At 41.4% G+C, this 72089-nt stretch overlaps 1 protein-coding gene and 1 non-coding gene across 2 annotated transcripts; both read left to right on the forward strand.

Annotated features, from left to right (window-relative positions):
* The first annotated feature begins 4738 nt into the window (after nt 1-4738).
* Nucleotides 4739-20982, forward strand: FMOD (fibromodulin). The gene is made up of 3 exons (XM_072648149.1): nt 4739-5191; nt 9630-10616; nt 18586-20982. The coding sequence occupies exons 2-3, from the start codon at nt 9644-9646 to the stop codon at nt 18735-18737; spliced, it is 1125 nt and encodes a 374-aa protein (XP_072504250.1). The 5' UTR covers nt 4739-5191; nt 9630-9643; the 3' UTR covers nt 18738-20982.
* LOC140530532 (U6 spliceosomal RNA) lies at nt 17498-17603 on the forward strand. Its single transcript, XR_011975969.1, has one exon. It is a non-coding gene; the product is annotated as a U6 spliceosomal RNA (small nuclear RNA).
* Nucleotides 20983-72089: the final 51107 nt, after the last annotated feature.

The raw sequence follows: 72089 nt of genomic DNA on the forward strand, positions 1-72089 counted from the left end.
TGAGCTTTTGAACCTCCTTTTCCATTTGGCAGCTTCTGCATTTTAAAGCATTCTTCTCCTCATTGGCTTTTTTGACCTCTTTTGCCATTTGGGTTCGTCTGTTTTAAAAGGTGCTATTTTCTTCAGCATTTTTGGGGGTCTCCTTTAGCAACCTGTTGACTCACTTTTCATGATTTTCTTTCATTACTCTCATTTCTTTTCCCAATTTTTCCTCCACCTCTCTTACTTGATTTTCAGCTCCTCCATAGCCTGGAACCATTGCATATTTATTTTGGAGGTTTTAGATGCAGGAGCCTTGACTTTTATGTCTTTCTCTGATGGTATGCATTGTTCTTCCTCATTTGAAAGGATGGAAAAAAAGTACCTGTTCACCAAAAAAGTAACCTTCCATAGTCTTATTTTTTCCCCTTTTTTAGGCATTTTCCTTGCCAGTTACTTGATTTTTGAGTCCTTTGTCAAAAGGAGGGCACATTCTGGGGACCTGTAAGTTCTCAGTTCCTCCAAGGTGGCACAATCAAGGGAAAGCAGTTTACTCCTCTCTTGGCCTGTGCTCTGATCTGGGAGTTACTGCAAGCTTTTCTGCCCAGGATCTGCAAGTAGAATTTGTTCTCCAGAGCTTCCACTAGCTCTACCAGCTAGTGCTCCTCCTCAACCCAGCACTGCCACTCAGAGCTGAGACCCAGATCAGCATCTTGATTCCCCCAAAACTCCAAAAATGGATGCTGCTGCTGCTGCCACCTGGGTCCAGGGCTAGGGAGAACACTGCTCCCTTTACCTAGGTCAAAGAGCTTTCTCACTGACTTTGAAGTTGTGTTTGGCATTTGTGGGTTGAAAAGTCTGGGAATCACAGCTCCTGCCTATGGAACTCTGAACTCTGCTCTGGTCCTGTCCATGTAGCACTGCATGGCCAAAGCCAGGTTGTGCTTCACTCTGAGCCTGGTGCAATAGAGCTTTCTTGTTGGCCTTCCAGGCTGTCTTGGGCTGGAAATCTCTTTCACTCTGTTGTTTTGTGGCTTCTGCTACTCTAGAATTTGTCCAGAGTCATTTTTTTGCAGATATTTTATAGGCTGTGGAGGGTAGCTCCTACAGTTCTTCCTTCTACTCTGCCATCTTGCCTCCACCCCCCAACTCAAGGGAATATTATAGCCAAATTGCAGAGCTTCCAAGTGAAGGAAAAAATGTTGCAAGCAGCCAGAAAGAAACAATTCAAGTATCATGGAGTCACACTCAGGATACCATAAAATTTAGCAGCTTCTACATTAAAGGATTGGGGGACTTGAAATATGATATTCTGGAGGGCAAAGGAGCTAGGATAAAAACCAAGAATCATCTACCTAGAAAAACTGAGTATAATCTATCAGGGATGGGGGGGATGTCATTCAATGAAATAGAGAACTTTTGAGCATTCTTCATGAAAAGACCAGATTTGAATAAAAAATTTGACTTTCAAATATAAGAATTAAGAGAAGCGTAGAAAGGTAAATAGGAAAGAGAAATAATAAGAGACTTAATAAGGTTAAACTGTTTATATTTCTACATGGGAAAACGATATTTGTAACTCATAAGAATTTTCTCATTATTAGGGCAGTTGGAAGGAATGTATATAGAAAGAGGGCACAGGTGAGAGTTAATTATGAAAGGATGATATCTAAAAAGTAAAATTAAGGGGTGAGAGAGGATGCACTGGAGAAAAGGGAAAGATAGAATGAGGCAAATTATATCACATAAAAGAGGCAAGAATAAAGATCTTGCAGTGGAGGGAAAGTTGGGGGAGGGGAGCAGAAGTGAGTGAACCTTACTCTCATCAACATTGGTTCAAAGAGGGAGTAACAGACACACTCATTTGGGTACAGAAATTTATCTTACTAACCCTGAAGCAAAGCAGGAGGGAAAGAGGATAAGAGAAGAGGGGATGGTAGAAACGAGAACAGACTGGGGGAGGCAGTAGTCAGAGGGACAGGGTGAGAGGAGAGAGAGAATAGAATAAACAGAGGGGGAAATAAGATGGAGGGAAATATAGCTAATGTTTCACAGCATGACTGTTATGAAAGTATTTTTCATGACTACTTATGTATAACCTATATCAAATTCTTGTCTTCTCAATGAGAATGGGTGGAGAGGGAGGAAGGGAGAAAATGTGGAGCTCAAAATTTTGAAAACAAATGTTAAAAATTGTTTTTACATGCAATTGAGAAATAAGACATACAGGCAATGGGGTATAGAAATCTATCTTGCGCTACAGGAAAATAGAAGCAGAAAAGGACAAGAGAAGGGGCAGGGTGGATAAAAGGGAGGTCAGATTGGGGGAAAGAGTAATCAGAATGTACATTCTCTTGGAGTGGTGGGAGGGGAGAGGTGGAAATAAAATTTGGAAATCAAAATCTGAATGTGAATGTTGAAGTGAATGTTGAAAACTAAAAATAAATTAATAAAAAGAAAAATAAGTTACTCCCCAAGTGATAAATGATCAAAAGATATGAACAATTTTCAGATGAAGTAATCAAAGCTATCCAGAGCCATTTGAAAAAAATGTTCTCAATCACTATTGACTGGAGAAATGCAAATTAAAACAAGTCTGAAGTACTTCCTCATACCTATTAGGTTGGCAAATAGGATACAAAAGGAAAATGATATAAGTTGGAGGCAAAGTGGGAAAAATGAGACATTAATACACTATTGGTAAAGTGGTGACCTGATTCAACCATTCTGTAGAGCAATTTGGAAATTTTGCCAAAGGACTATATAACCATGCATACAAGTAATACTGCTTCTATGTCTCTATCCAAAAAGAGATTTAAAAAAAAAAAAAAGGAAAAGGACCTATATGTAAAAAAATATTTTTAGCACCTCTTTTCTGGTGATAAAGAGTTGGAAACTGAGGGAATTCCTATCAATTGGGGAGTAGCCGAACAAATTGTGGTATGTGATTGTAATGGAATACTATTGTGCTATAAGAAATGATGAGCAGGATGCTCTCAGAAAAACCTGGAAAGACTTAAAGAATCTGATGTAAAGTGACATGTGCTGTGTACAAAGTAACAGCAATATTGTAAGACAATGAGCTGTGAATGATTTAGCTATTCTCAGTAATATAACAATCCAAGACAACTCCGAAGGACTCTTGATGAAAAATGCTATTCATCCCCAGAGAAAGAATTGATGGTGTCTGAATACAGACTGAAGCATACTTATTTTTACTTCCATTATTTTTCTTGAGGTTTTTAAAATCTGGTTTCTTTCACAACATGACTAATATGGAAATATGTTTTGCATGACTACACATGTATAACCTATATCAAATTGCTTGCCTTCTCAAGGAGGGGATGGGAAGAGAGGAAGGGAGAGAACTTGGAACTCAGATTTTTAAAACCAAATGTTAAAAATTGTTTTTACATGTAATTGGGGAAAAATAAAATACTAAACAAAGAAAAAAGATACAGGAGTACTTTGCCATTACCTTCTCTGGCTCATCTTACAAATGAAGAAACTGAAGCAATCAAGGTTGTGACTTGCCCAGGGTCACAGAGCTAGTAAGTGTCTGAGGCCAGATTTGGATTCAGGTCTTCCTGTCTCCTGGTCTGGTGCTCTGTCTGTGCCACCTAGCTGCCCTGATTCTTTGGGTCTTAGTACATACTCATTCATTCAACATGTATTAAGCACCTACTGCATACAGAGCAGTATGGCAGACGTTAATGGATGAACAAAGTTTAGATAAGACATAACAGTTTATATATAAGGTATAAGATGCCAACACAGATAACTAGACATTACAGCATCATTTGTAAAGTTAAGTAGAAAGACATACTGCAGTCACATGTGAGCTTTGAGGGAGAAGATTTACCAGCTGGGGAAAATATCTAGTGTTTGAGTTGAATTTTAAAGGATGACTAGGAATTTGACAGGTACTGAGGGGAAGGTAAGTTTATTCAAGGTATTAAAAATAACGAGAACAAGAACATGGAAGAAAGTGCAATAAATGAGAGGACTATTAAATCATTACTCACTTATCCTTTCATGGCATTTTTCTATTCAAGGCACCTTCATATTTAACCCCTCATTTCAGCCACTTCCTAACTTTAAGAATTGAGAAGGCAATATTCTCCTTTATTATAGAACACAGGCCATGTAGTGCCTTATAGTAGGGGTCACAAAACCGAGGTTCCATTCTTTCTGCCTAAACTTAACTGGGTAACCTTGGTTGAATTACTCTCCCTCAGTTTGGGTTTCCTTATCTGTAAAATGGTGTTGATAATACCCTTAACTAATATAATGGAGTCAGAAAGGACTGGGTTCAAGTCCTAGCTCCTGTCTGCCTCTCCCCTTAGCTCTCAGTGGCTGGGACAATCCTCTAAGACTATAAGTTGTAAAACAGTTGTGAATATGTGTTTATAGAGGCAATTTCCTTTCTAAGAGTTTCAGTACCAATGAATTTATAGGATCTCACTCCCCACCTATCTCTCCCCAAGAGTTACTACCTACATCCATCCCTAGAGATTAAGTGATTTGCCCAAAGTGACTGAAGTAGAACCAGGATCTCCTCCATGCTACCTAATCCATCCCTCACTATGGTCACTGGACCCTGAAGCTCATCCCCAAAGGATCCAGGCTCTTTGTTTTCCTAGGGGACTGGTGGGTGGTTGAAGGAGTTAAGGGGGCTGCTCCCAAACCCTGGCCTCCTCTCCACCTCAGCATCTGCATCTGCCCTGGTTGGGTTTAATGAGAAACCCAGACACCTCATAAGTGACTATACAAACAACTTCTGGGACAACCACTAACTCATTCAGCAGAGAGAGACCCAGGGCTGCCAACACTTTGAGGGAAGATAAGTGAATGGAAAGACCAAGGGAAAAGAGGGTGGGTTTATAGCTGCCAGTCGACAGCAGGATTTTTGCACATTTGTCTGCAAAAGTTTCTCTCAAACTCTTAGCAGGTTCTTTAGAGAGGCAGGATTAGAGGTCACCAGCCCCCAACTTCACAATATTTGATTAGGAATTTTGGGGCGGGACCCCTGCCTGGCAAAACCGGCACACACTCCAATACGCTCTTTTTCTACACACACGCGCACACACACACACACACACACACACACACACACACACACACACACACACACACACACACTCGCACATCTGCCAATCCACAGAAGACTAGACGGAGAAACGTGGTCGCTTTCTAAGAGACAACTCTTTAGGTAAGTTTATTCATTTTGTTTCCTTTTGGTACTTTGTATCCCTGATGGGGAGAAAGGAAAAGGGCAATGGGAGAAGCATGAGTCAGAGGAGGGATCATCCCCTCTCCCAGCCCCTAAGGTTGCCGACAATTCCAGGGATGCTGGAGGGAGGGAGAGATGGGGTGAGGAGAGAAGGGGTGGCAAGGTTTCCTGTGGTGTGTGTCTGCCTTGACTTTTCCTCTTGGGGGCTCCTGCAGTTCTTACCTATAGAAAAGTGAAGGACCAGGTAAGTGCATAGGACAGCTGGTTTTTTTTAATTGCTATTTCCCAGTCCTGTGAGTGCCTGCAACTTACTACACAGGGGGCCAGGCACCCAAAGGAAACTATGTGCCAAGATCCAGGTGTGGGTTGAAGACAGATTCAGGAAGAATGTGGGTGAGGGGATCCTGCTGCTCTTAGGTAACTATTAATTCACTTATTAATCCAGATGTGGAATGCTAATTTCTCAGCCTTAGGAGGAATGTGGGTGAGGGGATCCTGCTGCCCTTAGGTAGTTATTAATCCATTTATTAATCCAGATGTGGAGGTGTTAACTTCTCAGTCTCAGGAAGGATGTAGGTGAGGAGTTCTGCTGCTATTAAGTAGTTATTAATCCAGATGTGGGGAAATTTTTTTCAGTAGTGGACAGATGAGAAAGAGGGCAAGAAAGGAGAGAAATAAAGGTTTTAAAACAGAAAAAAGAGGGAAATAGAAATTTTAAAAAGAAAGCAGAGAGGGAAGGATCTTAAAGGAGAAAGGAGAAAGACAGAGAGGAGAGAGGAAAAATATTTTCCATGGAAGGGGAAAGCAGCACATCCAAGAGTGATGCTCCCCCTCCCCCCAAAAAAATTCCAGTCCTAAGTATGTTCCCCCTACAAAGCTTCAACTTTGAGGTGGGGGGTGGGAGAATCCCTTTGTCATTGAGTGTACATTCCAGGTCTAAGTCTTAAATAGGAAAGAATTGCCTCTGAAGAGTAGTGATGGACTAAGGTTCCTGAGAGCTATCCAGGGGAAAGGTAAGGTCTCCAGCCTCAGAAAAGTTGCTTCTTGAAAAGGGACAAATTCTTACCAAAGTGCCTAGTTTAGGAGAAGTGGGATTAGAGACAAAGTTTCTCTGTGCCAATCTGTGCCCCAAACCCCCTCCCCCCCTCCAAGGCAGCCACCTTGATCCAGCAGAAGCAAAGAGGTTATGCATGGAAAAATATGTGGTTGGCAGTGGGCAGTTCCATCCATCTTCACTTGTGCCTGGAGCCAAGGGCCAGCCAGCATGCCCAGGCAGTGGGGCAGCTGAGTCTACTCCTAGAGAATACTATGAGTTCTTTGTCTAAAGCCTGAGCCTGCCTGAGAACGGGCCAGGAATCTTGTTCCCCCAGCAATCCCAGGGGTTCTTGGGACTCAACGACCCTTACTTAGGAGGCTACCAGGAACAGAATTATGAGGCAACCTCCCTCAGTATATCTGTTTAGAGAAGCCTAGGGAGAGGTCATATTCAGAAAGGTACTCCCCATCCAAACCCAATGCCACACAAAGTTTGGGATCCTTCTATCTCTTTAGCAGGTTTAACAAAGTGCTTTCCTCAGTTCTCTATTCTAAGAGACTAGCATGATACAGCGGGAAAGGTGTTGAGTTTGTAGTCAGGGGACCTGGATTCAAATCCTGGCTCTGTCACTTAGTACTTCTCTACCATGGGCAAATTAATTTCTATCTCTGGGCCTCAGTTTCCTCATCTGTAAAATGTAGGGATGCAATAACTCTGTGGTCCTTTCCAGCTACAATCCTTTAACACTGTTATCTTTCTCCTGATCAAAGCTGTCAATGTCCAATGGTAATGAATGGTTGTAATGAGAGTGCCCTAAGACCACAATCCCTATTCTCAGGGACTTTCCAGTCTGATAGGGAGCACACAGGACTGAGGGATTGATTTCTAGGGATTTGATTCTCCACCCCTGGAAAGTACCCACCACCCACAATTGTGAAGCAGGCACCTGACCTGGCTGGAATGAATGAGATCATGGTTTAACTGTACTTGGTGTGCCATCCCTGGATGCCCATTTTCCTCATCTTCCTAAAAGGTGATGCGCCTTCTCTCCCCACCAAGTTCTCCTCCAATTCAATGTTCTCATCCAATCAATGTGGTTAGCATGGTGGCAATGGGCCGTGTGGCACCATGGGCGATCTAGGCATGTGGCCTAGCAGCTCAAGTGCCAACATTCGGTGCCCTCTGGAGAGAATATGACATTCCTAGATCATCTCTGCCAGACAGGTAGTTTGGCAAGAAATGGGTGAATTGAAGAAGAGGTGAGGTCAGCAGGCTGGCGGGCAGTAACCACCTGGAACAGCCTAGGAATAGTCAGAGGACCATAAACTTAGAGCTGAAGAGATAATCTAACACAACCTCTTCACTTTACAGATGAGGAAACTAAGGCCCAGAGAGTTGAAATCACTTGTTTAAGGTCATACAAGTTGTAAGTAAGAGACTCAGAATTTGAACCCAGGTCCTCTGACACCAAACCCAACTCACTGGTTACCATTTACAATGAGATGATGCTTGAAGCCTCCCTTTCACACTTTTCTCCATTCCCTGTCCCTTTCCTTTAGGTCCTGATGGCCCTAAGGCAATGTCACTGGGGGAGAGTGGGAAATGCCAATACTTTACCAGACACTGTAGAGGACAGAGGACTATCTTCAGTTCATACTCTCTGACCTCATCATTTGCACCAGAAGGCCAAGCCTCAAATCTGACAGCCAGTGTCCTAAGCCTGGAACCATTCTGTTGGTTCACTGTTGATCCACCTTTCCCTCTCTCACCCCACAAGCTGCTAATCAAAGGAGTTTTCTCAACAGCAATACCTTGTAGACTCCTGGAAAACTGGATATATACCCTGAACTCTAGGAGGAGCATCAGGATAGAAATCTCATTCCACAGCTTGAGGTGGTTTGGGATCAAGAAACCCCCAAACTGTCCAGGGTACCTAAACTTTCCCCTGCAGATCCAGATGACTCGCCAGAGGAGGGAGATACCCCATTCCCCTTCAGACATTTCAAATCACTCCAAGGTATCCTTAGGTATCTAGACAGAGCCCAGAAAGCTTTGAAGCCTTGGAGAGGATCTCATAGGTAATGTGTCATTGTCCTGGAACTACAGTGGGAGCTAGCTCAGTTCTGGAGAGCTCTGGAGTGCTTACACTTGACCCAACATAACTTACAGGGTCCTAAAGGTTCCAAAGGTTCCCCAGACTTCAGGGTCCAATTTCAAGTTGCTTCCCAATCTGGAAGAATCATGCTATGTGACTGTGAGGAGAAGAACCTGGTCTCCTTTCTTACTCTCTTAGGTGGTCAACACTCTGCATGCCCTTTGGGGCTCCCTCAGTGCAGAAGATTATATAGAGTTACTGGGACAAAAGCCAGATAACAACAATGTGTAGGGCCATTGATCATTAAACCAACTTAAAGATCTCACATTCCATCTGCTTATTCCTACAAATGAGGAAGCCAAGGCTCGAGGAGGAGCAATAGTTTGCCTGACATCCCAGAGCAGCAAGATCCTGGTAGAGTTGAAATCCAGCTCCTGCTCTTGGGGAGTTTTCAATCTGAAAGGGAACATTTGGTCTGGTCTGGTAGAAAAGATGTGGTCCCTTCCCTTAAGGAAGTTACCTGCTTCCTCATCTCCATCTCCTGCGTTCTCTGATTTCAAGTCCTGACTAAAATTCTATGTGCTACAGAAAGGCTTTCCTAACCTCTCTTAATCTAGTGCCTTCCCTCTCTTAATTATTTCCTAATTTTCCTATATATAACTTGTTTCTACCTATTTGTTTACTTGCCATCTTCCCCTTTAGACTGTGAGTTCTTTGAGGACAGGGAATGTCTTTTGCCTCTTTGTATCCTCATCCTTTATCGCAGTACCTGGCACATAGTAGGTACTTAATTAATGTTTATGGACTGATGGAGGAGACCTGATCTTTACTGTTGGGGAACCTTAATCTTAGGAAAAGGGCATAGTTCCTGCCTTTAATATACTTCCAAACTAATGAAGACAGACAGACAGACAGACAGACAGACAGAAACCACACCTACTCTGGATACAGACATCATAACTCTGATCAATGATGACTTCAGAGGCCCAGTAATAAAGTATGTCACCTACTTCCTGACAGAGAGCTAATAGACAAATACGCAGAATGAGACATATTTTTGGACATGGACACTATGGAAGTTTATTTTGCTTGAGTGCTATATTTGTTACAAGGGTTTTGTTTTTCTTCTCCCCCTCACCCCAACAGTGAGTGGAAGGAAGGAGGAGGGAGTGAGGAAGGAAAGAAAATGAGAGCTTGTTAATAGAGAAATAAAAGACGCCATAGCAAATAATATATAGCAAATAATATCCACATATGCACTCACTTTGTCCTCTCTCCTCTGACAGGTACCAGAGACAAAATGCAGTGGGTGTCCCTGCTGCTTCTGGCTGGGCTTTGTTCCATCTCCCGGGCCCAGTATGAAGATGACAGTCATTGGTGGTTCCACTACCTCCGAAGTCAGCAGTCGACATATTATGATCCCTATGACACTTATGAGCCTTATGAGCCCTATCCATATGGAGTGGAAGAAGGTCCTGCCTACGCCTATGGCAGCCAGCCTCCCTCAGATCCCCGTGATTGTCCCCAAGAATGTGACTGCCCTCCCACCTTCCCCACTGCTATGTATTGTGACAACAGAAACCTCAAGTACCTGCCTTTTGTCCCTTCTCGAATGAAGTATGTTTATTTCCAGAACAACCAGATTACAGCCATTCAGGAAGCCGTCTTCGACAATGCCACTGGACTACTCTGGATCGCTCTCCATGGCAACCAGATCACCAGTGATAAGGTGGGCAGGAAGGTCTTCTCCAAGCTGAAGCATCTAGAGAGGCTGTACCTGGACCATAACAACTTGACCCGGATGCCTGGCCCCCTGCCTAGATCCCTGAGAGAGCTCCATCTCGACCACAATCAAATCTCCCGAGTTCCCAACAATGCTCTGGAGGGGCTGGAGAACCTGACAGCCCTGTACCTCCAACACAATGAGATTCAAGAGGTGGGAACCGCAATGCGGGGCCTCCGATCTCTGATCATGCTGGATCTGAGTTATAACCACCTCCGGAGGCTGCCGGATGGACTGCCTGCAGCCCTGGAACAGCTGTACCTTGAGCACAACAATGTCTACACTGTTCCAGACAGTTATTTCCGGGGGTCACCCAAGTTGCTCTATGTGCGACTATCTCACAACAGTCTTACCAATAATGGGTTATCCACCAATACCTTCAACGCCAGCAGCCTCCTTGAGCTCGACCTCTCCTACAACCAGTTGCAGAAGATACCCCCAGTCAATACCAACCTGGAGAATCTCTATCTTCAAGGCAATCGGATCAATGGTGAGATTTGGGGGATGAAAAATAGGGATGATTAGCGTTGTTTGTTTGTTTTGAGACTGAGTTTCCCTTTCTTGCACAGACTGAAAACTTAGTGGCCTCTCATGAGACCAGTCCCAGTACCCATTGGGCATGGGAATTTTCACATGCTCTGTTTCCTATCTGGGCTGGTTTGCCCCTCCTTAGAACAGATTGGTAATAATTCCCACCACCCCCACCAAGGGCTTACCATATTGGTTCCAGATTTAGTGCAGGCATCTGATTGGTTTAACTCACTATAGCTCAGAACTCCTGCTCAAAGGATCCTCCAGTCTCAGCCTCCCTGGCAGCAGGTATTACAGGCATGTGCCCACACATTGGGTGGATGACTGACCTTTTAAAGAACCCTACAGAGCACTTGTCTGGTTGGCAGCTCTATTTGGGGACCAGGGGGAAATTCATTCGAAGAAGAAGAAGCAGCACAAGTGGTATGCTATACTAGAAAGAATATTGAATTTAGAGGAAAGAAATAGAATGTACTTGTCAAATCTAGAGTATACAGAGAATTTAAAAGGTCTTAATGCCATATGTAGCCAAATTCCCCAGACCACTACTTGTGGGCCAAGATGAATTGCCTACGGACCACGTTGCAAAATACTAGAAGGTACCAAGAGATGCTAATGGTCCTTGCATTAGAGTAAAATACAATAACTATTGGGCCTAATCATTTGCATTCATTTGTTTCTCTGTGTGCTGTAACACCTTCATCTCTCCCAGGAGACCCTGAGGTTATAAGCCCTTGATTTGTCACCATTTAATATTCCAAATGAGTCTATTGACTTGTTCTCTTTTTCCATCAGATAAACCCCGATTTTTTCCTTGCCATTTTAATACAGGGTACTCTAGGTATAGATAACTGTTTAAAATTCTCTAGAAGCCTCTTGATAAGCTCAAAAACCTTCAGACAACCCTTTGTTGACTTTGAGTCTTTCCTGGTAGGGCAAATCCAGTATGGATCCCTCCTAGTGACTGCTTGAAATATTAGTAAATATATGTTTCTAATAGGTGAGACCCATAAAACACAAGGTGGAATGACTTGTTTTTATTGGTTACAACAGGAATCAGGAGCTCTGGAATAAATTCTGGCCTCAGCTCTTACTCACATTGTGGCCATAAGTAAAGTTATATCACCTCCCAGAACTTGTAAAATAGGGAACAAAAATATATGCACCATTATTTCATAGTGCTATTATAAGGAAAAGAATAATACAAAGAAATAAAATGCAAACAATAAAACAAATATACACTTGCATAGGACTTCAAGATTTGAAAAGCATTTTACGTTTCCTCGTTTTCTAATAGCACCTATCTCATATAACAAACTGTGATAGGTGCTATCAATTATATTATATTATATTACATTATATTATATTATATCATATAATAATGACTATCAATTATATTATGAGGACAGTTATTGTAATGATTGTCCAGGTTCACACAGTTAGTAATTATCTGAAGGAAAGTTTCCACTTAAGTCTTCCTGACTCCATGTCCAGAATTCTAATCCTACATCTAGTACACTTTGTAAAGCTTAAAGATTAAAGTAAAAGTGAATTATAATTATTATTATGGGCAAAGGCAGTGACTCTAGGCCCCTGCTCAAAGGGCAGAAGGCAAATGAATCCACAGGTTTCCTCTTTCCTAAATGTCTCTATGTCCATGCCTAACTAAAGTAAACAGACTCAGTTTCCAGCCCTCCAGGAACTTTCATTTTCAGATAACAGCTGGTGGAGACAAAGAATGAAGGCATTTATTTTATATTGAGATTACTCAGGTGCTCTTTAAATCCTTTTCCTAATGAGGTCTCACATTTAGCATAAACCAATACCAACCAAAAGCTTCTGAGATCTTAATCCCAGCTAGAAGGGATTGGGTCAGTATTTAATCTCCTTCTAACAGCAAAATCCTCTTCTCCCTGGGGAAAGTAAGGCTCATTAATGGCCCCAGGCAAAAGACTTTGAAGACCAACGCAGCTGGGGGAGAATTATTGCACAATCAATTCTCAGAGAGAAAGTGGCTCTTCAGCCTTTTTTTTTTCTCTTAGACTTGTCCTTTTTGTGTACTTAGACTAGAGAAGCCAGGAAACCCAAAGGGAGGGGAGTTCCAATTCCAAAGACATATAAGGAAGGTTGCTGGTGGGGCAGGCAGAAGATGCCTAAAGTTTCATCATTGGCTTCCAGCCCAGGCTGGTTTTCTTGAAAACCTTCTCATTTCTCCTCGATCTTCTTGTTCCAAGAGAGCTTTTTGCTAAAATGTTGTATTCTGCAAAAGGCGAGGCCTTCAGGCATTCAGCTGTGCTAGCTCACCTTGCAGTTAGCAGAGCTTAATTTTCAAAAGGAATTCTCACTCCTCACTTAGAACCATCTTCTGTGTTTTCTGCATGACCTCAAGGGTTCACCTTGAAAATACAAGCAGAAACAGCAGTCGTCTTATCCTTGGACTAGAAGGGATGATTTTTGTTCCTTCTACCTCTGGGTAGGACCAAGCTATCCCGAATACTCAGAGGTCCTTTAAAATTCTCCAGAGAAAGAAATTACCCTCTTGATGCTCTGAGGAGTCACAAAGAAATTCTCCTTTCTATTTTAAATTTTTCTGCTTTCCCAAGTCCCCTTAACAGTATAAATCCAAGTACCATATGTCTTGTCATTAATGGAAACTACGACTCACACAAAGACAGTGGGGAGTAATGAGAAAATAGGGAACCGGACTTCAAGTCAAAAAAAAACTGGGGTCCAATCTTGCCTCAGATACTCTGGGACCCTCATCCAACCTCATGTTCTTCTTTTGTTAAATGAAGGAGTTGAATTCATTGGACTCTAAATTCTGCTCTGGCTCTGATGCGCTGATCTTTTCTAGGACTAAAGAGTAATTCTAAGTCTCTATCCCTAGCCTTCTCTTCTCCAAAACAAATAACCTCACTTCCTTACTCTTTTTGGTCCCACTTATGGTGCAGGAATGCCATTCTTCTGCTGTAAAGATAAGAAAACCAAAACCTAGAAAAAGGACAGAGTTTACCCAAGCTCACACAGACTAGAAGACTAGAATCCATGAATCTCATCTCCATTCTGTAGGCTCCAGTTGCTTAGCATCTAAGAGTTGTTGGCTACTCTTTGGCTCTGCTCTGATTCAGAATAATGGCAGGAGACAGCTCCTTCTATTTCATCTATCCTCTCTAGAGATCAAAAGAGTATATAATGAGAGCTAGAGGGGACCTTAAAGGTTACCTAGTTCAATCCTCTCATTTTGATGGTGGGGAAATTGAGTCACAAGGACAAGAAGTACCTTGTTCAAGTTAATGAGCAGAGTTAGGATTTGTACCGAAGTCCTCTGACTCCAAATACAGTATCTTTTTTACTGTATTACTTTGCATCCTATCCAGGGACCCTGACTCTCAACACAACAATCTTGGGAATAAGGGTGATCAAAGTTCTTGAAGCCAATGGGCATAAGGTAGAATGATGGATGGGCTTCTCCCTCCCTGCCCCCTCCTTCCATCAGCTTATCCTTCAGCTTTTCCAGCTTGGCAGCAGCAAAGGAACACAGCTCAGAATGTTATTCCAAAGCCCTGGGATCCACTGAAGCAGGGCGGGTGCACTAGGAGGAATTTGGAAAGACTTAGGTCAGTGTTTAATGTGGGCCGAGAAATGTCTTCCCACTGTCTCTGAGCAGAAGCCCTGTCCTATTCATCATCATTCCTTAGAGCTAAATAGAGGGGCTTGGAATGTCTAGTACATGGAAAGGAATCTGCAGGCACCATACACATAAAATATATGCCGATCTACGTGTGCACAAGGTATGTATATAAACATTTGCAGCCCAGGTGGTTAGCACAGTCTGGGCATATTGACAAAGTATTCCTACCTGAGTGCCCCCTCCCACCCCACCCCACCCAGGTCTGGGACAGAGAATCTATTACTAAGCCTCAAGTCCAGTTCCAGACTGGGCTGGAAGAAGAGGTTGGTTTGAACCACCCTACCCTAATTCCTCCTACTCCCAATGTAGTCCATTAACCCAGATGAAGACAGCTTTGTGGCATTTTATAAACACAGCCCCTCTCCTGTACTATCTTCTCTGTTCTGTGAGTAGAGGAGTCCTCCAAAAGTCATACGAGCCATTCTCCTCTCCAGAGGGGAGTCCACAAAAATGGTTTCAGATTATGCCACTGCTTTCTGGAAGATCTCTGGGAAAGGATATTTTCCAGTCTCCCAAATAACTCTTTCCAGGGTCTGGAACAGCTTCAGTAGTCTGGAAAATCTTGCTTATGTCTCAGTACATATTCAGAAGCCACGTATTACAGTTCCTAAAGTCAAGAAAACCTGGGTTCAAATCCCACTGTAGAGATTTACTAGCTATATTTATCCCTAGGCAAGTCACTTAACCTCTCTGTGCCTCAGTTTCCTTATCTATAAAATGGGGGGGTGAGGGGTGGACTTGAGGGTTTCTAAGGTCCCTTCAGCTTTAAATCTAGAAACTGGGGCTGCAGTTTCAGCTCTTCTCTTCCTGGCTATTCATGGGGATAAAAAAACAAGCCTTTATGTATATGAACCCTATTAATTCTTCACTTCCAACTCTTTTCATTTGTCCTTATCCCTACACTTTTGCTCTCCAAATGGCTTCTTTCAAGGACACTAATCCTCATTTTCCTTCTCTCAAATTCTCAGAATGTTAGAGCTGAAAAGGGCCTTAGATTTACAGTCCAACCTCCTGCTTATGACAGATAAGGAAACCAAGGCCCACAGAAGGGGACTGATTTTCCCAGTGTGACACAGCTAATAGGTAGCAGAGCTGGGGTTAGAATGCAGACCTTTTTAATCAGGAAGACTAATCTTCACTTACTAGTAGTGTGACCCTGGGCAACTCACTTAATCCTGTTTGCCTCAGTTTCCTCATATGTAAAATGAGCCGGAGAAGGAAAAGCAAATAACTCCAGTATCTGCCAAGAAGCCCCCAAATGGGGTCAGAAAGAGTTGGACACAACTGAAATGATTTAATAACAAGAACACCATTTGCTCTTGTATCTCAGGGATGTCATTGAATCATAAACTTAGAGCTGGAAAGGACCTATGAGTCCAAACCCTTCATGTACAGATGAGGAAATAGTCAAATAAAGTTTAACTGACATCCTCAAGGTCACGTGACTAATAAGTATCTGAGGTGAGATCTGCACTCAGATCTTTCTGACTCTGATAGTATGCTCCGTCTACAACACCATGCTTCACTGTCCAGTGCCCAAACTAAGAATTCCCTACCACCTTTGAAAGCCAGGGAAGGTCCCTACTATTCGAGGACGGAGGTTGGAGTGGGAGCAAAGATGAACTTGAAAAAAGCAGTTCTGGGATAACCCAAAAATCAGGCAGTGCTTAGACATAGACCATCCCACATTAAGCAGGTAATATCTTGAAGAATAACTAAAGGCGAGGTCCCCAGTCATTTCCCCCCAAGCCTACATACACTCCATTCCATTTAAAGGGCTACGAAGACAGCTTTTCAAGGACATTTAGAACACTAGTCAGCAGTGGAACAGACAATGAGCTAGGCTTGTCTCTTCTACCACAGGATCACTAACACAACAGGCTTTGCGACAGATGTCAGATTTATCCAAAACAGAAAATGTGCTGGGAGGGCAAGATCATTTGGTCCAACTGAGTTCAGCCAGAGAGAGAATGGGACCAAGCTATATAGCAAATGACTGAGGCAAAGCCTACAGAATCAGCTTGTTATTGGGATTGAATAGATTTGGAACTAAGACAGGCCATATGGTATAGAAGAAAATGCACTGGCCTCATAAGCAGACCTTGATTTGTAGTCCGGTTCTGTCACTAACTAGCTATGTGCATGTGGGCAAGTTTCTTGACTTGCTCAATTTCCTCATCTGTAAATTTAGAGACAGAATAATCTCTAAGGAATCTTCTATACTGTTTGATCTTTCTCCATTAGATTATAAACTCCTTGAGGTCTTTTTCTTATTTGTGTTCCCAACACATAGTAGGTCCTTAATAAATATTTATTGAATTTAATCCTGGAATCTTTAGTTCCTGAGAGACCTTTAAGAACTTTCTTCACTCAATCAATCAATAAGCATTCATTGAGCACTTACGGTGTGCCACACTTAGTCCTAAGCACTAAGGATACAAATGCAAATCATTAGAAATTGTAAAGGAAAGGGAAAGAAATAAACAGCTTTAAATCTGCCACTGGCAAAGGAATTCTCTCTTTGATCCCTTGGAGGCCTTCGCACCCTGAGTGGTCTATGATTTTCAAGCTTTCAGGGCTCACTCTTTCACATGAAAGACTCTCTTCTTTCTTTGGCAGAGCACAAACTGGGGAAAACAGCATACACTTTATATAGCCCCCAGGCTCTGATGATTAGAGGCACTTGTCTCTGGGGTCAGTCTCCCTCCCTCTAATTTCCTGCCACTTTCTGTATCTGTGAAATGATGAGTGATTTGAGATCTGAATCCCTCCGCATTTCTTCTTTTGCTCACCACAGTTCCCCTAGGAGCTCCTCTCTATCCAAAAGCTAAAAACCAGTGCTTCTCATATGCAAGCTACTGTTTGCTGCACTCTCTCCATACTGGTGACAGATGGTTCACCCTGGCTCCCTGGCTCTCCAGAATCTCTAGGACTATGAAGTCTGTATGTACCTAACTCATGGCCTACAGACCTTAGAACTCAGATCTGCACCATCAGAGGGTGTGTTCACGCCTTTCTCTGTTTTTTCAGAAGTTGAAAGAGTATTACTGATCTAACAAGCCTCAGAGCTCCAGCTTTATCTTGCCCCTAACTTTACACCCTACTGATATCAGTCAGTACACATTAAAAGATGAAAAGTAATGGTCATAGTGATGACTTTGCAGCACCTATACTAAAATGGAAACAACACAGAAAAGATTAGCATGACCCCTGCATAAGGATGACATGCAAATCTGCAAAGCATTCCATATTCAAAAAACAAACAAGTTATAGTTATAGTGAATAAAATTCCAGCCTTGAAGTTTAAGTGGCCCCAGTTTCTACTCCTGATTCATACATTCAATAAGCATTTAGTAAACACTTACTATGTGCTTTTGCCTACAGGGAACTTGCATTCAACTTGGGGGAAGCAATTTTTAGACATGAAAGATATAAAATATACACAAAATAAATAACCAAGGGTTTGGGAAGAAGGCACTAGCAAGGGCTGGAATCAGGAAAGTTCTCAGTAAGAAGTGAGATGAGCTGAGATTATAGGGAAGCTAGGCATTCTAAGACAGGTATAGACTAGGACAGAGGGCAGCCTCTGCAAAGACACAGGGATGGAAGCTGGGACACAAGGAATTTGGAGTGTTTTGCTGGAACATGGAGTGTGTAATTGGGAGTAATGTGTAAACCTAGAATAATAAGCTAGAGCCAGATTGCATAGGGTTTTAAATGACACAGGGAGGAATATTTTATTCTAGAGGCAAGAGGGAACTAGTAGACCTTCTTGAGCAGGGGAGAGACCCTATCAAACTTGTGCTTTGAGAATCTAAATTTCATTCTGATCCTTAATAACTATGTGACATTATAATAAGAATGTGTCACCTTTGTGACTCACAGTTTCTTTTTTTGTAAAACGAAGGAAGTGGATGATTTTTGAGGTCCTCAGAACATTAACCTCCAACATTAACCGTATCCTGTGATTCAAGGTGCCCATCCCTGGATATTCTGCCCAGAGGTGTGTGTTTGTCTTTTGTTGCCCAAGAAGGCCATGCCATCAGAGAAATGATGACATGACTTGCACTTGACTTTGAGTGAGGGAGGGCTGGCCCAGAAGTAGTGTCCCAGTCAGTCTCAGAGAGGCTGCCTGATACTCTGACTTGTTGAGGGTGAGGAAATATTCTGATATATTTAGAACGTGTAAAGGTCTCTAACTGGAATTCTTTTTTTCATCTACCTCTTCTCCCCACAGAGTTCTCCATCAGTAGCTTCTGCACTGTGGTTGATGTTATGAACTTCTCCAAGCTCCAGGTGCTGAGACTGGATGGGAATGAGATCCAGCGCAGTGCTGTACCCGTTGATGCTCCCCTCTGCCTTCGCCTGGCCAGCCTCATTGAGATCTGATCCAGTTCCTTCACTGGGCCCCAAGGGGAGGGAGACGTGGCCCAGGGGAGGAGGCTTTGATCAGAGATGACAGCAGTTGCTCACTGTCCCATTTTGTCTGGCTTGATGGTTTGGTTTGGCTTTTGCTGGAAGTTTCGGGACTACCCCATATGAATGTAAGGGTCATATCTATGGTTACCAACATCATAACAAACAAAAACTAGCCATAATCAGAGGCATCAGTAACCAGAAATCAGCTTCTGTAATATAATATCAGTCACACTTGTCAAATGCTGGCTGCATGGCCAGCCTAGTCACACCCCCTACGATGTGCATCCCATGGATCCCTAATTCGCTTTGTCTCTTAAACAAAGATTACTGGGGAGTGGGAGTAGGAAGGGGACGCAGGATTTAGACATATACCTGGTGATCTCATGAGAAAGTCATCACTTTGAAAGGGTCAGAAGTTGGTGGGAGAGCTGAACGATATCATCAATAATTCCCCCAAATTTGTACCCTTTCAAAGCTAAACTCAGGGGTCTGGGATCATGAAAAGGAATCTCTTTTATTGGGTAGATGTTGGCTAATCCTTCCTGTTGGATGCAAACTGCCCCAACTAACCAGTTGGTACTCTTAGCCTCCTCAGGAAGTAGAAAACAACTATCCCAAAGTTTCTTCAAGCAAAACCTTGAGATAGCTAACATTCCCTACCTGACTCGATTCTAATCCTCTTTCAATGAGCAGCAACCTTTGCCTCTGCTCATAGACAGCCTCTGCTCTCCTTTGCAATAACTCTGGAGCCCCACTGGGGGACATAGATCTTTTGCCTAGTTCCCTTCTCTGAATTTCCCACAGTCCCTCAAACCTTTCTCCTGTAGAAGTCTCTTCCATATTTGAGACGCTCTGCTGTGAGGCAGACAACCCAAGTGTGTGTGAACATTTGCTCTATGGCCTATAGGGAAACCTACACTTCTTCAGAAATGGGAAGAAATAATAACAATCATACTCCTTTCCAACTCTACCCCTTAGAAAACACCATATTGGGTGCCATTAATACCCAGAAGTCCCATCCCGAAGTGGCCTGACATCCTAGTAATTTACCTAGTCTACTGAAAGGCATTTACCTTATCCTTACCATAAGCTTTTTATAACTGGATAGGGGATATTTTACTCAGAGAAGACCCGTGAGGCAGGCAGGCAGGTTTTGTTCAATTCTGCAGGCAAACTGAGAAATCAGCTAACAAATCCTCTGACCTCACGGACTTCAGCAGTTCCATCCCTTCCTCTGCTTTCAATGTCCTCTGCCATTAGACCAGTAGTAGGAAAATATATATAATCTCCAGGAAAGACGGTGGAAGGGACTTTGAAATGGCTTGTCCTTTTCTTTGAATATTTGAAGATTTAAGGGGGAACAGAAAGCTCAGGAGACTGTCTTGGGTGTGTTCTCAGAGTCAGAGGTCAGGGGATTAGGGTTAAACTGAACCCTGCTTCTTCTCAGATTCCTTCTAGAGATCCAAAGAAAAGACTAAACCATCTTCTCCTCTTTGCTGCCCATCTGCAGGGCTTCTGAGAAGAGAAGGGGAATTTATGTCAGTTGGGTCATCCCAGGGCTTGGGAGAAATGTGTTAGATCTGGAAGTGTTCATTAGGGCTCATTGTGCCCAACTCAGCCTGCCAAATCTTGTCTAGGCTTGGCATCTCTGAGCTGCCCTCAGGCTAGAAGATGCCTGGTTTAGAGAGGAGAGTATAGTTAGCAACTTCTTTCCATTTCAGGATGGATATACTTATCTGGCTCTTCACCAACCCCTTTCTCCTATTTCCTCTCTTTTATGAAGTTCATTCTCTCCTATGAGGCTTAGATAGTGGATCAATATTTGGAGTGAAGGTCCCTAAGCTGCCTATTGCCAGGGTGCAACTAATGAAATCTGATGTCTGATGTCAGCTTCCTGCATAGTCCCCTTCAAGCCCTCCCCATGACCACCACCACCACCACCATACATGGTGTCTGCTTTCAAGTTTTCTTATAAAATAAGAGGGATACCCAGATTATATTCTTGGCCCCAATTCCTGAATCCTGCAAAAGCCAAACAACCTGCTCATTTTGGTCAGGGAGCTTCTGAGCGAAAGGGCAAATGCTGTCCTCTGCTCCAGTGCTCCCCAGAAACCATCTGCATGTAAATTCCATGGCATCCATATAAATGACATTGTACTATTGGCAAAGCATGATTGGTAGCTATCCTGACCAATAAAATCCTTTTATGATTGCAGTTGGAGGAATGGAGAACTCCCAAAAAAGAGATGGTTCAGAATACCTAGGAAATATATGTAGAAGGACCAAATGCCATACGTGTATTGGGAAGGACCACCTTAGGAAGGGTTGGAAGTTGTGGGCGTCACTAGGTTCTCAGAGAGTAGGAGAGCACTCCATTACTTCCATCCTCCTGCAGGGTCAGGGGAAGGAAAGGAAGGTGATTCTTCAGCCTCCGTTAATTACATATACTAGAGTTGACCAATCTTTGTGGTTAATCAGGTTTTCTTTCTGTTTAACCTTACTCTCTGCCTTTATATTCTCTCTCGTTTGATCTCAGGGAGCTGAAGGGAATTCCTGTTCAGTTATTCGTGGATTAGACTAAATGATTTCTGAAGTTCCTTCCTATTCTGAGATTTTAAGAATCCAAGAGGTCAGTTAGTTACCTTTGGTTATTCTAAAGAATTCAGGAATCCTGGATTCTAGTCTTAGTGCGGCCACAAATTACCTACAGTAATTCATTCAGCATTAATGGGCTTCAAATTTTCATCTCTATAAATGAAAGTAGATGATCTCTAGTTTTTGTGATTCCATTTTAATAACCCTAACTCTTTTCTCTCCATCATCTTCTACAAACAACTTTTAAATTCTAGGGTTGAGAAGGCAACATGATGTAGCAAGTTAGAGAGGAATCTGACCTTAGAAAGACCTGGCCCACCTCTCACAAATACTGAGGGTGGACCATTGACTTAACCTCTTCATGTCCTCAGGCAATTCTGCTAGAGCATAAATTGTGGAATTAGTTTGGACCTTCTTTGATAGAGGGAATTTCCTCACTGGGAGTTCTCTAAATCAGTGAAATCCAAGATCTGGGAAAGAAAGGAAGGAAGGAAGGAAGGAAGGAAGGAAGGAAGGAAGGAAGGAAGGAAGGAAGGAAGGAAGGAAGGAAGGAAGGAAGGAAGGAGGGAAGGAAGGAAGGAAGGAAGGAAGGAAGGAAGGAAGGAAGGAAGGAAGGAAGGAAGGAAGGAAGGAAGGAAGGAAGGAAGGAAGGAAGGAAGGAAGGAAGGAAGGAAGGAAGGAAGGAAGGAAGGAAGGAAGGAAGGAAGGAAGGAAGGAAGGAAAAGGGGGAGAGGGAGAGGAGAGAGGGAGGGAAGAAGGAATAAAGAAAAGAGGATGAAAGAAAGAAAAGGAGGAGGAGAAAGAAAGAATGATGGAGGGAAGAAGAAAGAGAAGAAGGAAGAAACTGATGGAGGAAAGAAGGGAGGAAAATAAGGAAGGAGGGAGGGAGGGAAAGTGACGGAGAAGAGAAAAAGAAAACGCAGACCTATTGCTAGGTGAAGAAATCTGAGCTTCTCGTGCCCCCTAGTGGCAGATGCCCTGCACCCAAGGTATTTGCAGGAAAGCCAACATATGCATTGTTCATTTATGTATGTATTCCAGGTGCTCTGCTGAGGATACAAAGACTAGAAGGACGTCTGGCCTCATGGACTCACACTCCATTGGGAGTGCTTAATAACATATATGCAGATATGTACTGAACAAGAAAAAATGGAAAAGGTAGAGACCACCACGCAATGAAAGAATCAGAGAGCCATAAATGTAGGCAGGGACTAGAAAAATAGATGTTATACAGGAATGAGAGGGCTGGTTGGGGCTGCTTTTTTTAGTGTGGCTGTCTTTTGGGGGGTCATTTCCTGATAGATAAGGCTTGAAAATGTCACATCTGCATTTTAATCCACAAATAGGATCTATAGATTTAGAACTGGGAATTAGCTTAAAGACCATCTCATCTAGTTCCATACCCCTATTTTACAGATGAGGAAAGTGAGACCTAAAGAGGGGAAGTGATTTAAGATTTACAACCATGTGGGCCTCCAAGAGGTCATCTAGTCCAACAACTGCAGTTTACAGATTAGAAAACTAAGGTCTAGGGAATTTAAATAATTGATCTGACTTCACAGAAGCAGTGAATAGCAGACCTTAGATTTGAGCCCACTCTTTCCACTATAGCTTTACTCTTCTGTAATTTCTGGAATAAGAAGGGGTCAGACTAGAGAGTATAGGCTCATACTGCTTAACATCCAAGGTGATGGCATTTTTAATATTAATATTAAATTAATACTATTTTAATATTAATATTTAAAGGAACAGAGTTCATAGCTCCCAGAGACCTTGAATCATTTCTTGATTTGGCCTTGGAACATACCAGTATCTCTTCAGCTCCACTGCCCTGACCAATCTTAACTGCTGAAAACTCTAGAACATTCTCATTCATGCTATCCCCTCAGCCTGTTTGCTGTCACTCAAAATGCTCCTCTCCCTTTCCTGATTTAAACCACACTTGAGGTTAGCAAGAGATTATTTATCACACTTGAAAGAGAAAAGTTTCCAACACAGAATGCTAAACAGCCAACTGACCAGTCCAACTAACTGGTTACAAAATTCATCTAAACTAATCTCAGTCTGACTCCCTTTGGGGAATGGGGTTGGGTTTCACTAAATGAGGCCAGATGTTCACCTCTGGCCTTTCTAGCTAGCTAGTCTTTCATCAGACTCTGTGCTTCCTCCACGATTGTTTGGAACACCATCACCAAAGGCCATATCAGTAATTACACTGTTACTCTAATTCCATCACCAGGGAGGAATCCCGAAAGGCAGAAAACAATATAAACAAATGGCCACAATATGATCAATCTCCAATTTATACAAAAGTTCAAAACAGAAATAAAAGTTTCTATAATCCTGTAGAATGGTAGAGATAATCTCATCCAACTCCCTCATTTCACAGATGAGAAAACTGAGACCCAGAGAAGGAAAGTGACTTGTGCAAGATAACTCAACAACTTATAATTCTTTTCCAATGTGTCACACTGATGTTATTACTTCCCTGTTTTTTTAGAAATGTCTGAAAAAATTATTTGACCATATTATAACAGAAAATCTTTGGGCAAAATTTATTTGAACAAGTCAATTCAGAACAAGGAGAAAAATGACTTAGAACTACTAAATGTTTCACGGGTGGTGGGGAGGATGGTGAGGAGGACAGCAGGAGAGATGTCCAAACACTAAGCAGAAATTGTGATATTATTGTAGTTCTCTCTTTGAGAGACATGAGTGGCCACGTGGAGTTCTAAAGGAAAGAGACAGGGCCTGGGAGATGATGTTAAGGACATCATGGGATTTATTCCTCTTTCAGGGAAGGAAGCCCAACCAAATCTAACATGACCCATAAAATCTCTCAACTTTGCATTTCAGCTTATTAGCTCCAGTGAATGTCATGGACAAGAAATAAATGAAAATATCCTTACCTGCTTCATACCTTTCAAAATTACAGTGCATTCCTCTTTTCTAAACCAAGGGCTATGTAAACCCTTAGTGGATTTTGCTGCAGACTAAGCCATAGATTTATTGAATTTCAGAATTTCAAATGACTTCAAAGACCACCCAATTCCAACTCCAAACATGATGCATGAATCCTCCTACTATATCCCCAATAAGGGGGGTCAGCCATTCTCTTCTTGAACAATTTTGGTGTCAAGCATTGGACTTGAAGTCAGAGGGTTGATTGTGTCTTTCAGTTGTGTCTGACTCTTGATGACCCTTTTGGAGTTTTCTTGGCCATTTCCTACTCCAGTGAATTAAGGCAAACAGAAATTAAGTAACTTGCCCAGGGTCACAAAGCTGGTTATTGTTTGAGGCCACATTTGAATTCAGATCTTCCTAACTCCAGGTCCAGCACTCTACCCACTGAACCATCTATCTATCTCTTGTCAGAGACCCCAGGTCCAAATGTCATATATGCCATTTAATTCCTATGGGCAAGTCACTGAACCTCTCTTGGTCTCACTTGTAAAATGAAAAGTTGGGGTAGATGACTTCTATGGTCCCTTTCAGTTCTAAGCCTGTGATTCCAAGGTAGCCCATTCCATTTTTGGACAACTCTGAGTTTTAGGAGAGCAGTGAGATAGCACACTGGATAGAGTGCTGGGCCTGGAGTCAGAAAGAATTATCTTCCTGAGTTCAAATTTGGCCTCATACACTTATTAGCTGTGTGGCCCTGGGCAAGTCACTTCATCCTGTTTGCCTCAGTTTCCTCATCTATAAAATGAGCTGGAGAAGGAAATGGCAAACCACTCCTGTATCTTTGCAAAGAAAACCTCAAATAGGTTCACAAAGAATCTGATGTGGCTGAAAAACAAATGAACAGCAATTGTTAGGAAGCTCTTTCTTGGGTTGAGTCAAAATCTACCTCCTTGTAATGGCTTTGGTTTCACCAAATCGTTTAAGAAAACATTTCATAATATCTTTGTGGACAAAATGAAGAATTTAGGGATAGGTGATGAAACAATTAGTTGCATTTGAGATTATTTGAATAGTTAGACCCCAAAAGAGTGATGATTAAGGAATAAAATTCAATGTAGAAAGAATTCTTGTGATGTATTGCAGGATTCTGACCTTGGTGCTGTCCCATTCAATATTTTTAACAAATGAATTGGTTAAAGATGAAGCTTACATGCTACATAACAATTAATAGATGATTAATAGAATATTCAGTCTATGAATACATTAATTAATAGATGAAATTATGACAAATGCCACAAATAACTGAATCAGGACCCTCAAAAGAGATCTTTACAGGCTGGAACAATGAACTAAAATAACAAAATTAAATTGAACAGGAATACATATCAAGTCCACTTAGAAATCTAATGATAATAATCCTATCAAAGAAAGTAATGAGGCTAATCTGGCATGACTTGTTTGTTCCTATTCCAGTTACCAGTGACCACCATTCCCTTTTCTAAGTACTCATAATCCATTCATTTAACACTTTGACTTTTAAGGGTCACAACTCTACAGTATGCAGGACCCATCTTCTTTCTGAAATAGATATCTCACTCATCTCCAGTCCTCTCCCATGTTCTGTTACCATTTGAAGATCACAGGTGATTATTTAAAGACCAGGACAACAGGACAGCAATAATATTTGAAAAAATTTTTTTTGATGTCTTTAGATAAAGCTGACCATTTGACTTGAATTCAGCAGCTCAGTGCTCTCTCATGATCTCCTCATTGATCCTGGGCTTCAGTTCTCTCGCCACTACTTAGGATGGAATCAAAACTACTATTTTCATCTAAAGAACAGTCTCAGCTATAATAAAAAAAAAAGAGCCTAGACATCATCTTGAAATTATCAAGGAAAATTGCCCTGATATTCTAGAACCAGAGGGCAAAATAAATATTGAAAGAATCCACAGGTCACTTCCTGAAAGAGATCCAAAAAGAAAAACTCCTAGGAATATTGTAGCCAAATTCCAGAGTTCCCAGGTCAAGGAGAAAATATTGCAAGCAGCCGGAAAGAAACAAGTATTGTGGAAATACAATTAGGGTAACACAAGATCTAGCAGCTTCTATATTAAGATATCGAAGGGCATGGAATATGATATTCCAGAAGTCAAAGGAACTAGGATTAAAACCAAGAATCACTACCCAGAAAAACTGAGTATAAAACTTCAGGGGAAAAAACAGTCATTCCATGAAATAGAGGACTTTCAAATATTCTTGATGAAAAGACCAGAGCTGAAAAGAAAATTTGACTTTAAAACATAAGAATGAAGAGAAGCATGAAAAGGTAAACAGGAAAGAGAAATCATAACGGACTTACTGAAGTTGAATGTTTGCATTCCTACATGGAAAGATAATATTTGTAACTCTTCAGATTTTTCTTAGTATTTGGGTAGTTGGAGGGATTATATACATATAGACAGAAGGCACAAGGTGAGTTGAATAGGAAGGAATGACATCTAAAAAAATAAAATTAAGAGGTGAGAAAGGAATATACTGGGAGGAGAAAGGGAGAAATGGAATGGGGCAAATTATCTCTCCTAAAAGAGACAAGAAAAAGCTTTTTCAATGGAGGAAAAGGAGGGAAGTGAGAAGGAAAAAGTGAAGCTTACTCTCACCACATTTGGCTTAAGGAGGGAATAACATGCACATTCAATTTGGTATGAAAATCTATTTTACACTACAGGAAAGTAGGGGAGAAGGGGATAAGTGGGGTGTGGGGATGATAGAAGGGAGGGCAAATGGGAAGAGGGAGTAATTAGAAGTAAACACTTTTGGGGAAGGACAAGGTCAAAAGAGAGAATAGAATAAATGGGGGGCAGGATAAGATGGAGGGAAATATACTTAGTCTTTCACAACATGACTATTATGAAAGTCTTTTGTATAACTACACATCTATAGCCTATATGGAATTGCCGGCCTTCTCAGTGGGGATGGGTGGGGAGGGAGAAAGGGAGGGAAGTTGAAACTCAAAGTTTTAGGAACAAATGTTGAAAGTTGTTTTTGCAGGCAACTGGGAAATAAGAAATACAGGTAATAGGGTATAGAAATCTATCTTGTCCTACAAAAAAATAAACAAGATGGGGATAAGGGGAGGAAGGGGTGTGATAGAAGGGAGGGCAGATTGGGGGAAAGGATAATCAGAATTCCTGGTGTCTTGGGGGAGGGAGAGGGGAGATATGGGGAGAAAATATGAAACTCAAAATTTTATGGAAATGAACGTTGAAAACTAAAAATAAATAAATAAATTTTAAAAAAAAAGAACAGTCTCCTTGACGGAGAAGATGGAAGCAAAACAGGAATTTACTAGTGCTGCTTGCCCTCAGACACCAGGAGCATTGTCCCATCTGTACCAAACAGCAAAAGTTTATTGGTAATGCCCCTACTTAACCTACTTATCTGGTGGGGCAGGGTGAGGTGGGGTGGGGGCAGATGTACCTTCTAAACAGAGTCCTGGATTTGGAATCAGCACATCTAGGTTCAAATCTTCCCTTAGACACTTAGTAGCTGTGATTATAGATAATTTACTTAACTCTTCAATGCCTCAGTCTTCTCATATATAAAGGAAAAATTATAAGACTTGTTGTTGTTATAAGGAAGGCACTTTGCAAATATTAAAATCTGTGCAATTACTACTAGATATCTCTGTAGAGCTGCTGGAGTTACCCATCAGCCCTGAAGTTTTGCTGTCATGAACAGTATGGACAAAGCTTTCCTTCTACAGCATATTACAGTGGACAGGGATCTGGATCTAGAACCAGGAATACCCAGTTTCAGATCTGGCCTATGTTACTTTTGTTCTCATCTGTGTGAACTTGGATAAGTCCCTTAACCTCTTTGGACCTCAGTTTCCTTCCCCATCTATAAAATGAGAAAGCTGGATTTGATGGTCTCTTAAGGTCCCTTCAAACTCTGAATCCATGATCCCATAACTGGAACACCTCTACTTTCCCTGCTCTACTTCAGTGAAGTCTGCAGGTACTGACCACAGCATTCATGAGCCCTTCTTGTTATTATGTTTGTCCTTCGTTCTCAAAGAAAACCATGACATCAGGATGATGACATGACTTGCAGCTGACTTTAATTTGAGGGAGGGAGGGCTGTGCAAGGTCACCAGCCTCACTTTCTTCTCCTGAGTCATCTCAAGTCCCTCTACTAAGGCATGAAGGAGATGTGATTTATGTCAGCAGGAAAGAGAATCCACTCCAATGAGAAAAATCAGCTCTTCTGAAGTACTGAACAACTTAAAGAAAAAAGGGCCTTAGAACATGGAGCTATGGAATCTCATTGTTGGAAAGGATCTTTTGCATTTTCCTAAAATCTAGCATACACATCTGACTATTCCCAGGGGACCTCTTCTTTAGTTATTACAAAAAGTAAGAAATCACAATTTCTTCCCAAGCTTTTCACCACTGCCCTGAACCCATTCATTTTCCTTGGTCATAGTTAGGCATCCCCGAAGAAGTCTCTTTTGTTGATCAGGTGTTTCCTCAACTTGCCAAAAGCTCGAAATGCCAACAAATGAACTCAGAAACGTATTAGAGGCATGAATTTTAGTGTAGCATTCTAGCAGAGAGCTGAACCGTTGAAGTAATCCATTTCTACTATATACTCCCTGTTCCAATTCTGTGACCCCTCACGGGGTTGTGAATTACTCTTGTAAGTGGGGTTAATAAGATAAGGAGTTAGGTGGCACAGTGGATAGAGTTCCAGACCTGGAAGCAGGAAGACTCAATTTTGCAAATTCAAATCCAGCTCCAGGTACTTACTAGCTGTGTGACCCTGGGCAAGTCACTTAGCCCTGTTTGCCTTAATCCACTGGAGAAGGAAATGGCAAACCACTCCATTATCTTTGTCAATAAAACTCCATGGACACTGCTGACCACCCATAGTGGTCACGAAGTCAAATACGACTGAACTCAACAACACAACCCACTAGAGGGCAGCATTGAACCTTAAATGAGTGAGCATTTTCAATCCCATCCAGGAAGTTTTAATTCTGCTCACTTACTCCCAGCTTGCTTAGCCAGTCTCCAGTTTCCTCCAGACTCTGGTAAAATGCCTTGAAGACTCCACTGAAATTCCCTTAAGGAAGAACAGAGAACTGTCCTTGCAGGACCACGGGGAGGTCAATAAAAGATGTTAAATCAGGGGTCTTATAATCAGTAATAACTGATTGAGTGTCTACCATCTGCAAATCACCGTACTATACCTGTGGCCATTATTGGCACCCAATAAATATTTCTTAAATGAATGAATGATCTAGTGAGCAAATGAGGCACTAAACAGGACACCATGCACTGGGCTGAGTCAAAGGACCTGAATTCCAGTCCTATCTTTGCCTCTCATAACATAATATGACCACAGTCATGTCAGTTACCCTCTTTAATTATTTTTACTCATCTGAAAACTGAAGGCACTGGACTAAAAGATCTCTAAAGTTCCTTCTGACTCCAAATCCCACTAATAAGTTTTAGATATTTCATTATTAGATATTTCATATTATATTAGATACTTTAGTTATTAGATATAAACTAATACCATTTTAGTTATTTTCAAGAGGTCCAAACCAGACTATAACTCTGAAGGAATTAACAAACTTGTTGAGGATATTGAAGACACGCACATGAAAAGATAACTAACAATACAAGACAGCATAAAACAAGTGACAAATTAATAGTTCTAACATGAAGGAAAGATGGCCATGAGCTGAGGTAGTCAGAAAAACCTTCACAGACCAACCACTAATCACCCTGGGTGATTAACCTAGGCAGTTAGGTGGCACAGTCGATAGAGCACTGAGTCTAGAGTCAGGAAGATTAGTCCTCCTGAGTTCAAATCTGATACTTACTAGTTGTTGTAACCCTGGGCAAGTCACTTAACTCTGTTTGCCTCAGTTTCCTCATCTGTAAAATGAACTGGAGAAGGAAATGGCAAACCAATTCAGTTTGCCAAGTAAACCCCAGAGTCAGACATAACTGAAAACGAGGACATATGAAACACTCAAGTCTGGTAGCTAGAGAGAAGACTGAAATAGAGGCATGGAACTCTTTCCCTCGATCTAAACTGACTTTCTGAATGACCAGTGCCTGGCACATAGTAGGCACTTAACAATTGCCTATTCCTGTCCTCCTTGGTGACAATTCAATGTACCACACCAACAAAGAAATTTTACATAGAAAAATTAGACCTTGTCTTGGAAGTTCATTGACTTCCCAAAAGAGGAACAAGGCAACATGGGGAAATATTGTAAGACCTGGGTTCTGGTTGTTTCTGGGCTACTACATAGCTGTGTGACCTTGGACTAGTTACTTGACCTCTCTGTCTTAGTTTAGCCATCTAGAAAATTAGGGAAATGGTCTAGAGTCAAGGTATCAAACAAGCTTGCCTACCACAGTCCACAACCCTCTGGGAGTGCCACCAGACTAGAATGGAATGTAACTGGGAAATATTTAACAAAACAAATAAAAACACAATAAAACATAGATAGTATTAACCTATGGTTTTCTAAGTCAATATAGCCCCAGAAGGAATCCTCACATGCAATTTAGTGGTCCCTCATTTCAATTTGACTTTGACACCATTGGTCTAGACTCTAGAACAAGGGTTGCTAACCTCTTATGCGTCATGGAATCCTTTGGCAATCCGGTGAAGCCAATGGACCTCTTCTCAGAATATTGTTTGTAAATGCAGTTTTAGAAATGCATAGGATTACAAAGGAAATGAATTATAATGAAATAGTTATTTAAAAATTTTTTAAGTTCACAGACTCCAGGTTAAGAACTCCTGGTTAGACCTATAAGGTTCCTTCTAACTCTGCAGTTCTATGAGTTTTAAGAATTATTTCTAGGGGGCATGGAGCCAAGATGGCAGAGTAGAAAGATACAGATACCGAGGCTCTCCCCACACAGCCCATAAAATACCTGTAAAGAGGGACTCTCAACAAATTTTGGAACAGCAGAAGTGGAGAACAACAAAGTGGAGGAAATTTCCAGCCCAGGGTGACCTGAAAGGCCCATGGGAAACGTCTGTGGCATGGGAAGTAGAGCAGGGCCCAGCCCAGCCTTGGCTGCAGGGTGGCTCGGAACAGCCCCTGGGGGTGGAATCTCCAGTCGCAGAATCCCCAGTCCCAGCAGCAGTGGGTTTGAAGATCCCTCAACCCACAGGCTCCAAAGATCAGTGATGGGGTTTTTTCAGCTGGCCAGGAAGGGAGAAGGGCTTTCCCATAGCTCCTGGCAGCTGCTGCAGAGGCCACATTGGCAGGAGCAGCCACTTCCACTGTTGGAGCGTAAAAACCCTGGGGGCACTAAGGAGCTGATTTTTGCCTCAGCTCTGTGTAGAGGCCCTGAGGGAGATGGTCTTTGTCTTCCACTGAATGCCCATCCAGCTTATCTGAAAATCAGCCCCCAGTGCTGACTTGGTAAAACGGGAGGCCAGGTGGCTGTGGAGAAGTAATTGCTAACATTCTGGGCACAAAAATTCCTTCCTACATCCAGACCAGTACACCCTTGATTGTGCCACCTTGGAGGAACTGAGATCTTACAGATTTCCAGAGTATACCCTACTCTTGACAAAGGACTCAAAAGTCAAGGAGCTGTTTGGGGAAATGCCAAAAAAAGGGGAAAAAAATAAGACTATAGAAGGTTACTTTCAAAGAACAGATATCTTCTCCCATCCTTTCAGATGAGGAAGAACAATGCTTACCATCAGGGAAAGACATAAAAGTCAAGGTTTCTGTATCCCAAACATCCAAAATAAATATTCAATGGGCTCAGGCTATGAAAGAGCTCAAAAAGGATTTTGAAACTCAAGTAAGAGAGGTGGAGGAAAAACTGGGAAGAGAAATGAGAGAGATGAAAGAAAAGCATGAAAAGCAGGTCAACACCTTGCTAAAGAAGACCCAAAAAAATGCTGAAGAAAATAACACCTTTAAAAACAGGCTAACTCAATTGGCAAAAGAGGTTCAAAAAGCCAATGAGGAGAAGAATGCTTTAAAAAGTAGAATTAGCCAAATGGAAAAGGAGGTTCAAAAGCTCACTGAAGAAAATAGTTCTTTCAAAATTAGAATGGAACAGATGGAGGCCAATGACTTTATGAGAAACCAAGAAATCACAAAACAAAACCAAAAGAATGAAAAAATGGAAGATAATGTGAAATATCTCACTGGAAAAACAACTGACCTGGGAAATAGATCCAGGAGAGACAATTTAAAAATTATGGGACTACTTGAAAGCCATGATCAAAAAAAGAGCCTAGACATCATCTTTCATGAAATTGTCAAGGAAAACTGCCCTGATATTCTAAACTAGAGGGTAAAATAAATATTGAAAGAATCCTCCAATCACCTTCTGAAAGACATCCAAAAAGAGAAACTCCTAGGAATATTGTGGCCAAATTCCAGAGTTCCCTGGTCAAGGAGAAAATATTGCAAACAGCTAGAAAGAAACAATTCAAGTATTGTGGAAGTGCAATCAGGATAACACAAGATCTAGCAGCTTCTACATTAAGGGATCAAAGGGCATGGAATATGATATTCCAGAAGTCAAAGGATCTAGGACTAAAACCAAGAATCACCTACCCAGCAAAACTGAGTATAATACTTCAGGGGAAAAAATGGTTTTTCAATGAAATAGAGGACTTTCAGGCATTCTTGATGAAAAGACCAGAGCTGAAAAGAAAATTTGACTTTCAAACACAAGAATCAAGAGAAGGATGAAAAGGCAAACAGCAAAGAAAAGTCATAAGGGACTTACTAAAGTTGAACTATTTACATTCCTACAGGAAAAGACAATATTTGTAACTCTTGAGACTTTTTTCAGTATCTGGTAGTTGGTGGGATTACATACACACACACACACACACACACACACACACACACACATACACAGAGAGAGAGAGAGAAAGAGAGAGAGCACAGGGTGAATTGAATAGGATGGGATCATATCTTAAAATAATGAAATTAAGCGGTGAGAGAGAAATATATTGGGAGGACAAAGGGAGAAAGGGAATGGGGTAAATTATATCTCATAAAAGAGGCATGTAAAAGACTTTTCAGTGGAGGGAAAAAGTGGTGAGGTAAGAGAAAAAATATGGAGCTTACTCTCATCACATTTGACTAAAGGAGGGAATAAAATGCACACTCATTTTGGTATGAAAATCTATCTTACAATACAGGAAAGTGGGGGAGAAGGGGATAAGCAGGATGGGGGGATAATGGAAGGGAGGGCAGTGGGAGGAGGGAGCAATTAGAAGTCAACACTCTTGGGGAGGGATAGGATCAAAAGAGAGAATAGAAGAAATGGGGGGCAGGATAGGATGGAGGGAAATATAGTTAGTCTTACACAACATGACTATTATGGAAGTCATTTGCAAAACTACACAGATATGGCCTAAATTGAATTGCTTACCTTCCCAAAGGGAATGGGTGGGGAGGGAGGGATGAAGAAAAGTTGGAACTCAAAGTTTTGGGAACAATTGTTGAGTATTGTTCTTGCAACTAGGAAATAAGAAATACAGGTAATGGGGTATAGAAAGTTATCTTGCCCTACAGGACAAAAGAGAAGATGGGAATAAGGGAAGGGAGGGATGTTAGAAGGGAAGACAGATTGGTGATAGGGGTAATTAGGATGCTTGGTGTTTTGGGGTGGGGCGAGGGGAGAAATGGGGAGAAAATATGGAACCCAAAATTTTGTGGAAATAAATGTTGAAAACTTAAATAAATAAATTTAAATACAAAAAAAAGAATTATTTCCATATTCAAAGTATTGTCCATTGCCCTCCCATCCCCCTCCAAATTCTCCTGACCCAATCCATACCTTCTCTTTCCTAATCTAAACAAAAGGATGTTTGATTTATGCCTCAAGGCATCTTCTCTAATCTACCCAACATTATCCCATATGGCCCTTGTAGTCATGTTCAAATAGGCAAGGTAAAGCCAGTGAGTATAAACAAGGTGTGTGTGGGGGTGGGGGGGGTGATATAGACCTCAATGGGAAGTGGAGAGGGTTCTGTGCCCATCCCCACCTGAGTGCCTAGGTGAACCCAAGCAACTGTGATGTGCCTGCATTCAGTAAACACATTGTGCAAGTTCATGGCAGCCTGTACTTCCAGACCAATGATTCTTCCAGGAAACTAGGTCACATCCTGGGGATAGAGCCCAGATGTGGAGTTCGGGAAAATTGCTGCAATACACTGAAACGTGCTCTTTAACAGTACCCAGTGTGGCACCGCCCATGGAGCTAAGGCAAAGGAAAATTAGGACACAGAGGAAAACAAGAAAACAAGGACCAAAGCCGACCTAACTGAGCTATACTGGGCTTGAGATAAAAGGAATATTCCCATCCACTTGTCCAGGGAGTCTAGTAGAAGCAGAAAAGCCTGGATTACTTTTGAGCCAGTTAGAGAAGCAATAATATAAAATGGGGTCAGAGTCCTAGTTGGAGGAGAAAAGATCTATATTAGGTTAGAAGACTCCAAGATAGGGGACCACAAGGCAAAGGTAGAGTCAGTCCAGAAGCCTCCTGGAAGCTACCAAATGTTGGGGGGCTAAGGGCCACTTGTTCCCTCCCCCACCAGAATTTCTTAGCAATTATGACTTATTTTGTCTTTCTTTCAGTGAGAGGATGGATGGGTCTGTCTGCAGGGTTTGGAGGGAATTGGTGAGGAAGTTTACATCAAGCTACTCTTTTGCCTGGGCAGCTAGTTGGTGCAGTGGAGTGCAGGATTCAGGAGCATCTGAGTTCAAATCTCACCTCAGACACTTGACACTCACTAGCTGTGTGACCTTGGGCAAGTCACTTAACCCCAATTGCCTCACCCTGGGTCATCTCCAGTCATCTTGATGAATATCTGGTCACTGGATTCAGATGGCTTTGGAGGAGAAGTGAGGCTGGTGACTTGCACAGCCCTTCCTCACTCAAAACAAAGTCAAGTGCAAGTCATGTCATCATTTCTCTGATGGCATGGTCTTCTTTGACAAGGAAGGACGAACACATACATTCATTTGCCTTAACAGCTTTACATGTGTCCTAGACTCACTCTGAGAGCCAGAAGTAACTTTGGGGATCACCTTGTCCAACCCCTTCATTTTACAGATGAGGAAACTGAGGCTCATACCTGTGAAGTGACTTGCCCCAAGTCCCATAGCCACCATGTTGTACTGTGAACTAGTTTAGCATTAGAGAGAGCAGAAAAAACTCATGCATAAATGAAATGTAATTTCATTCAACAAATATTTAAGTCCTGTTGCTTGCAAGGCACTGTACCAAAGTTCTTGTCTCCTGCTTCGGCTTAAAGGCAGGGAGGGGGGAAGGGATAAGCATTTATGAAGTACCTACTGTGTGCCAGGCACAATGCTAAGTGCTTTACAAATATTATCTCATTCAGTACCCAAACTGTTTTAAATCTAGTTTAATCTCCCAGATGTCCCCATGAAAAAGTTGTGCCCAAACTAGGACAAACTTCTCTGGAATGGTGGAAGGTCAGTCTGGTATCAAGAGAGGGAACATGGGTCTACAGAAATGGTATTGGTGAAGTATTCACTAGGCCTTAAGTGTTATACTGAAAAGAAGTGAATACACAGTCTCTGTCTTCCAGATATGGATGTTCTGATGAAATACATGGTGTTGGAAATGGTGTGGCCTTTGGCAGGTATTAGGTATTCACACAACCCTGGCAGAATAAACCAGTGTGAGTCTGGTGTGGGTTCAAACCCTTGTTTCCTACCAGCTAAAAAGGCTAATGCTTCACCCTTTCTAAACACACCCACTAACCATCACTGGATGGGCAACTGCAGCTGCTTTCTCAAAGCACTTCACTGTTTGTTTCTCTCTCCCTAGGTACTACAGGTGATCTCATATTCTAGCACCAGCCTCCGTGCACAGGCTGCCTCAATGCCTCAAAAGGACTCCTTCTTCGAGTCACTTCTTAGAACGCTGAGCTTCCATCAAGGCTCAGCACCAGGTGGTACTTCCTACATTAGGCTTTATTAACATGTTCTGTGCCATGCACCCCTAGAGAAATCTGGGGAAAACTATGTACTCCTCAGAACACTGTTTTTAAATGCATAAAATAAAACATATAGGAATACAAAAGAAATCAATTTTATTTAAATATACAAATATTTTAAATATATACATATATTATGTATTTATTTATATATAAAAATATATGCAAATATTTTAAAATATATTCATTTTCATATGTTTATATTTTATATAAATATTATATATTGTTATAAATATGCTTATTTGTATATGAACAAATATATACAAATAGTTTTAAATGTATTCATTTTTGGATATTATATAAATATTACCTATTATATGCAAATATTTATGTATACATATTTATTTTTATATAAACAAATATATGTAAATATTTTTATTATTATTTTATTTGTTTTCAGTGTTCTACAATCACTTCCATATAACTTAGATTTTTTTTCCCCTTCCTCCCCATCCTTCTCCCCAACCCTCCCTCCCTGAGACAGAATACAATTTTATATAGGTTCTACACATACTATTAAATACATTTTCACCTTAGTCATGTTGCATAGAAAAATTAATATGAATGGGAGGAATCATAAAACAAACCAAAATGTAATACAAAAGAAATGATCTGCTACATTCTGTGACCAAATTCCATAGTTCCTTCTCTGGATGTGGAAGGTATTTTGCTTTAAGGAAACACTGGAAATTTTTTAAGTCCCTTGCATTGCAATGAAGTTCTAAATCTACCAGAAAAAAATCCTCTCACACTGTGGTTGTTGCTGTGTACAAAGTTCTCCAGGTTCTGCTCCTTTCACTCAGAGCATCCATTCATATAAGTCATTCTAGGCCTCTCTGAAGTCTTCCTGTTCATCATTTCTTATAGCACAATAGTATTCCATTACATTCATATACCACAATTTATTCAGCCATCCTCCAATTGATGGGCATCCCCTTGATTTCTAGTTTTTGGTCACCCCAAAGAATGCTGCTATAAATATTTTTGTGCACATGGGACCCTTTCCCACTTTTATGATCTTTTGGGGATACAGTCCTAGAAGTGATATTGCTAGTTCAAAGGGTGTACATATTTTTGTAGCCTTTTGGGTATAGTTCCAAATTGCTCTCCAGAATGTTTGGATCAGCTCACAGCTCCACCAACAATGAATTAGTGTTCCAACTCTTCCACATCTTCTCCAACATTTATCATCATCCTGTTTTGTCATGTTAGCCAACCTGATAGGTGTGATGTGGTATCTCAGAGTTGTTTTGATTTGCATCTCTCTAATCAAATTTCTTCCTCTGAAAACTGCCTGTTCATATCCTTTGACCATTTATCAATTGGGAAATGACTTGTATTCCTGTATATTTGACTCTGTTCTCTATATATTTTAGAAATGAGGTCTTTATCATAGACACTAGTTGAAAAAATTCTTTCCCAGTTTTCTGCTTCCCTCCTAATCTTGGCTGCATTGGGTTTGGTTGTGCAAAAATTTTTCAATTTAATGTAATCAAAATTATCCATTTTGCACTTCACAATGTTTTCTATATCTTGTTTAGTCAAAAGTTCTTCCTTTCTCCATAAATCTGATTAATATACTATTCCTTGATCCACTAATTTGTTTATAGAATCAATCTTTATACCTAGATCATGTACCCATTTGGACTTTATTCTTGTGTATGGTGTCAGGCATTGGTCTATGCCTAGTTTTCATCACACTGTTATCCAGTTTTCCCAGCAATTTTTATCAAACAGTGAGTTCTTATCCAAGAAGTTGGGGTCCTTGGGTTTATCAAACAGTAGATCGCTATATTCATTGCCTACTGTGTCTTGAGTACCTAACCTATTCCACTGGTCTACACTTCTGTTTCTTACCCAGTACCAAGTGGTTTTGATAATTGCTGCTTTATAATCTAATTTGAGATCTGGTAGAGCTAGGCCACCTTCCCTAGCATTTCTTTTCATTAGTTCCCTTGATATTCTGGACCTTTTGTTCTTCCAGATGAATTCTGATATTATTTTTTCTAGCTCTACAAAATAATTATCTAATAGCTTAATTGGTATGGCACTGAACAAGTAAATGAATTTAGGTAGAATTGTCATTTTTATTAATTGGCTTGGCCCACCCACGAACAACTGATGTTTTTCCACTTACTTAGATCTGACTTTATTAGTGTGAAAAAGTGTTTTGTAATTGTGTTCATATAGTCCCTGGGTTTGTTTTGGCAGGTAAATTCCCAAATATTTTATAGTGTCTACTTTATCTTTAAATGGGATTTCTCTTTCTATCTCTTGCTGTTGAGCTGTTAGTAATATATAGAAATGAAGAAGATTTGTGTGGATTTATTTTGTAACGTGCAACTCTGCCAAAGTTGTTTATTATTTTAAGCAGTTTTTTACTTGATTCTCTGGGATTCTCTAAGTATACCATCATATCATTGCAAAGAGTGACAACTTAGTTTCTTTTTGCCTATTCTAATTCCTTCAATTTCTTTATCTTGTCTAATTGCTACAGCTAACATTTCTAGTAACATATTGAATAATAGTGGTAATAATGCACATCCTTGTTTCACCCCTGATATTACTGGAAATGCATCTACCTTATCTCCATTGCATATAATGCTTACTGAAGGTTTTAGGTAGATACTGCTTATTATTTTATGGAAAATTCCATTTATTCCTATGTTCTCCGGTGTTTTCAATAGGAATGGGTGTTGTATTTTGTCAAAAGCTTTTTCTGCATCTATTGAGGTTTCTGTTAGTTTTGTTGTTGATATGATCAATAATGTTAATAGTTTTCCTAATATTGAACCAGCCCTGCATTCCTGATATAAATCCTAACTGATCACAATATATTATACTCATGATAAGTTGCTGTATTCTTTTTGTTAAATCTTATTTAAAATTTTTGCAAATATATTCATCAGAGAAATTGGTCTATAATTTTCTTTCCCCATTTTGGCTCTTCCTGGATTAGGTATCAAAACCATATTTGTTTCATAAAAAGAATTTGGGAGGATTCTTTCTTCCCAAAATCTATTCATTTTTGGATATCATATAAATATTACCTGTTACATGTAAATATTTATGTATACATATTTATTTTTATATAAACAAAAATATGCAAATATTTTTAAAACAACAATAATAATGGCTAGCATTTATATAATGCTTAAAAGTTTGCAAAGCATTTCACAAATATTAATTATCTCATTTCATCCTTACATCAACCATGGAAAGTTGGTGCTGTTATTATCATTCTCATTTTGTAGTTGAGGAAACTGTGGTAGGTAGAAGTCAAATGACTTTCCTACAGTCATACAGCTAGTAAGTTTCTGAGGCTGAATTTGAGCTCAGGTCTTCTTGATTCCAAGTTCTCTCTCTCTCTCTCTCTCTCTCTCTCTCTCTCTCTCTCTCTCTCTCTCTCTCTCTCTCTCTCTCTCTCTCTCCTCAAATCACATTCTTCTTATTTGCCTAAATGTTGTACCCCCAAATAGAATGCAAGCTCCTTGAGGTTAGGAATTGTTTTTCATTTTGCCTCTATATCCTTACAGCCTTACACATTTGTGAGCAGGCCCTTAGTAAATCTCTGTTTACCTAGGAAGCAGTTAAGTGGCTCAATGGATAGAGTGCCAGGTCTGGACTTGATTTCAAATTCAGCCTTAGACACTTATAAGCTGTGTGATCCTCGTTAGTGACTTAACCCTGTTTGCTTCATTTTCCTCATCTGTAAAATGAGCAGAGAAGGAAGTGGCAAACCCCTCCAATATCACTGTCAAGGAAACCCCAAATGGGGTCATGAGAGACCAGACACAACTGAACAACAACCACAAAATCATTCCCACACACTCCCAATTCCACTGTCCTTTAGATGCCCTGGTTTGCCTCCTTTGTCAATTGTTGGTAGGTTTTTAAGTCTCCATCTGTCCCAGTCACCTTTCTTGAAGAGGCACTTAAGCTTGTCAATGTGCCTCTTTAAAGAAATGGACCCAGAACTGAACACATGCTCTAAGTGCAGTCTGACCAATGAAGAATACAGAGAAAATTCTTGCCACCATTGTTCTAACTCTTGATGCCATCTACGGTGGCACTGACTTTTCTGCCAGTCACATCATATGAGTGTCTCATGTTAAATTCCTGTTCTCTTGTGTGTATAGCCAGGCATCCCCAATTCTATGTGATGTTGGTGACTTTTTGAGCCTAAGCACAAGGCTCTACATGTGTCCCTAGTAAGTTTGATCTTTTTATATGTGGCCTATTGTTTCAGTCCATGTAGATTTACTTGGATACAAATTCTGTCCCTTGAGGTATTAACTCTCACTCTAAACTTTGTGTCAGCTGAATAAGCTGCATAACTTTGCCATGCATTCAATCATTCTTTCCATGCTACTATCATTTCTGAATTCTCAATCAAGGAGGACAAGCTACAGACTGAAAAGGGTAGAACAAATATGGCCAAAAGGGAACCAAAGCCCATAGTAGTAAGATGGTAGCTGGTCACTCTAAATGCATGCAAGTCCCCAGAGAGGAATCACACTGGGGAAGAACCTGAAGATTGACGAATAGCTTTCAGTGCTCTTTGAAGAACTGTGAAGAGCAGGGGAGATGCCAGGAATCTGGAGATGAACAAATGTTAATTCAGTCTTTAAAACAGGAAAGATGGTAAATTTCAGAAACTGAAGAGGTATGTGTTTAGCATCATCTCTGCCTTCAGATCAAGAGCTATAACATGGAAAAGGAATTCGATTTATGGTGTGTGCTGTAAAGGATAGAACCAGAACTAATTAGTGCAAGTTAGAGGGAGGCAGATTTCCACTAAATATATGGAAGAACTTTCTGACAAATTCAGTTGTCTGTAAATGGAATAGGCTGACTCATAGAGCAGTTAATCCCCTATTACTGGATATATTATAATCAGAGGTCAGAAGACCATTGGCCAAAGATGTTACAGAGGACAGATTATTCATCAAGAAGGGGACTGAACCAGATTATCTCTGATAATTCCAGTTCCAAGATTCTATAATTCAGTACACAAAATAGGCACAGAGTAATTCTGATTTCAATGCCCTTCATAACCTAGTCCCCTCCTTCTTTTCTAATCTGCTTCCCCCACAAGTACCCTTTGATCCAGTGACACTGGTCTCCTGACTATTACATTAACAAGACATTACATCTCTCAGCCACCTGTATTTTCTCTGACTATCCCCTATGCCTGGGATACTCTTGATCCTCCCCCTGACTACTGACCTCCCTGGCTTCCTTTAAGTCCCAACTAAAATTCCAACTTCTACAGGAAGTGTTCCCCAACCCCTTTTAGTTCTTTAATATTTCTTAATTATCCTGTAAATAGCTTGTTTGTACACATTTGCTTGCATGTTGCCTCCCCTTTTAGACTGTAAGCTCCTTGTGGGCAAAGGCTGTCTTTTGCCTCTTTTTGTACCCCCAGATCTCAGCACTGTGACTAACACATAGTAGGTACCCAATAAATGTTTATTGAATTGAACTGATTTTTTCTTTGCCATCTATGAACTTCAGGTCATATGCTTCAAATAATGAGGCTATCCCTTCTTTGTTCTTCCTATACCAAACACAAGTTCTTAAAGCCCTTTTGGCTGTCCATAGTATTTTTTTTAATCTCAGCTTATTGAGGTCTTCCTAGTATTGATCTTATTGATCTGTAACCTGATGTCAAACTCCATACAATCTACTGAATTGTGTTTCAATAATAGCTGGTGACCCCCTTTTTGTCAATGTCAATGGCGTTTTCTCAGTTCTCATTCTTGTTAGGACCTTAATACTGTTGACAAATGATTCCTTCTGGAAACTCTCTTCCCCATTGGCTCCCATAACTTGGCAGTTTCTTAGTTCTTTTTCCTCTGCAACTATCACTTTTACATCTTCTCTTCCTCTTCCTACCCACCTTGTGAGACCGAGCATCCCCCCAAAGTTATAGTCCTGGATTTTTACTTTTTTTCTCTTCTTTCACTGCCTTGAACTACTCACCTGGTTCCAATTATCACCTATGTTCTGGTGTCTCCAAAATCAGCATAGTGCCAGCTACTTACAGGATTTTTCCATTTGCATATCTTGAATATCACTTCAGACTCAATACTCACCTCATCATCTTACCCCCCAAAATTGGCTTTCCTTCCAAAAATTTCCATTGAAGTTAGTGCTACCACCATTTTTCCATTCTCTCTGGCTGGAAAACTGCAGAGTTGTCTTTGGCCTCCTTTAAATCCTAGATCCAATCTCTCACTAAGCATGGGTGTTTTTTCCCTTTGAAAAATGTCTCTTGGGTTTGCTTTTTCCTTTGCATTCTCTCAACTGGACTTTTACTACTTATTAATACAACAACCTTCTCTCCAGTCTTTTCCCCTCCAAATCATGCTGTGCTGTTCAGAGAATTCAGTTAAGTTGGTAAAGACCCTGGAAGACATCAAATCCCACCCCCTAATTTTAAAGATAAGCAATTGAGGTTAAGAGAGGTTAAGTGACTTACCCAGAGTCAAAAGTATCAAGGGGCAAAGTCTTCCTGACTGTCCCCAATCCACCATGCCCTGAAGCTTCTCAAACTTGCTGCAAAATTTATAATCCTGAAACACAGCTTTCATCATGTTAGCCTAGCACATTGTTCAATAAGCTAGAACAGCTCCCAATTGCTTTGCCCTATCAAATTTAAACTCTCCTTCCTAGCTTTCAAGTCTTTCCTTAATTTAGCCTCACTTTACCTATCTAATCATCTTCCCCACTATTCCCCAGTGCCTAGCATTTGTAGAACTGAACTGAAATCTCCAAAACAAGTAGGACATTGCTCTCCACTCTTGCCATGCTTTTTACTTCCTTCTTGCCTTTGTACGGAGGAGAGAGCACTGGTAGGCCTCAGTTAAAATCTAGCCTCTGGTACTCACTAGATGTGTGACTTTGGGCAAGTCACTTAACCTTTGTTCCCCTCAGTTTCCTCATCTATAAAAAAGGCAATAGCCCCTACCTTCCAGGTGTGTGATTAGTCAAATGACATAATATTTGTCAAGCGCTTTAAAAACTTTAAAGTGATATATAAATGTTTATTATTTTTGCTGTTGTTATATTCATGCTGTTCTCCCCATTCAGAATGTCCTCCCTTTTCCTATTCTCTGTACAAATCCTACCAATTCTTTAAGGCCCAACTCAAATCCTGCTTCTTCCATGTAACTTTTTCCATATATAGTACACAACCCACATCGCTATCTCCCTTTTGGTTATTTGTTGTTCAGTCATTCACTGCACCATCTCCAGTTGTCCTAATCTATATCTGGCCACTGGACCCAGATGGCTCTGGAGAAGAAAGTGAGGCAGGTGACTTTGCACGATCCTCCCTCACTTAAATCTAATTCACTTGCAAGTTGTGGCAACATCTTCCTGATGTGATGGTCCTCTTCAAGAACAAAGGATAAACTGCACAACAGTCGTTCAGTTGTGTCCAGTTCTTTGTCACCCCATTTGGGTTTTTCTTATTGAAGTATTTTGCCATTTCCTTCTCCAGGTCATTTTACAAGTGAGGAAACTGAGGCAAACAGAGATTAAGTGTTTTGTCCAGTCACACAACTAAAAACTGTCTGAGGCTGGATTTGAACTCAGGTCTTCCTGATTCTAAGTCCAGTGCTCCACCCACTGAGTCATTTAATTGCCTCAAAATTACTAGCAGAGAAGGATTATTACCATTTGCTTTACTCCATAATTATTTTCTAATTGTATTGGTTTTATATTTCCAACTACTTGGTCACCTCCTTAAAGTAAGACATATATGATCAGCAGCTAGTTGGTACAACGATTAGAGTGCTGGACCTGGAGTCAGGAAGACTTTCAAGGAGTGTGATGTCTCTGTGACCTCATTTCCTTTCCCAAAATGCCACAAAAGGAAGAAGATTCTTTTCACTTTTTTTTAACAAAAGAGGAAAAACAGAGATTGATTGACTTACCCCCCAAATCACAGTGCTAGGAGTAGAACCTGTGTTCCCTCAATTTCAGTTCAAGATTCTTGCCATTGGGCTGTTTCACATCCCACTGGAGTCCCTCTTTCCTGCTGCTCCTGCCTTCCTAAGTCCCTGTGATGCTTCAAACACAGCACCTTCTTTGTTCCCAAAAACCAAGGCATGAGATACCACTCTTACCATGAGCACTGGGAGGCAGGTGGAAAGTCTAAGGTGTTGCCAGGGGGCCAGGGGCTACAGAGTATTGTATATCTCTGTTTTCTTTTTCAATGAAAGAAGCGTATGAGGCTCTGTGTTCATGTGGTGATGGTGGTGGTGCTGGGCTAGTAGAAAAGTGGAGGTGGATTTAAGCAGGGAATATTTGGGTGGCCAAGAGGGGGCAACTCAGGGACTACAGTGTACCCACTGGTCTCTGCCCTAGTTTCCTCTGTTCATAACTGCTACTGCTCCTGGTCTGAATTTCCACTCTGCTTAGTTGTCCATACAACCATCCTAGGTCAAGGATAAAAGATTCCAGGCTGTGTCCATATGGCAGCAGTCCAACAGTCATGGCACGGGTGTCCACAATGATCGGAACTGCCCTGCTTGGATCAACATTCAGTCCCTTCTTCTTTTCAGCTTCAAAACTCCCAATGATCCCAGTCTAATAACTCAGATAATCAATAATTAAGACATAATTAGATATTCCTTTAAATGCCCCCAGATAAGCCCTAAAGGCACACCCAAGTAAGTGACATATCACCACTGTCCAGGACATAATTGTTCTAATATACAAAAAATGCTTTGAAAAACTTCACGCAAATATAAGGTATTATGAAATTCAAGAGAAGCAACTAAGGCAGCATGGATAGAATGGACCCTGAGATCAGAAAGAGCTGACTTCAAGTCCCATGCCTGACACCTACTGGATATATGACCCTGGGCAAATCAGCTAACTTCTCTGAGACCATAAAACCATAAGATGCAGAACAGGTTCTCACTGGTCTGCACTGGTTGTTCCCTACGTGGATGAAACAAAAAATCCATTCCCACCTTCCCCCTCCAAAAAAAGGGAGGGGACTGATTTGGTGTGAGGATCAGGAGCTTTAAAACTCTCTGCTGTTTGTTCTGGGAACAATAAGCAAATGAAGAGTAGCACTGTGACTGGAAAGGACACACCCGTTAATGGCCTTCTGGTTGCACTCACCACTTCTGGGACTCACCAGACAAAAACTAAATACGTTGTCCGCCCCATTAGAATGTAAGCTACTTAGAAGCAGATACTGTCTCACTTCTTTCATGACAACTTCAATGCCTGGCACCTACATGTACAAAAATATTTAGAGCAGCACTTTTTGCTGTAGCAAAGAACTGAAAGCAAAATAGGTACCCATCAATTGGGAAATGGCTGAACAAGTTGTGCTGTATGAGTGGAATTGGATATTACTGTGCTATAAGAAATTACAAAAGTCATTGAATCCGAAAAGACTTGTATGAACTAATGCAAAGTAGAAAGAGAAAGAGGAAAACAATTTATGCAATGACTACAATAATGTAAAGGAAAATAATTTGGAAAGACTTAAGAATTCTGAATAATGCAAAAGTTAGTGATGACTGTAGAAAACTGATATGAATAATACCTCTCACCTCTTGGCAGAGAAGAGATGGGCTGAAGTTGCAAGATGAGGGCTAGGTCCAGCCAATGTGTAAAATTGTTTTCCTTGACTATACATATCTGTCACAAGGGAGAGTTTTTTGTTTGAGGAGGGGAGGTTTGAGTTGAATGGAAGGAATGGGTAGGTAGTGACAGTAACACCAAAAAAAAAAGAAAGAAAAGAAAGAATCGTGTCAGTTGAACAAAAAATACACAGTAAAACCAGACATTTAGAAAAGAATATAGAAAAGTGAGGGAGTGCTATTATTGTGTTAAATTTATAGGTATTTTAAAATAAGCTTATGTAATAGATGTTTATTGATAATTTTTAGATTCTCTTTTCCTCTCTCTCTCTCTCTCTCTCTCTCTCTCTCTCTCTCTCTCTCTTTCTCTCTCTCTCTTTCTCTCAATTAAATACTAGATTTGAAGTCAGAGGATCTTGGGTAAGTTAATTAACTTTCTGTGACTTTCCATTTTCTCATCTGAAAAATAAAGGGGTGGTTCTTGATGGCTTCAGAGGTGCTTTCCAACTCTGAGATTCTGTGTCTAATGTTATCTTACAAATGAGTAAACTAAGTCTCAGAGAGATTAAGTAATTTTCCTATGGCTATTGACCTACGAATAACCCCACTACCTCTTCCCTACTGACCAAGGTATTAAGAGACATTCTAGAAGAAAAATGGGCTGAATATTTGAGGCAAAGCAGATGGAGGCATCCTGGGTTGCTGGGAGAAGGAGCGGTGCCATTAACAGAATTAGAGAAGTCTGGAAGGGGATCTGGTCCAGGGATAAAGAAGATAAATCCGGTTTTAGACAGTTATGGTTGAAATGATGGCCCTTCTCAACCTTGACGTCCTGCCCCTAGACAGCTGAAAATGCACGTCTGGAGCCAAGAAAATAAGTAGGGAACAAGAATAGAGGCTTGGGAAGGGCATTGGCACGAAGATGCTGGGATGGGGACTGACTGGTGGAAGTGGATGACGTCCCAGTGATAGAAACCGTGGATGCTCCCTTGCAGAAGGCTTTGGGAGATGCGCTGAGAGAGCGAGTGCCCCACGAGACTCTTCTGCCTCGGGCTTAGGCAAGACCCCAGAAGGTGGGGGCGTTGAATGAGCCAAGCTAGAGGACCAAGGCAGAGGAAGGGTGGGGAGCCTTTGGGAAACCTAAACCAGGCTGCGGAATGTGCCTGGGAGCCCAGCAGCTGCCCCGCTCTCCCTCCGCCCACACTCCCTCTCCTTAAAAGCCGCCCCCCTTCTCCAAAACCACAAAGGAAGAGCCGCTGCCCCTTTCAACCACCAAGCGGGGCTCCCTGCTCTCCTCTCGCTCCATCCGGGCCAGACCCAGAGAGGTCCTGATTGGCCCTCTCGGCTCCCCCAGCCGGCCAACCAGAGGCTTGTCGTCAAGGTGGGGCTTCTTCGGAGGTGGAAGGGGAGCAGCTGCGAGCCTGTTGCTGGGGCCGGCGGGCAGATTTGGGCAGAGGTGCGCTGTCCCACCAGCTGCTCTCTCCCGCGGGGTGGGGTAGGTGATCTGGAGCTTGGGCACCTGCCTTTCCTCCAGGATTACCCGTCCCCTCCTCCCGCTTCCAAGCGCCCAGATGCTCGGAAAGCTGCCCCGGGAGCATTCATCCCAAAGATAATAGACGCCTTAGACTGGAGGAACCCTCAGCCCCAGGGGCCCCTTCCTGGAGTGCAAAGGGGGCGATTGGGTGGGAGCCCCAGCTCTGGGACCCTGGGCAGAACCACTTCAGCTTTCACAGCCTTCTGTAAAGTTTAGTCTGATTAAAAAAAAAAGCACAAAGTGCTGTATATAAATCATTATTATTATTTATTATCCCAACTCAAGTGAAGAAAAGTGGAGTTCCCTCGCAATGAAAAAACCCACCAAAAACTCTTTCGTTTGCCTCCACGGACTTCTGGACAAATGTTCAAATACCCTGTGGGGATGGTGGGATTGCCCAATGAAAGTAAGATTGTGGGGAATGGGGAAGCTGTAAAGACTTCCTTCTGGGAGGACCATTCATTCCCTGGTTGCCTCCCCCCCCCCCCACCCCCCCACCCCCAGTAGCTTCTGGTCTCCAGTGAAAGCGAGGCTGTTGCTTTGTTTGGGATCATCCTAAGACTTTGTCTTGCCTACAATGGCCCCGAAAGCATCTGAGTTAGCCACCTATGAAGTGGGATGGAGAGAGAAGAAAAGGGTGATGAGGGGGAGGGGAGGATACCGTGGTCAACAGTTGTGAGGGAATTGAATCTGGGGAAGAGGATCTACCCCCTCACTAATTCCCAACCTGTCAGGGCAGAGGCCAAAATAGGAAGGGATGGGTAGAAAAGTTGAGCCTAAAAACCCAAAGGTTTTGCCTCTAGTAAAGGGCACAGACTGAAGAAACACTGCTTCCTGCTATTCAGTGATTGCTCTGGACTTAAGGGAGGGAAGGAAATAGGAAGGGAAGGAGAGAAAGATGCTTCTGTCTCCAAACACCCCCTGACTCCATAGTCTACCCCTTCTTGTCCCAGTGAGCTTGCTGTTTCTCTTCTCCCAACAAACAGACACACACACACACACACACACACACACACACACACACACACACACACACACTTCCATACCTTCCACCTTTCTTCTTAAGTTTCCATTGCCTGGGAGACTGGTCGAGGCCCCTTCTGGTATTAAGGAGGTAGACAGCACAAGCCTGAGGATGTCTTCAAGCCTTCCCTAAGTTTCCTTCCTATCCTATTATCAAACAAAGAGGCAGGGACAGAAGAAATGACCCAGGAGGAAAGACCTCCATGAACCAGGTCAAGATCACCCTCCAAGAAGAAGCTTCTTGGGATGGACTTTCTCCCTCACTTGTAAAACTGGGGTTACCCTACAGGCTCTTTTGTGAGTGTCCCAATGCCCTCTAAGGGAGTCAAGACCCTGACAGTTTTCTGTGACTGCCCTTGTTAATGCTTAAACAATGCAATACAATGAAATGAAATGAATATCACCTTACTTTCTGCCCAGTGTAGAACCCTGTCCTAGGCACTAAAAAGATGCAAAGTTCATATAGGACCCAGTCCCTATCATCATAAAGCTTACAGTGTATAAAGGGAATAAGATCCTGACATTGATGCTTGTGATGCACGATATTATAGGAGGGCATTAGAGAATTATCATGAGGAGGAAGGCCGTTACAGACAGGAAGGGTCAGGAAAGCCTTGTGATAAGTGGCATTTGACATGGTCAATGTGGGTTTTAATGGATAGGTAGCAATTCAGCAGGCAAAGAAGGGAAGAAAAGGAGGGGCATTCAAGGCTTAGGGAGCACTGCATGAGAATAGTCATAATAAAAATACGGAACAGTTCATTCATTCATCCAACATTCAACAAATATTTTTATTAAGTGTCTAATATGGACCAGACATAGTACTAATCCCTGAGGATACAATAAAAATAAGTCCCTGCTCTCAAAAAGTTTACACTCACTTTCATCAATTTCCTTCTCCATCCTCTTTCCTGCCTTTCTTCTCTTTTGCTCATGGACTCAAACCTGGGACATGCATAGAGTATACTGGAGTTCATTAATCCCCATGTCCTACTAATGCCCAGTTAGCTAGGTATTGCCAGGAGGGAGCCCACCCCAAGGGACACGAGGATCAAGAATCTATTTCTTCCAGTAAACTTGTCCCACCCTATCATGCTGAAAAAATGAAAAGCAAAAAATTTTCTCATCTACTCTTGACCTAATCATTTTAATCCAACTTGTGGCATCACTAGGATCCTAGAGAAGGGAATAATGGTAATGTTTAACATCATACTGTTTTGTTACAGAATCACTTCAGAAGTCAGAGTACTTCAAAAGTCACCTAGTCTAATCCTCCCCTCCCCATTCCACAGATAAATAAACTGAGGCCCCCTAAAAGGAAGCGTTCTACCCAAGGTCAAGCAAAGGCAGTAGCAGAACTGGTATTAGAAGCCTACATGCTGTGACTCCCCACTCAGGTATTTCTACATCATTGCCTCCAGTTGTTAACTTTTTTATCACTATTTAATTCTTCCTATCTGTAAGTCTTATCTCCCCAACTAGAGCAAGCTTCCTAAAAGAAGGGACAAAGAGTAATATTCTTTGCTACTCCTACAGTGTTCAGCACAATGCTCTGTACATCCAATAATGCTGGATGAATGTACAACCAGAGAACTACTTTTACTAGAATACTTTATGAACTCTTTTTCAGGAAAAAAATTTAAATAATCATAACCTCCTAGAGAATGGAATTTTAGGGCAAAATTCTTAAGAGAATCATAGAGCTAGGATCTAGCCCATGGTTCTCCTGTGTTTGGGCACTGGTACCAATTTATGAAATGAAGCCATAGGAGGAGATAGGAGTGATGTCCACCGCTGCCATGGAGAAAAAAGTGCCCGATAGTGACCCATTTGGGTCTGAAGAATAGTGCCTGCTCCCCTCGCCCATTCTGAGAAGGTAGATTCTCCTTTTCATCTCACATTGGAAGCTGTTGTTCAACCCCTCCCAGCCTCCCCCATTCCCATCCTCCACCCACTTTGCACCCAATTCCCCGGCTCCCTTGGCACACCATCTGCCTGCTCAACCCTCCCCAGGGGCTCTGATCCTTTTCTTGAGCCCTTTAAATAATTAAATGCCCCAAACCTTCTCCTGCTCCCAGTCCCGGCCCCTCTCCTGGGGTGTTATTCAAAGACCCTGAGCAGGTCTGGCTAGCTGCCAATGGCAGCATTTCTATTCAGTGTCTTTCTTTTCCAGCTCAGCTGCTGGGCTTCTAATGGTCCCTTTCTCCTCCCTTCACCCCTCCACCGATGTGGGCCTCACCCAGCACAACAAAACAAAAAGAGAAGGGTCTGTGTGAAGCTACTGGGGGTGGGGGAGGAAACAGGGCTCTAAGCATGGCATCCTAAAGAGAGGAGTGGGCTGTGAGAGCCTATCCATCACTCCTGAGCCTGCATCAGCCAGGAGCAAGACTGGGGAAGGGGGAGGGGATGTAGAGAGAATGGACCAGAGCTGCTTTTCCAGCTATTCAGCTCTGCTGGGGGAGCTGGGACCACTCCCTTTAACCCTAGAGGGCTGTTTGGGTTGAAGGGGGAGGGGAGAGTTGTAAGGAGAAAGGGGGGCTGGGACTGCCAATCATTGGGTTATTTAGCACTGGGGCAGATTCCTCATGCAAATTATGCTGGTGAGTCACCAAAAGGTTGGCCCCAACCTGTGTGAAATAAAGACACAAAGAGCCTGGCTCTCTCACAGGTTTCCCCCCAGGCCCCCTTCCCAGGGACTGCCTTGCCTGCCACCCCCACCCCATCCCCACCCCTTCCTTCTGGCCCAACCAGACCAAAGGTCTAAGCCCAGTGGTGCATGAAGGAGTGAAGCAAAGCCCCTCCCTGTTGACATCCCACTGGACAGATGGCAACAGTTGCCCAACACCAGTTGCACTCCCCCAGGAAAAAAGCCTCTTTTCATCCATCTCAATCATAAAGGAAAACCATCCCCACCTCTCCCCTCCTCCCTGATCTCCCCTCCTCCCCTAAAGCAGGGGCTTCTTTGCACAGACTCAGAGACAGGGTCGATGGGGGAGAGGGGAGGTGGAGAAGGTTTCTGGGAGCTAGGGGGTGGAGGGGAAGCCAAGGGCCTGAATGTTTGGCTGCGAAACAAAAAGGTTGTTGGAAAAGCAGACTCTAAGTCCAGCCGGCCCATCTGTCCTCCTTTGGGGAGCCTCTGCCCCCACGCGCCTCCTCCTCCTCCTCCTCCCCTGAACTGGGCCAGCACAGAGCAAACACAGGGCCCCTGGGAGCGAAGACCTCGATCAGAGCAGTGTCACAGAGAGGACGGTTGTTTGGGCTTCGAGCTCTGCTGCTTTCTTACTGCAAATCCCCTGACGAGGCATTGTTTGGGCTGTACAAAATAAGGGGAAAAAGAATCCATCCCTACGAGGCCGAAAATATCAGGTCTGGGGACAGATGGGGGAGGACACGATGTTGGAGTTGGCCAGACTGAAATGATATTCCTGTAGGATTGGTAATAAAAGTTTAATTTTTCTGGAAATTGAATCATTTCCCTGAGAAGCTGAATATATTTTCATATATGTATATTATATATACAACAATAATGTTCCATATTTGCATAGTGCTTACAAACTTTTTTGCAAAGTAGTTTCTCCCTGTTATTTGAAGAACCAACTTGCACAGAAAAGAAGATTGGAGCCAAAGATGTTGAGCTGAAGTTAAAAGGTCAAGCAATTATGGACAGAGATGAGACTAAAGACCCAATTCCCCAGACTCCCAAGTGTGTCGTCTCCATTTCTCTAGACTTTAAGTTCCAATTCTAGCCTCTGCAAGCCTCAGTGTCTGCACCTGCAAAATGGGAATACCATTTACTACTTGAACTATTTACTTTGTAGGACTGTTATAAGAAAGGTGCTGTAAGGCTCTTAGAGAAATGTTAGCTCTCCAGATGCTTTTCACTAACAAATTCTAGAGTGCTTATTATAGTTAGAATGCCAGGACTCCTTTAATTAACTAACTCAAAGTAAATTTATTTACTTGGTTTTTAAAGTTATAATGTGTATAAATTACCCTCACAGGTCTACAGGTGTTATGCATTATTTTTGGACTTTTTCAGTGTAGCAATCAAAGTGATTTTCTTTCCTTTTAAAAATACTATCTGTTATATGAGACATATAGGTTGTATGTTGTCTACATGTACAGTATATGTAATTATGCACACACATTGTTTGAATATATGACATAAAACTGATGTGCCTGTGTCTTGCATGTGCACATGTGTTGTACATATGCACGTGTGTTGTGTATGTATGTATGCATGTGTGCATGTGTGTATGTGTGTGTGTGTGTGTCTGGGCAGCTGCCAGGGAAAGAACTGAGGATAATCATGATGATGTAAGAAACAGAAGATGTCAATAAAAACTTATTTTTTAAAAGTTGACTCTCACAATCTCATTGTCCATCTACCCAACTTGGAGTCAGGGAGATGGGTTCAAATCCTACCTCTGATTAACTAATGGTATGACTATGGAAAGTCACGTAACATCTCTGAGTTTCATTGCTGCATCTGTAAAATACAGGGGGTTAGACCTTGAAGCTCTCTCTGACTCTAAATCTCTTATCCTATCATCCTCAAAGGGCAGGAACTATTTCATTTTTGCCTTGGGACCTAGTACAACATCTGACATAACAAAAGTACTAACCCTAAATATTTTTCCATTTATATAAATGCTCATTGTCAGAGTTGACTTTGTTTTTTCTTATATAGTATCAGATAATGGAGTGTCAATCCCCCCAAACTCTCGTCCTCCTAAGCCTGCTGCTTCCTATCCTCCTCCCTCACCCTACCAACCTCCACTTGAGGAAGCCATTGCCGTGCTGAATTCTTCATGACACATCTCAGACCTTTACTCATTCTTCCTTCCTTCATTCATAGGATTACAGGATTTAGAGAGGCAGCATCATGTGGTAGAGGGAGTACTCAACCTGGACCAGATTCAAATATTGCCTCAAATACTCACAAGCTATGTGACTACGGTCAGGTCCCTTCATTGCTCTCCCTCTTATATAATACCTATAGTACTGAGCTCACAGGGATTATTGTGAGTTCAAAGAAAATCATGTCAACAAAGACTTGACAAACTTTAAAGGTTTAAAAAGCAGTCCCTGACCTCAAGAAGCTTATATTCTAATGAGGAAACAATACATTAAAAAAAAAAAAGATATGTACAAGTTGGATGGAAGGAAATCTTAGAGAGGAAAGCACTGGCAGCTGCGGGGAATGGGAAAATCTTCCTGCAAAAGGTGAGATTTGAGCTAAGTCTTGAAGGAAGTCAGGTAAACCAAGATTAGATGTGAGTGGGTAGATCATTCCAGCCATGAGAAACAGCAAGTGCAAACGGATAGAGGCCAGAGATGGCAATGTCTTGTTACAGGAAGTAGGACAATGTAACTGGATTGGAAACAATAATGTTCTATGTTACCCAGGTAGTTAGTAGCAAAGCCAGATTTTGAATTCAGGTCCTTTGAATTCAATTTCCATATTTATCAATTTTGATTTCTATAAATTCGTTTTCCTTTTCCTTTTCCTTTAGTCACCAGAGTGGAGTCCTTTTTGGAAAACTCAGGCCCTGCCTCCAGTGAACCAAAGGAAAGAAAAAAGGATCCATGGGGAGAGCATGCTTAGACTAGTTACAGTGGTAGAGCAGAAGGGGCCTTTTGTCCTCTGCTCTCCACCTGCCCCTGCAGCTTGGAGGTACAGACCCAGTAGTAAATAGAGGGGAAAAAGCCCAAGTGGAACTGAGCTGAGATGCAGTTTTGAGGGTCCCCTTCCTGCCTGGAGCTGTTGGATTTTTTTCTCATCAGTCTCATGACTTTTACAGTCACACCTGGCACTTAAGTAATTTTCCAACTTCTTAGGCCTTAGGCACCTAAGCAGTCATTTAAGATCTATCAGGGAGATATTTCATAAAATCCCTCCCAGTTGTGTTCTAATCACTCATTGTTCTATAATAAGCAGCTTTAAGGAAAAACAACTCCACCCTAAAGCTGCTGTGCTCACTGAAGTCTATAGAGAGTAATGCTGACTTGAGAGAACATAGCTAAACACCCCTATATGCCCATGCACAGGCTGAGGGATGTGGTTAGTGGGATTTAATGCTGAGCTGACCTTGTAAGAATTTGAAATCTCTCTTAGTATACCTTGTCACAAAGTTCTTTTCACAAAAGGGAACAGAAACATGGAATCCTATCTGGTCTATCTGATAGCTCATCTCCAAGTGTTCCTTTAATTTCCATTTGAAAACCTGTGATTCTATTTTTGGCAAAATATTGCAAAAACATTGCGAAAAACTATTGGCAAAGGCAAACTTCTTTCTGGTTGGATGCTCTCATGTGAGGAAACTCTCCCTACCAAATGAAGATTGGCACTTGGTCTTTTTTTTGCCTAGAGCATTAAGAGGCCAAATATGTTGCCCAGATCAGATAGCCAATTGCTATACATGGTTTTGTTGGTCTGCCATTTTTTCAGTCATGTCCAATTCTCCGTGATTCTATTTGGGGTTTTCCTTGGCAAAGATTCGGGAATAGTTTGCCATTTTCTTCTCCAATTCATTCTAGAGATGAGGAAACTGAGGCAGAATTAAGTGACTTGCCCAGGGTCACATAGCTAGTAAGTGTCTGAGGCCAGATTTGACCTCAGGAAAATGAGTCTTCCTGACTCCAGACCCAGTGCTCTACCCACTGTGCCACCTAGCTGCTCATATAAGTGTATATGTTACAGACAGAATTTGAACCTCCATATGCCTGAGGGCCAGCTCTCTCTATGCTAGGCTACACTACCTCTTTGTAACTCAGTTCTCGTATGGAGCCTAAATCCACCTTTCTGTAATACAATCAAGCAACAAAGCATTTACTAAACACACACTATGTGCCAGACCCTATTCACTTTCATTGATTGCTCCTAGTTCTGTCTTCTGGGATGAAAGAAAATTAGTCCAGACCCACATACACAGGAAAACCTTTCACAGAAATCCTAGACCTGTCATCCATCTTCCTTCCCAGGCTAAATATTTCTGATTCCCTCTACCAATCCTCATATATATGGTAGGGATCCTGCCATAGCAAGTTTACCAGTCCCATCATCATCACTGGGGACTTTTTCTGGTCATATTTGTTGATGCTTTACCTAAAATATGGTGGCCAGAATCAAATGCCCTGCTCCATATGTGGCCTGCTGAGGGAAAAATCCAACGGAACCATTACCTTTCTTGTTCTGGTCTTTGTACTCCCTTCATGCAGCCTAAACTACATCAGCTTTTGGGCTGCCATTTCACGGCGTTGACATGTACTGACTTTGCAGTCCAATAAATCCCCCAGGTCTTCCCCACCCTACCTCCACTCCTGCTCCTCCCCCCTGGAACTATTGTCTAGTCGCATGTCAACATCCTGAATTTTTGATTGTTTTTGTCCCCATGTAAGGCATTCTGCCCACAGGACTACAGGCTCCTTGCGGGCAAGATCTATTTTCATATTACTCATTTTTGTTCTCCTATTCAGTGCTTAGCACAGTGCCTTATACATAGTAAGAGCTCAGTAAAGGGTGAATTTGTTATTGAATAAATGACTAATCTTACTCAGTTCCGAGAGCTTCAATGATTCCAGCAGCCTGAATACAATACATAGCTCTGTCTAATGAGTTTGCCCTCAGTTATGAATGGACTGCAATAAATAACATAAATGATAGATAGAGCATTTATCAAGTACTTAAATGTCAGGCATTGTGCTAAGAGCTGGAAAGATAAATAGAAGCAAAACAGTCTCGCCCTCAAGGAGTTTACATTTTAATGAAGAAGACAGCACAGAAACGGGAGATGGAAGGGTGCAGATACATTTTCACAAGGTCTCTCAGACTGAGTACTCCCTCAAAAGAAAAAACATGCTCCTTCTTGTCCCTGCATCTCCTCCTTGGTGTGCAAGAAAGATTTCTGTTCCTCAAGGACACCTATTGCAGGATGTTGACTGGCTGGTGTCAGAGATGTTTGAAAATTTCCAGTCTAGAGTCATCATCATCATCATCATCATCATCATCATCATGCAAACAATATTCATTAAGTATTCCACTATTTCTATTTGGGGGAGAGGGGAAAAGGAGAGTAGGAACATCTCTCAGAAGTTGGATAGAACTATATATTACCAATGTACCATTATACAGAAGCAAATCAGCACAGTACCCTAGTGTTTGATAAACCCAAACATCCCAGCAACAGGGGCAAGAATTTGTTATTTGACAAAAACTGCTGGGAAAAACAGAAAATAGTCTGGTAGAAACTGGGCATAGACTAACATCTCATGCCATGTACCAAGATAAGTTCAAAATTAGTGATATTATAAGCAAAGTAATGGAGTATTAAAGAAATTACCTGTCAGATCTATAGACAGAGGAAGAGTTCATAACCAAAAAAGGAGAGAGAAGTTCATGGGAGGGAAAACTGATGATTTTAATCTCATAAAATTAAAAAGGTTTTGCACAAACAAAACCAATGCAGCTAGAATTAGAAAAGCAGAAAATGACAGGAAATATCTTTGCAGTAAGTTTCTTTCATAAGAGTCTCATTTCTCAAATATATAGGAAACTGAGTCAATTTTATAAGTATAATTAATAAATGGTCAGAGGATATGAACAGGCAATTTTCTGAGGAAGAAATCAAAGCTATCAATAGTCATGTAAAAACGCCCCAAATCACTAAAAATTAGAGAAATGCAAATTAAAACAACTCTAAGATACTACTTCATATCCATCAGATTGGTTAAGATGGCAGAAAAGGGAAATAACAAGTGCTAGTAGATAAATAGGTACACCAATGTACTGTTAGTGGGGCTATGAGCTAATGCATATCTTTTGATCCAGCAATACCACTACTAAGTCTAGTCTACACACCAGACATCAAAGAAAAAGGACCCATTTGTAATATATATGTATATACATATGTAATATACATATATGTATATGTGTGTGGTATGTGTGTATATATGTATGTGTGTATATATATGTATATATGTATGTGTGTGTTGTATGTGTACGTGTGTGTATATATATATATATTCTGTGTGTTTGTGTATCAGCTCTTTTTGCCCTGTCAAAGAACTGGAAACTGTGAGGATGCCCTTCAATTGGTGAATGGCTGGACAAGTTATGATATATGAATGTTATGGAATATAATTATGCTGCAAAAAATGGTTTCAGAAAACAAAACATGGGAAGACTTACCGGAAGTGATTCAAAGAGACCTAGGAGAACAATTTACATAGTAATAACAATATTCTAAAGATGATCAACTGTGAAAGACTTAGTAACTTTGATCAACACAATGATCCACTGCAATTCCAAAGGACTCATGATAGAAAATGCTGTTCACTTCTAGATGAAGAACTGATTGAATCAGAGTACAGAATGAAGCCTATCCTCCCCTCCCCAAACATAGCTAATGTGGAAATTTGCTTTGTATGACTTCATATTTGTAATAGGTTTTACATTTCTTGCCTTCATAATGGGTGAGTGAAAGGGTGGGAGGAGGGAAAGAATCAAGAAATGAAAATAAGATAAAACCGAGGGGGAGGGGGGAAGGATAGACCCTTCTGCCCCACTTCAGGATCCCTGAATTATTCCCTGGGACACAAGGACTGATTTTTTCCCCTCGGGGTTGAACTTGGGTCAAGCCAAGTGACCAAACAGTTCCTCTGCCAGGGAGATTGGAATCAAGAATGATAGTACTGAAAAGAACCTACCTGATCACCTAGCATGACTCCCCTCATTTTACAAATAAGGAACCTGGGACCTAGAGAGATCCAAGGTCACAGAGACCCAGGTCTGCTGTCTTAAGGTCATTGTTCTTCCAGATTCACAGTATTATTTTTTTTTTTGTAAAAACAAGAGAAGTTACCTAGCACCAGCCTCACTGAGAAAGGAAATGGGTCACAATGTATTGTGTGCCAGGTCTGAGAAACCAGTAGCTGAATTTCCCCATTATGGTAAAGCAACCCTTCTAGCCAGGTAACTCTGTATTGAAATTTCAGACCTGAGAGAAAGAAAAACCACAGAATCAGGTCTTCTTAAGGTAGAATAGACCTTTTATGATCCTGTAATGTGAGGGTCCAGTTGGGGTCCTCAGACCCAGGGATAGATTTCAGGAGGTCTGTGGAGTTGGATAGGAAAAAACTGTATTGTAATTTCAATATAATTAGCCTCCTTTGTAATCCTGCATATTTTATGTATTTAAAAACATTATTCTGAGAAGGGCTGCACTATAGGCTTCAAAAAGTTAAGAACTCCTAATCTGATGAATTTCTTTTCTTTCAGGCTTGATGTACTCCTGACTTTCAAACCTGCTTTTAAAGATATCTCAAGAAGGAAATTAAACTAATTTGAAATAAATAAATATTTATTAAGCATCTACTAGGTGCTGGATATTGTGTTACATTCTAAGGATATATATGTGTGTGTGCATACATACATATGTATATGTATTATATATAGTATGCATTATATGTGCACATATTATATGTAGTATAATGTAGGTATTATATATGCATGTTACATGCAGCATGTGTGTATACGTAATTTGAATGTGTATACATACATATATAGTATATATCATATAATGTGCATTGTGTGTATACATTATATAGTATAGTATAATGTAGGTATTATATATGTATATATTGCACACGTGTTTGTGTGTGGGTGTCTATATATTTGTGTGTGTACATATGTGTATTCTGCCTTTAAGGAGCTTACAATCTGCTGAGAAAACAATTTGTAGACATATAAATTAATGCAAAATATATGGACCTATGATTGCCTTGGTATACAGGGAACTCCCAGGTGAGGAAAGGCCTTCAGTCCAGGTCAGCACCTTCTCTGTAATCACAGTCTTGAGAACAGAAGTTCTTAATTTCTTCTGTCAAGGACTCCTCTGACAGTCTGGTGAAGCCTACAGAACCCTTCTCAGAATAATGTACTTAAATGCATAAAATAAAATACATAAGATTACAAAGAAAACCAATTCTCTTAAATAAAGGAGGATTTTTTTCCCCATCCAAATCCATCAACTTCCTGAAATCTTTCCATAGGTTCCTTGGCCCCAGGGTGAGAACCCCTGTTTTAGGTAGTTGTCTAATGCTAAGAAACTGAATTTCTTACCTGTGGTCATACAGTCAGAATGCCTGTATGAAGGCCTGAATGAACCCAGGCCTTCTTATTTATGAGTCCAGGACACTACTCATTGCACCATGTTGTCTCAAATACAAAACAGATACGAGATAAAGAAAATTAACTGGGGGCAGAGCAGGAACAGCCTGGGGTAACCACCATCTGGGTTAATAAGAAAAGGCTGTTCATAGGAGGTAGCTTTCAAAGGAACCAGGCTCAGTGAGGGGGAGCCTGCAGCCTCGAGGCCACATGTGGCCTTCTAGGTCCTTGGGCGCCGCCTTTTGACTGAGTCCAAGTTTTACAGAACAAATTCTTTTGCTAAGGGGATTTGTTCTGTGAGGTTTGGATTCAGTCAAAGGACTGCACTTGAGGACCTAGAGGGTCACACGTGACCTCAAGGCTGCAGGTTCCCTACCCCTGATTGGGGTCCATGAAGAGATGATGAGAAGAGAAGGGCTTTCCAAAGATGCAGGATGGGCAAGATGAAAGATGGAATGTCATGAAGACGAATCACAAAGAGAATAGCTTGATTGAGGGTAGAGTGTTTGAGGATAATGCTCTATGAAGTTGGCCAGGAAAGAGACATTGAAGCAGAGTTGAATTTGTTGCTGAATAAATGGTTCACCTGTAAAGGGCTTAAATACTTAAATTCTCCTAGAGACAAGCAGCATCCATTGGAGTTTCTTGAACAGAGGAATATTCTATATTCCAATGTCAACATCCTTCTTCATGAAAAAAATTTTCCCTTGGATTCAAAGGATCACACTTGAGGACCTAGAGGGCTGCATGTGGCCTCAAGGCCACAGGTTCCCCACCTTTGGAGCCTTTAATCTTTATATTACAATTTGCAACAAAGGGGTAGACCTCTGGGCCTGGAGTCTGGAAGACCTGGGCTCAGATCTAGTCTCAGATGCTTCCTAGCTGTGTGATCCTGGGCAAGTCATTTGCCTCTATTTGTCTCACGTTCTTCAGCTGTAAAATGGAAATACTAACAATACCTACCTCACAGGGTTGTTGAGAGGATCAAATGAGACATTTATAAAGTGCTCAACACAGTGCCTGGCACAGGGTAAATACCACATAAATACTTCTTCCCTCTACAAGGTCAACCTGTTTCCTCTTCTGTCCTTAATGGAATGAGGAGAATGGCAGTCACCGTATATGACACAGTGGCCTCCTGATGTCAAGTCCAGCATTCTTTCTGCTTTATTTGGCAGGCTCTATTGATGGGGATCAGGTCTAATCTATGGTTTTTCAGATGCAAAATCTTTTTTTGCCAACTTTTCCTTTTTGCCATGAGAATAATGTAGAGGTGATGGAGATGGGATAGGTAGGGGTAGAGAAGTTGTAAACTGGGACAGGCCCTTCCAAAGCCAAGCAGATGTCAGAGGCCCAAACAACAAAGCACCCAACCTTCATTGACAACACTACTACATTCATTCACTCAGCAAGTATTGATTGAATTTTTGTTGTATGCCAGGCACTGTGCTAGTACTTTGTTGTTACAAAAGGGACAAGACAGACGTAGCCTTCTAGGAACTTGGAAAATAAGGAACAAAGAGCTACAACACAAAGTAGCAATGAATGATATAGATAACAAGTGTTATGGAAACTAATTCCACCTGGGTTGGTTGGAGAAGGAAGGATGTGAGCTGGATCCTACCTGGAGAATGGGCAAGATTTTGGTTCTAGACTTTCTGCTTTCCCACAGACTATCCTTGATTAGTGTATTGAGAACAATCAAAATAAAAACAATGAGTAGATTTCCCCCATGCCTCCCTCCTGCATTCAGGCCATAGCCACCATGCCTTAGTCTAGCTTCAATCTCTTTCAGGATATTCCCTGCCACCCACCCCCCAAAAAGTGATTTTGGAGGGCTCCTTTTGGCTAAGCTAGTTTCTCTAGCGCCTCAGTTTCCACATCTATAAATTGAGAGGGGGTAGACTAGGTCAAGGGCAGCTAGGTGGCACAGTGAATTGAGCACCATGCCTGGGGTCAGGAAGACCTGAGTTCAAATTCAGTCTCAGATACTTACTAGCTGGGCAACTCACTTAACCCCAACTGCCTCCAAAAAATGTTTTAAAAAGAACCTGGGGTCTAGAAAGTCTTTAAAGTCCTGTCCAGTCTGTAATCTGCACATTTTCCTAGAGCATACTGTCTATATCCTTTTCTCTTACCATACTCTACCTGTGTACCTATGTGTATACAAATGTACCATCCTTCCCTTTCCACTTCTGTTTTTTCAGATCCTTATTTCAATGTCCTCAGCACCTGGCATCACTAATGCCACACACAGAACATAATTTAATAAATGGAAACTGAGTAGAGACAGCTGAAAGGAGTCCCAAGATGCAGTCAACAGGTCCTAGTCCCAGGATGACCATGAATATTTCCCTTTTACTTTTTCTCCCTTAATCCTTGGTACCATTTACCCACCACCAAAATATTGTTGGTTGGTCCTGTCTGACTCTTTGTGACTCCATTTGGGGTTTTCTTGGCAGAGATACTAGAAGAGTTTGCCATTTCTTTCTCCAGCTCATTTTACAGTTGAGGAAACTGAGGCAAAGTGCATTAAGTAATCTGCTCAGCTAGTGAGTATCTGAGGTCACATTTGAACTAAGGTCTTCCTGACTCCAAGCCGAGTGCTCTATCTACTGAGCCATCTAGCTGTTCCCACCACCGAAATAGGCATACCTAAAAATCAAAATGATTAATTCATATGTAATATTTACTAAGTCCTTCCCTCAGTGCAACTCTGAACTGAATGGAGCCTGCGCTCTAACTCAAGCCTTCTGATTCCAGTTTTATCGAGCTTTCTTTCCTCTTTCTTCTGCCTTCCTTGATGAGATCAAATTGGTGATGGAAAAATTGCCTCAAGATCCTAGCAAGTATGACCCTGGAGAAATACAATGTGTCATTATGTTCAAGATTGAGCACAAAGTGTAGTTTGAGAGAATTTTATGGGCCAGGAAGGAATGGTGATTATTTCAGGTCTTAGGCAGGGATATAGTAAGAAAAAACACTTTTGGCCCCAAATGCCTCCTTTCAGCTTTTTCCAGTCCCAGATTACATTCTTTCCACCCAGTGGGAGGTAGAGGACAGGCCAAACACACCATTTTACCTTAGTAAGAAAGAGGTCAGATTGGAAGGATAATCAGACCTGGTCCACAGGCCTGTGGGGTAACCTACATTTTTTGTCATTTCCCTGGGGGTGGAAAAAGTGGGGAACTAAGCCCATGGATTTTCAGTTTATTAAAATGGTATCCTGAGAATTGGTCAGTCCGCTCTAGGGAAGTCATCTGACCCTGTCTGCTGGTCTGGCCCAACAGAAGCATCCCTGTACATGCTCAGGGAACCTTTATCCTCTGGGTTCCTGCTTTGCCAAATCGGTGATCTGGGGACAGGAGGCCTGTTTGCATGCTCTCTGAAAGGCAGGTGCTGTGAGTCAGTGGCTGCTGCCGCTTGTGGTCTGGTCTCCCCAGCTACAGGAGACTAGCCTCCTCCACAGAGTTCTCCTATTGGCCAACAGAGAGCCAAAATAGACTCCCTCCCCTCTCCCCCCTCCGAGCCACCCCGATATGGAAACAAAGAGAGCACAGGAAACACCTGGAGGGGGCAGGCAGCTGGCAAAGGAGCGCTTTGCCCAAGAGAAGAAAGGTTTTGTGTGAGGTGGTTCAGTTAGTGGGGGGTGGGGAATGAGGGGGAGGGGATTCAAGCCCTTAATTGTGCTTCCCTTGGCACCTACCAGCTGCTGAAAAATAACAGCTGAGATGCTTAAATGCCTCATTTCCCCATCTCCACTCCCTCCCCCCAAAAGTAAATGGATCATCTCTTAGGACCAGCTTTTTTGGAGACAGGATGTGGGTTATTCTAAAGAAGGTTCAACTTGGGTGGGCCTCTGCCTCCTCTCTTTCCTTTCACAGCCTATCCCCTTCCCCCCAAGGCAAGGATTCTGAGCCCCTTCTTACCATGTGCAGGGTAAGTGCACAGAAAAAAGGCCCAGGCAGAAAGCTGGAACTGTTACCAACACACTAGACTGTATGAAATGGTTCCTAGTCCATTTACAAAAAGGCCTCTGTTTTATTTCCATTCCTATTACGTATTTTTCACATTTTATTTTCTCTCTTTTTCTCCAAAAAGAAAGAAAAAGAATGATAATATTTGTAAAAACACTTTGTTATCTAAATGCTATGCATGAAAGAAAGTCTTCATGATAAATAAGCATAGACAAGCAAAACAAATTCCTGATTAACATCTTACACCCTATACCAAGATAAAGTCAAAACAGGTACACGATTTAGATATAAAGTCTGATACCATAAGCAAATTGGGAGAGCAAGGAATAGCTTACCTGTCAGGTTTATGGAGACTGGAAAAATTTATGATCAAACAAGAAATAGATCAAACATGAAGAAAAGCAACATGGGTAATTTTGAAAAGTTTTTGCACAAACAAAGCCAATGCAACCAAGATTAGAAGGGAAACAGAAAACTAGGAAATAGTTTTTACAAGTGTCTCTGATAAAGGCCTCATTTCTAAAATATATAAAGAACTGAGTCAAATTTATAAGAATACAAATCATTCCATAACTGATAACTGGTCAAAAGATATGAACAGGCAGTTTTCAGATGAAATTAAAGCTATCTATAGTCATATGAAAAAATGCTCTACATCACTATTGATTAGAGAAATGCAAATCAAAACAACTGAAGCACCACATCACACCTCTTAGACTGGCTAACATGACAAAACATTATAAATGTTGGAGATTGGGAAAATTGGAACACTAATGCATTGCTGGTAGAGTTGTGAAATAATCCAAACATTCTGGAGAGCAATTTGGAACTATGCCAAAGGGCTATAAAAAGACTGTGCATGCCCTTTGACCCAGCAATATCATTTGTAGGTCTGGATACCAAAGAGATCATAAAAATGGGAAAAGGACCTACATGTACAAAAATGTTTATAGCAGTTCTCTTTGTGGTGGCAAAGAACTGAAAATTGAGGGGATGCCCATCAGCTGGGGAATGGCTGAACAAGTTGTGGTATATGAATGTAATGGAATACTATTTTTGTATAAGAAATGATGAGCAGCCAGACTTCAGAAAAACCTGGAAATACTTACATGAACTGATGTTGAGTGAAGTGAGCAGAACCAAGGATACATTGTACATAGTAACAGCAACATTGTATCACAATCAATTATGAATGACTTAGTTCTTCTTAGCAATACAATGATTCAAGACAATTCCAAAAGACTCGTGATAGAAAATGCTTATTCACATCCAGAGAAAGAACTGATGGAGTCTGAATTTTTCCCATGGTTTTTTCCTTTTGTTCTGTTTCTTGTTTTACAACATGACTGATATGTTTAACATGATTGCACATGTATAACCTATATCAGATTTCTTGCCCTCTTGGAGAGGGAAGAAGGGAGGGAGGAAAAGTTGGAACTCAAAATCTTATAAAAAATAAATGTTGATAACTATAACATGTAATTGGAAAAAAATAACATACTATTTACACTTTTTTTTTAAAAGACCAAGCTGGTTGTTAAATATCTATCAGAATAATCCTAGAAGGGTATTCATAGTTTAGTGACTGAGGAGGGTATAGCTGCAAATTTAGAGAATGACTGGACCAATTCACAGCTCTACCAACACTGCATTAGTGTGCCGGTTTTACTAAAGTCCCTCCAACAATTGTCACTTTCCTTTTTTTGTCATCTTTGACAATCTGATGCATCTCTATTCTCTAGATTTACATGTATATGGAAATCTGTATCAGCTTTAAGACTGCTAAGTAGAAAAATGATAGATTCAGGGTTAGAGGTTGTGGATTAGAATCCCAGCTTTCTTCCTTTCTAGCTATATGACCTTGGACAAGTCAGTTAACTTCCATAGGCCTCAGTATTTTATTGTTCAGTCATTTCAATTGTGTCCATCCCTTCGTGACCCCATTTGGGATTTTCCTTGACAAAGATACTGGAATGGTTTGCCATTTTCCTTTCCAGTGCATTTTACAGATGAGGAACTAAGGTAAATAAAGTTAAGTAACTTGCCCAGGGTCACACAGCTAGTAAGTATCTGAGGCTAGATTTGAACTCAGTAAGTTCAGTCTTCCTGATTCTAAACTCAGTGCTCTATACACTGTACCATGTAACTGCCTGGACATCACTATTCTCATTAATAAAATAAGGGGATTGACTTAAAAGATCTCTTAGGTCTTCTCTGACCCGATCTTAAGTATACAAGTTGGAATAGATTTCACCAACAAGACTAGAAAAATTCAATCAATATTTACTAAGTGCCTACTAAGTGTCTGGCATTGTGCTAAGCACTGGGGATATAAAAAGAGGCAAAAAAGCGTCCCATAATAGAATGGAAAGAACATTGAATTTATGGGTCAAGAAGTTGAGAACCCCTGATATTGTCCAAGTCTTTTATTTTATACGGAAGAAAATGGAGGCCCAGAGAGTAAAAGTCTAAGGTCAGAGAGTAGATCAGGAGCAGAGTTAGCCCTAGGAATTCAGTCCCCAGACTCCAAAACCATTGCTCCTCCCACTACACAACCTTAAATAGATAATGGTGGTTAAGTCCAAACGGCTGGATGAAGAAACTGGGCTAAATCATATCTAGCTTTAAATCCTAAAATTTCATGATCAAATGGACTATGGGAGAGGAGAAGGATGTATTTTTGGTAAAATTACAAGTAAGAGAAAGCTTGCATTCAGCCTGCTCACCTTTCACCTCTTCAGTCACCCTATAGAAACCCTGACCTCTATTAAGTTGCCTAGCTACTGCTAATCCCTGTTAAGATATAAATTGATAACTGAGGTTCATAGGGTCTGACCCCTCCAGGGAGAATTTGCATTTCAACAGGAGGCTCCAGAAAACCAGAAAGTCTTGGAGACTGAAAGAAATGAAAAATGATGATAATAATAGGACTGCAAAAGAGGGGAGGGAGGGGGAAGCCTTTCAGCCTCAAAGGAGTGAAGAATAACCACAGATACCAAATGACATTTCTGTACCCCCTTTAGGGTTTATGCAGCACTTGACATATGAAATCTCAGTTGAGCTTCACTATAATCCTCCAAGGTAGGTTGTCTGCTTTACAGATGAGGAAACCAAGGCTCATGAAGGTTAAGGGAATTGTCCAAGGCCCAAAGCCAAGCTAACCAGTGACAGAGCAGGGCCTCAAACCTGACTTTCTGACTCCAGGCCAGTGCCCTTTCTCTAAACCAGCACTGTGGCAAGGTTGGTATTTTTTAATAGGTTGGCCTGCCTGCTGTTTCAGTCTATTAATAAGCATTTCTTTAATCCCTGTGCTAAGCATTGGGGGTTCAAAGACAAAGACAATCTCTACCCTTAACGAGCTTATATTCTCTCAAATCACATTAAGGGAGGACTCTTAAATGTGAATGTGTCCAGTGGAAGGAGCACAGGGAAGATAGGAGTCAAAATATCAAGAATTTGTTGTTTTCTTTTTAATCCTCTCCCAATTCCTGCTAATTTGTGCCTTAGCCTAGCCCTGGAAAAGATGGGAGAGGAAGGGGGCAAGGCTATATCCCTGGACTTGTGCAAAGAACAGTTGAGTCCATGTTGCTAACATTATAACATTCACAGGATTGAATCATGTTTCTAGTAGTTTAAGTGCAGCTCTAAGTTACCAATTTTGAACTGTCTTAAACATTAAAGGTTCCCATGACACCTCCAGTCCTAAAGTACACAAAAAACTGGAAATCCTCTCCTCCTTCTCGTTTTTCCTTCCCCCCTTCTTTCTCCCTCTCTCCCTGCATCCCTGTCTCCCTCTTTTCTCCCCCTTCTGCTTTTCTGCCCTCTCCCTTTCCCTCTCTTCCCCTTTTCCTTTCTCCTCTGCCCCCTCTTCTCTTCCGGTTCTCTCTCTGTCTCTTTTTCTCTCCCACTGTCTCTGTTTCTCTGTCTAACTCTCTCACTCCTGGATCCAAACAACTCTACCAAAGCTCTCTTATTATCTGATCAGCTACCTACCCTACTTGTCAGATTTCCTGGACAAGGGTTGAAATCAGGCCCACACCCTTGTTTGTAGGGTAAAAGGCAATCTCGAGCAGGGAACAGAATTATTCCCAAGAGCTGGAGGCCTGTAAGAACCATTAATATACATATATATACACATACACACACATGTATACATACACCTGACACATACTCTTTGATTCAGGGATACTGGCCTCCTGGATCCTGAACCTCTCCAATCCAACTGTCTCCCATGTCTGGAATGCTCTCCCTCCTTAGCTCTTACTGCCTACCTCCCAGGCTTCCTTCCTTAGTGCCAGCTAAAATCCCATCTTCTATGGGAAGCCTTCCCAAGCCCTCTTAATTCCAACGCTTTCCCTCTGTTAATTGTTCCTATTTATAGTGGACCAAATAGAGCTTATTTTTTATACAATTGCTTGTACGTTGTCTCTTCCATAAGTTCCTTGAAGAGGAGGGAGGACTTCTGCTTCTTTTTGTATCCTTAGCTTGCTTAGGATTTGGCACAAAGTGGACTCTTAATAAATGCTTATGATTCACTGATTTTTTTCCCTCCCCAGTCCCACCCCTTCAGACTCGTGTGGAAACTCCCTCTAGTAATGCATATTGAGGTGCCCAGGTCATTGAGATATTGCAACTTGCCTAGGGTCATTCCCTCCCCTATGTCATGCTTCAGAGGCAGGACTTGAACCCAGGTCTCCCTGGCTCAAAGGTGAGCTTTCTTTCTACATTTGGAAAACTAATCCTCACTCATGCATAATTGAACACGTAGCCTAGTTGAGTGTTTGTTACTATCAAGAGCGATGAAGTCATCAGGTCAGATTTGTTGTTGCTGTTCAGTGGGATCCAGCTCTTCATGACCCAATTTGTCCTGGCAGAGACACTGGAATAGTTTGCCATTTCCTTCTCCAGCTCATTTTTACAGAATGAGAAAACCGAGGCAAACAGGACTAAGTGACTTGGCTAGGGTCACACAGCTATTAAGTACCTGAGGCAGGATTTGACTTCAGGGTCACCACTCTATCCACTAGGCCACCTTGCTGCCCACCACCAATAACAATTCCTCCACTCAAAGTTTTGCTTTCTTTCTACAGTTGGTAAACATTAAACCTCACCTATTTTATTCATACATGAGCTTGTAGCCCTGCTTAGTGTTTGTTATCGTCAAGAGAGATAAAGTTATCAGGTCAGATTTGCCTCATGACTAAAGAGGACAGGTTGACAGCAAAGAGTCCCAACAATGCAATAGGAGGGAGGAAGTAGAGACACAGGGAAGGACTTTGTAATCTCAGGTTATCATAATGTGACAATGGAACACCAGGAAGGTCATGGAACTATCATTCATGGTGGAGCTTTAGGAATGGGAGAGATCACCCTCTAATTGAGATGATTTAGGTACACCCCTATTTGTAGATATAAGGAAGAGTTAGATGACCTCTTGAGGACCCTCCCTTTAGAGGGATCATTTCACAGATTTACCAGTCAATCAACAAGTATTTATTAAGCAGCTTACTATGTGCCAGGAACTGTGCTAAGCTATGGAAAAGAGCAAAGGAAAAACAAAGAAAAAGCAAGGAATTTACATTCTATGGAAGCCAGGAATTCTCAGATTTGGAAATCATTCAGTCTTTATGAGTCTTAGTTACTTATTATATAAAATAAAAAGGATGATTTCTAAAATCACTTCAAGTCAAAAAGTTTTGTGATGTCATGATTCTCTGACATAACTTCTCACTGAGGCAGTTATGTGTATAGTAGATAGAATGCTGGATTTGGAATAGGGATGAATTCTTGCCTGAGACACTTGCTGACCATATGACCCTGATCAGGTCACTTAAGCTGTGTCACCCTCAGTTTTCCCATCTGTAAAATGGGGATACTAGCACCTACCTCACAGAGCTGGTTTTGAGGATCAAATGAGATACATGTAAAGCACTTTGTGTGCTCTTACAGCTCTGTCAAAATGCTAGCCATTATGGTTGTTAATAAAATGTATCATAGTTATTAGGAAGGAAGAAGAAAGCTGATCAAGTAGGAACAACCTAGGCATTCTTGATTCCTAGATCCATTCCAAAAATCACCCTACCACCTTCATAAAGTCTCAGCACTGAAACCATTGATGAATTGGAAAATCACAACACCATCACTGACAATTAGTCAACCAGCTTCTGTTTGAGACCTTCAGGGATGAGGATGCTTTCCATCTGTCATCCATTGTGCCTCCCCTCATCTTGGAAAAGTTTCAGAGCATTCAAAGACATAAAAATTGGATCCAGGCCCAGATCCTTATAAATTTGAGAATGCCGAACTTCAGCTGGTAAACACTGGACCTAAAGATGATCACTTGTCCCACTTTGCCACTTTTTAGGTTTGCCTAGTGATTTCCTCACATGATTTCTCTGAGTACCAGTATTAATATACCCATTTTACAGATGAAGCAACTGAGGCTCCAAGAACAGAGTAAACCTCCCATAGTCATACAGCTAGGAAGTATCAGAAATGCATCTCTTGCTCTGAGCTGGGTATACTTTCCACTCTGCCATAATTTTTTCAATTCAATTATTCGAAACTAAAAATAATTGTTATTATTGTTATTCACTCATTCAGTCATGTCTGATCTTTGTAATTCCACTTGGGGTTTTCCTGGCAAAGATATCAGAATGGTTTGCCATTTCCTTCTCCAGCTCATTTTATAGATGAAGAAACGGAGGCAATCAGGGTTAAGTGACTTGCTCAGGGTCATAGCTAGTAAGTGACTGGGCTGGATTTGAACTCAAGTCTTCTGAAACTTTTGAAAAAGAACTATATACTAAGTTGGAAGGACTCAAATACAATTGGGTCCTCATGAGGAAGGAAATAAGCATTCATAAAGCACTTCCTGTGTACCAAGTATGTCATAAATATTATTTCACTTGATCCTCACAGCAACCCTGGGGATTAGGTGCTATTATCATCCTCATTTTATAGTTAAGGAAACCGAGACAGACAAGGGTTAAGTGACTTGCCCAGGTACACACAGCTTGTAAGTATCTATTATTAAGAACCTACCACATGCCTGACACCATGCTAAGTATGCTAGGGATACAGAAAAAGGCAAAAGACGGTCTCTGTTACAATCTAAAATTGCAGCCAACGTTAAGATAAATTTGAACTCACGTATTCCTGATTCTAGGACTGGCACTCTATCCACTGTGCAACCTAGCTGCCATCACATATTTCAAGAGGACTTACTCTGAGTCTCCCAGATAAACGGGTACCAGTTCTCAGGCAAGTAAGCCACTATCTACTATCATTGTGTGTTCTAGCATCATAGGCTCTACCACTCAAAAACCTTATCGGAGGCCAAGGGGGTTTCTAATCTGAGGCTTCCAGGAGCCTTTCTAACACTGTCTTAGAGGTCCTTTGGCAGCTGAAAACTGCTGATTAAGTACTGGTATCCCAAGCCTGCACTGTTTACCAGTCCAGGAAACTTGGAAGGGGAGAAGAGAACATTCTTATGTTTGGGTCTCAGCTAAATAAAGAAGAAAGGAGCTGAACAGAGAATGTAATTCTTCATATTTTCTCTACCAGAAGAAGGTTCCAGAAGAATTGAGTACCGAACACGTTTCCCCTAGATCACCCAAGGGAGCATATTCTAGTCAGCTCCCAGGCTCACAAAAAATGATATATCTGAAACAAATAAAAGGGTATCTCATTAGAGATACTTATACAAATCAAGGAGCAAGACCAACAAAATTAGGAAAGAACACATAGAACCAACTGAATAATGAAAGTCCTTGTCACTAAAAAACCTTTTCTAATGACTTATTATGATGTAGAAGAAGCCCTGGGTTCTCCAACATTATGCCTAAAGAAAATTAGCTCTTGTTTGTCCTTCCAAGCTGAAAAGGTAACGAGAAGACTACATCTGCTATCCAAGGACTTGTTTGGTTAAGTATGGAGAGACTCATCACCAAAATTTGCCACTAGATAATGAATTTAGGAACACAGAATCACCTTGCCTAAGAGTCAGAAGGGATCCCAGAGCGTATCTAGTGCAACACTACCTTCAATATCTGTGTGTCAGGCTTGTAACCTGCAGAAACGAATGGAAGCTACAAAGAAGCAATTTTAGGTAGGATGGCAGGAAAACCTTCCTAACAAATAGAAAAATCTGTAAGTGTAATTATCTGCTTTCATGGGAGATCTTCAAGCAGATGTTGGATGACTACTTGTGAAAAATATTACAGTATGGAGTAATTTGGAGGTATTGGTTGGCATAGATGATGAGTGAGGTCTGTCTCAAATTTTCCTAGATCATTCATGTAAGTAGAAAAAAAGGTTTCTTCTTTGACTATGCTTATTTCTATTTCCACAATTTAATTTTCTTATCTTATTGCTGTAACTAACATTTCTAGTACTATGTTAAATAGTTATATTGATAACAATCATTCTTGCTTTACCCTTGATATTATTGAAAAGGCT

The sequence above is a fragment of the Notamacropus eugenii genome, chromosome 2 (assembly GCF_028372415.1).
Source record: "Notamacropus eugenii isolate mMacEug1 chromosome 2, mMacEug1.pri_v2, whole genome shotgun sequence".
NCBI classification, from domain to species: domain Eukaryota; kingdom Metazoa; phylum Chordata; class Mammalia; order Diprotodontia; family Macropodidae; genus Notamacropus; species Notamacropus eugenii.

Bases quoted from the DNA above. Each gene is read 5' to 3' on its own strand.
- FMOD (XM_072648149.1), top strand. From the start codon at position 9,644: ATGCAGTGGGTGTCCCTGCTGCTTCTGGCTGGGCTTTGTTCCATCTCC. The intron at 10,617-18,585 runs GTGAGATTTGGG...TTCTCCCCACAG, and splicing joins TCAAGGCAATCGGATCAATG to AGTTCTCCATCAGTAGCTTC.